The sequence below is a fragment of the Erigeron canadensis genome, chromosome 6 (assembly GCF_010389155.1).
Source record: "Erigeron canadensis isolate Cc75 chromosome 6, C_canadensis_v1, whole genome shotgun sequence".
Lineage (NCBI taxonomy): Eukaryota > Viridiplantae > Streptophyta > Magnoliopsida > Asterales > Asteraceae > Erigeron > Erigeron canadensis.
Genome location: NC_057766.1, coordinates 8,576,379 through 8,648,467, shown reverse-complemented (window position 1 = coordinate 8,648,467; position 72,089 = coordinate 8,576,379). Strand labels below are relative to the sequence as shown.

General features: G+C 34.7%; 5 protein-coding genes across 7 annotated transcripts in view; 1 reads left to right on the top strand and 4 right to left on the bottom strand.

The window, feature by feature from the left end:
- Nucleotides 1–10,253, bottom strand: part of LOC122606284 — a 10,909-nt gene extending 656 nt beyond the window's left edge. The window contains exons 1-6 of one of the 2 annotated variants that reach the window (XM_043779244.1): nt 8,496–10,253; nt 7,086–7,141; nt 3,487–3,759; nt 2,751–2,981; nt 2,400–2,519; nt 2,183–2,314 (exon numbers count right to left, since the gene is read on the bottom strand). In XM_043779244.1, coding sequence (XP_043635179.1) covers nt 2,183–2,314; nt 2,400–2,519; nt 2,751–2,981; nt 3,487–3,759; nt 7,086–7,141; nt 8,496–10,107 — 2,424 coding nt within the window. In that variant the 5' untranslated portion in view covers nt 10,108–10,253. Of the gene's footprint in view, nt 1–2,182; nt 2,315–2,399; nt 2,520–2,750; nt 2,982–3,486; nt 3,760–7,085; nt 7,142–8,495 lie in introns of those variants that run through there. The other variant, XM_043779245.1, reaches the window with a different exon arrangement.
- Nucleotides 10,254–39,386: 29,133 nt separating this feature from the next.
- Nucleotides 39,387–40,505, top strand: LOC122604741. Its single transcript, XM_043777610.1, has one exon. It carries the CDS (start codon nt 39,476–39,478, stop codon nt 40,466–40,468), a length of 993 nt encoding a protein of 330 aa, XP_043633545.1. The 5' UTR covers nt 39,387–39,475; the 3' UTR covers nt 40,469–40,505.
- Nucleotides 40,506–40,792: 287 nt separating this feature from the next.
- LOC122603058 (F-box protein At2g32560-like) lies at nt 40,793–44,019 on the bottom strand. The gene is made up of 5 exons (XM_043775672.1): nt 43,047–44,019; nt 42,844–42,923; nt 42,580–42,758; nt 41,872–41,946; nt 40,793–41,218 (listed from the first exon to the last, which is right to left on the bottom strand). Exons 1-5 carry the CDS (start codon nt 43,737–43,739, stop codon nt 41,031–41,033), a joined length of 1,215 nt encoding a protein of 404 aa, XP_043631607.1. The 5' UTR covers nt 43,740–44,019; the 3' UTR covers nt 40,793–41,030.
- A 6,987-nt stretch (nt 44,020–51,006) lies between these two features.
- On the bottom strand, nt 51,007–53,048 carry LOC122604263. The gene is made up of 4 exons (XM_043777151.1): nt 52,655–53,048; nt 51,888–52,154; nt 51,386–51,757; nt 51,007–51,302 (listed from the first exon to the last, which is right to left on the bottom strand). Exons 1-4 carry the CDS (start codon nt 53,046–53,048, stop codon nt 51,007–51,009), a joined length of 1,329 nt encoding a protein of 442 aa, XP_043633086.1.
- Nucleotides 53,049–56,373: 3,325 nt separating this feature from the next.
- Nucleotides 56,374–62,749, bottom strand: LOC122603287 (pre-rRNA-processing protein las1). Of its 2 annotated transcripts, none has more exons than XM_043775955.1 (8): nt 62,613–62,749; nt 62,311–62,470; nt 61,555–61,718; nt 61,308–61,414; nt 60,949–61,004; nt 59,615–59,786; nt 57,751–58,038; nt 56,374–57,405 (listed from the first exon to the last, which is right to left on the bottom strand). In XM_043775955.1, the coding sequence occupies exons 2-8, from the start codon at nt 62,464–62,466 to the stop codon at nt 56,564–56,566; spliced, it is 1,785 nt and encodes a 594-aa protein (XP_043631890.1). In that variant the 5' UTR covers nt 62,467–62,470; nt 62,613–62,749; the 3' UTR covers nt 56,374–56,563. The 2 variants fall into 2 exon arrangements, with proteins under 2 accessions (XP_043631890.1, XP_043631891.1); XM_043775956.1 differs by having other exon boundaries at nt 62,311–62,467.
- Nucleotides 62,750–72,089: the final 9,340 nt, after the last annotated feature.

Sequence of the window (72,089 nt, the reverse complement as noted above, 5' to 3'; positions counted from 1 at the left end):
TCTAACCCGCTTCCGACGCAGCCACCCTCGAAGACGCTATTAGCAGCGGATGCATCTAGCCCGCGTCTAGAGGGTCACTTCTAGTATTAGAAGTGCGTCTTTGGTGTGTCTAGAGGGAAGAATAGGAAAAGAAGTGGGTTAGAAGTGGGGGTTATAAGGAGGGGGGTGTTCTTGGTGTGTTTAGAAGAGAGAGAAACTGATAAATAGTGTTAGACGTGAGTTAGAAACGGGGTGTTATAAGGAGCGGCCTTAGTAATAGACATAACATTATGCATTAGAAGTTCATAATGAAATTACTGGGTCTTTAGCTATATGATCGTTGTGATCAAAATGGGTGATTATCAAGTTCTTTTTTAGTTAATTAGTTAGTAATTCACCAAAATTGGTGCAGACCACGGGATTTGAACCCATAACCTCCACATAAGGAACCCATTAAGAGAAACCGTATGACCAACCCATCTAAGTGGGATTGGCTGATTATCAAGTTTTAATGTTGATTTATATGTGAATTTTCTACAACTTTAGTTTCCATGTGTTTGTTGGCAACATCTATATGATCCCTTTTTTTTCTGTGATTCTCTATTGCTTCTTCGTAATTTAATTTAGTTTTCGAATCAATGGCAGGAACACAGCTGTAGGTGTTTTAAGTCAGTATGCATTGATGTACTTCAGGTTTTGCGCTTGAAGTCAATGCCGAGCTATTCCAGTTGGAAACTCAGCAACACCATCTTTGCAGGAATCATCAGATCTTGAGAAAACTCAAGAACTTAGGGATTAGCGGTTTTCTTCTGTGTACTGCATATTTTTTGCTTTCATCATTCTATTTTTGTCTAAAAAACAACAAACTGGAAAATGTGAATCATTTGTTATTGCGGGCAAACATTCACCGCTGCTGAGAAGTTTAGAAAAGAATTAGAGTTTAGGCAGAAAGTAAGCAAATGGGATTATGTTTATCTTTATGTTTATGCTATAAAGCATTTCTTGAGCATAGTTAAGTGATCAATTGCTTGTTATTTCAGGGTAAAGATGCGTTAGACTTAAAACCGGGAAAGGCTGCGTCAATTACCTTCCAGTCTACATCACTTACACACCAACATCCTGATCAGTCTGTAACAAGGTGTGTATCTAGTGTTTAATGAATGCATTATTAATGTTTTTCTTTATTATGATTTTGTTATGGCGATTAGTGAAACAAAAGGTAGTTTAGCAATTACTGCTTCACCCCATGGAGATTCTGTTGAAGGTCACTGGGCTAGCTGTTGGTGCAGGGTAAAGCCTGTAAGAAGGTAACTACCATGCTATGGAATGGTTCAGCTGGGGAAAAATGCAAAAGGAAACACCGTCGAGTCTAATAAGCCTATCGTTGTCAGATATGGTTCGTATTTGGATAAATGTAGTTCTCATTCCCCTTGAAACTATGACTTTGTATGGATCAAATTAAAAATTAACTTTGTATCCGATATCTGTATATAGTTAGGTTTTTGGAAGATATGTTGTTTGGTTGCAAAATTTGGTAGTCGAATGAGTTTATAGTAGGTGATTTGTTGATAAATTTGGTTGTTGAAATATACTAGCAGGTTTTGCAACAGGGTTTTCTCCCCAAAAAATGGATATTTTGATATTAAAGTGGTCTCTATGTGTTTGGAGAGAGACAGGTTCGTTGGGTCTCTATTTATTTAAGAAAATGATAATAGAGACCGGTTATTAAAGGAGACCGGTTGTGTGGAAAGAAACAGGTCTCTATTTCTTACAAAGAAATGGTCTTTATAGTTTGCATAGAAACCGGTTAATTAACTGGTCTCCTTTACTTTCAAAAAGAAACCCCTTTAATGGAAACCATTTGAAATTTCTTTCTAAAGTAATTAATAACCGTTTCCATGACTTATTTTGTAGTAGCTCAGAAAAAGAGTGGCGCGAGCGTCTGTTGTCTTTGTAGAGGAACAGTCCGACCAACCAATTTGGGGATAACTTTCGTGTTTAACCAACTGCCAGGTGGTTTCTTAACCAATTTTTGTACCAAGTTGAGGTACTTTCAAAATAATTAGCCCTATGTTTTTTCTCTTCTAACTCTCCACTTCTGATTTTTCACGTGTCCCAATCTCATAGTTAGACACATCATTAACACGTAAATTTGGCATAACAATCATTTTTTATAATATATAGCGAAGATGATGTTGTGTACCTTGATTATTCTATCAGCTTGTCCTACAAAAAGCCTTCCTTGCCAATAATGCAAAGCCGTAACAACTGAATTACCAGCAATACTTCCAATTTCTGTGATCTCTACTTGAGACTCATCATCGCCTGAAAGTTTCTGAAGCTCAAGAAACCAAAAGATGACCATTACCATTGAAAAACAAACAGATAATTATATATTTCCATGTAGATATACAATGTACCTGTACAAGAATGGTCTTGTTCCAACCACCGCTAAATATCCATTGTCCTTCCATACAAATCGAGAAAATGGAACTGGAGTGTGCTGATATGGAATTCAAAGGCTTATCTTTATACCATACCTGAAGGAAACAAAATATACCGTTACTTCATTGTAAAACAAATACAAGGTTAAAACTTAAGAGGATCCCAATCCTTAAAACATGACTTCGCTAGTAGGTTTATAAAAATAAAAATTCCAGCACTGGGCAGACCAGGATTTGGTGATACAATAGATAATATTAAAGACCTAAATCCAATTCTGCTAAAATCGATAAATAGCAACATTCAAAAGAACTGAAGATGGTAGAAACCTTTATGGATCCATTTTCATAAGCTGCAACAAGGGTGTGGGTATAAGCAGAAAGAGATAAAACAGAAGCGCCAGGGGCTTCTTCGCCTAACAATGCTAACGGGGAATGGTCACTTAGACACCATAAGCGAATGGTTCCATCCCAGCTTCCACTGTAAAGAACCTCATTACAAACAACCAATGCAGACACCACGGAATTATGACCAGTCATTGTACATGATAAACTATAATCCTGACAGACAGAAAAATACATCATAGATTAGAAGCTATGTAAATAAATATATTTCAAACACACCAATCGTCTATAAGACCTAGACTTTGCTTCTGATTTTGGTTCTCATATCTTGGTTGACTAAGAATTTGTTTTGGGTGCCTACATTTCTGATTTGGATCCTCTAATTAGGCGAGCCTTTTGTTTTTGTTCTTCATTTAGTAATACACATCCAGCCTGGTTCGTATCAGAAATGTTTTCTTTTGTAGCATAACATTTTTAACATACAAGTAACTCTTTTGTTATTTGTACAAACTCAGCCTGGACTCACCACTTATACGATAATTCTTCAAATACATAACTTCTATTTTTCAGCAACTTTTTTCCAAGTAGATGAAGATTTTACTTTTGAAGAAGAAACGAAAATATAATCAGTTTTAACATTGAAAAGTAGCTAATTTGACATTACGAGGTATGTTGATTATTGACTTGGGACAAAGAGCTTAAAAATCAGTACAAGCCTTACATGCATTGACCAGGCTTTTATTGACTTATCCCCGCTGCCAGTATAAAAATATCCCGATGAAGAAACAGCAAGAGCATGAATACCACTATAGCGCCAATCTTTTTCCTCATTCAGTTTTCTGAATGGTTTCTCCTCAAATGGCAAGGTAATGCCCCATATGAAAATATCACCTCCATTATCAGCACTAATGCACAAAGGTGGTTTGCTGTCTACAAAAACTACAGCCATCACTTTATGCTCATGACCCTTCAATGTATGTACATGATTAAAACCCTGTATTTCATTAATTCACCACAAAATTCAGTAGAATAAGAGATAGGATAACAAAAATATACAATCTTCTCTACATTTAGTTCTTTTAATTTTAAGTTTAAGGTTGTATAGTGTTACACTATATCAGTTCTTCAAAAGGAGCGAAAGATATAGTTGACATTCTCACAGGGGGAACTACATTATGTTTTGTTTTGAAGTATACTTTGGAATCCAAGCACTACATAGAGCAACTTAAGTTGCATTTAATATTTATATGAAGGTAGAGTATTCACATTAGAATATGACTGTCTTATCATAAGTGATTCATGGTCTGTAAGAAGACTTTGAAGTCACAGGTACCTAATATCTTATCAATAACTAGAGTACCATATATAATCAACATAAAATCAACTGGGAATGAGAAATTACTTTCTAACTCAGGTCTCAGGATGCTTTAAGTCCATTAAGCCAGCCACCAAATAATAATTGGCATGGTGCCAGGTTGTGTCATTGCCGTACTCAACCAGCACCATGCCACATAGTTACAATATCGACCATGTCAATGTCATCACATGACAAACAGTTGGTAAGTTCGTATTTTGCATTCACAACAAGGTAATTATCAAAAGTATGTACTAGATTCATTAAGAAATTACATAAACAGACAATAATAATTATATACTTTGTACAAGTTGTGAATCAAGTTATAGAAAAGCTGTCATAGATGATTGACAGAATCAGTCAACCAGACAAGTCAACATAACTATAAATATAAATCTTAACAATATGTGTTTACACCTATGTTATCAATAGCGGTGCTATAGCGGTTAGCTGTCCTCAAGCATAATAGCGGTCCCGCTATAAGCGGCGCTATTTTACGGATGTCAGTGCTATAGCGGTCCAAAGAGTGGTAAAATAGCGGTGCTACAGCGTTTTTTTTTTGGCCCAAACTTGAAAGAAGCACTAATTTTTGCAAGTAGTAACACTAATGTTTTAAACATTGACACTTTTAAGCTTGACTTTTGCTATTTCTATCAAGTATAAAGTATTAATTGATATTTTTATTAAATATTAAGTATTAAGAATTATATAGAGTTAATTACTGAAATGGTACCTCACGTTTGCGCCATATTACTGGTTTCATACCTTTCCTTTCGAAATTACGCTGATCATACCCAACGTATGCAAATATCCACTCGGAGTATACTGGAGGCTAACGCCGTCAGCTGGCCGTTAAAACCTCCCCCACGTGACTTGCACATGAGGGGTAAATATGTAATATTACGTTTCCTAATTACTGAAATGGTACCTAACGTTTGCACGATATTGCTGGTTTCATACCTATATGTTTATTAATTACTTAAATGGTACCTAATGTATAGTTATTAATTCATTTATTTATATTTATTTATTTTAACTTGTTTTATTTTTCTTTTATAAAAATTCTCCAAAACTTGTTACAATTTAATGAAAATAGTCAGAATACACTTATAATCCACTCAAAAATAATACCAAAAATCACAAAATATAAGTTTTAAAGTTCACGAATAACCAAAAATAGCAATAAAGTATCATAAAACAATTTTAAAAAATTTTGCGAGGAAAATTTTTTTTTTTTGAAAAAATTCCGGAAATACCGCAATGGTAATACCAGAAATACAAGTCAATATTTACTGCGACACGAAGCTTAAAGCAATGTTTTAAATACCCGTAAATACTGACTTATATATCTGGTATTCCTCGATATTTCTAATATTACCGTTGCGGTATTTCCAAAATTTTTAAAAAAGAAAATTTTATTTTTTTAAAAAAATTATTTTTATGATATTTTATTACTATTTTTGGTTATTCGTGAACTTTAAAACTTATATTTTGTTATGAAATAACTATTTGGTATTATTTTTTAGTGGATTATAGGTGCATTTTGACTATTTTTATTAAATTATAACAAGTTTTGGAGAATTTTTATAAAAGAAAAATAAAACAAATTAAAAAATATATAAAAAAATTAATAACTAAACATTATGTACCATTTAAGTAATTAAGAAACATATATGTATGAAACTAACAATATCATGCAAATGTTAGGTACCATTTCAGTAATTAGGAAATGCGATATTACATATTTACCCCTCACGTGCAAGTCACGTGGGGGAGGTTTTAACGGCCAGCTGACGGCGTTAGCCTCCAGTATGGTCCGAGTGGAGATTTGCATACGTTGGGTATGATCAGCGTAATTTCAAAAGGAAAGGTATGAAACCAGTAATATGGCGCAAACGTGAGGTAACATTTCAGTAATTAACTCAATTATATATATATAGATATTGCATAATATTTTAATTACCGCTATACCACCGCTATAACCAATATAGCATATAGCGGACCTTGACCGTTACACCGCTATTTTAGTAATTAACTACTTAGGTTTACACATCACATTAAAAACTCAAATACTATCATCACATAAAAATTATATAGTAAGACACCATAAGGGATAGCATTACACCATAATCACAGTACTAAAACATACAAGCTACAAAGTCAAGACACAAGACACAATTAAATTTGGGAACATATACCCTTAAACTGGTAGAAACAAAAAACCGCGAACAACCTTATATCCACAAATTCCATGACTAAATACTAATAAAAAAAAATAAGTACAAAAAATTGAAGAATATAGAAGCTATAGATTTGAAAAGTACGGGAACAGGGACTTCCATTGCTGCCGTACATAGTTACCAATTACATACAGCTGCTGAATGTCTTTTCTGTATTATCTATTTGAAGTTTGGAACAAGGGTAAACTTATTATAAAGGGCTACCTAGGTTGTATGTTATAACTCAAGGCTCAAATTTCGTTTACACCAACGGCTTCTTGTTGGACTCAGTGTTTAATGTATGGGATCTTCTGCCCCAAGTGTTATGAGGGCCATTATATGACACAGAGACCCCCCTTCACCATTAATCAAATAGTGTGTTAATGACAGTGATACCTGATTGACAGTTTAATGCATGGATCCAAAATTTATTTCAACAAGATAACTGTTAATTGTTATGCTGAAAGATGTTGTGGGAGTATTTCCTCAAGTCCTAAAAAAAGTATGGAAGTGAAAGGAAAATTCTATTGTATCTAGTGAGTTTTCAACCATGATAATAAAAGCATACATAGACAGAGTTGATGACGCTGCTGGTTACAACATGACAATAAGATACGGTAAAAAGTGTCACACACTGAAAGACTACACAAAAATGAACATAAAACATTCAATAGAAAATTATTGTTGTTATTTATAATGCTTAACAAGCTTGGTTTAATTACTAGGATATTGTATCAAGATGCATACCTGGAGGGACCACACCTCAACTGTTTTATCAAATGAAGAGCTAAAAAGGAAACCGCCTACAAAATTTAAACAAAAGGCACACCTCTTAGGTTAATAAGTCCAGAAACATTATCTCTATTTCAGTAAAATGGAAATGTATTTAAATATGAATTAGTGAAAAGAAGTAAAACAAAACAAGTGAATATGTAATAATGACAGGTGCAAGTTTGTAACTCGGATCCTGTGAAAAAATGGGAGAGCAAAAAACGCAGAACGATACAAAGCATTCAAATTTTCCATGATAAATTTATCCTGAGAAAAGGGCTGATGCACTCTGTTTTCTAGTAAAATACAGCTTAAAAAATAAAGAGTTTCCTGCACATATCGTCTCTGTGGTTATATCAAACAATCATGTTTCGTCATTTAAAATGACGAAATTCCACTGAGGATGGACATTGATGATACACACATCATATAATCTTAGACACCCTGCTAAATAGGAACTGCAAAGTAGATTCGTAAAGGTTGTCATGGAGGATGGACCTTCTCTAAACATTGCACACAAATTTAGGCGGTGGTCTCAAGTTTTTTCTAAAATATATAGAGAGAAGAATTAAAAATGGTTTCTGTTCTTGATAATTTTTAAGAAAGAAAAGTAGATCAAAAAGGGAAGGAAATTTGGGAGTTTTTGAGGGCTATAACCATCCTCCCAAATATGGGCAGATCACAAAGTGAAGGGAGATTGCTTTAGTAATATTTTGTAAGCTGACCATATTGTCCTCCTCCTCTTACCTTCCCTTCTTTCAAGCTTAAGAACACATCTTTTAATCTAGCCTCCCTTAGTCCCTTCCATCCACTCAACCTTCTGTTTCAACTTCTATTATTTTCTTTAAAAATAAATTGAGAATACAGCCTAAGAGAAACTTTAAAAATTGATAATTAGTTAAGATGATACACACCATGCAACAAATGGCATGATAGTGCAAACTTAATAATTGTCATCACTGGAAATCTATCTATAATCTTACCATAAATAAAAGGGACTCCAAGGAATGTGGTCTTTTCATTACATAAGGGTAAAAATAGAAGCCTACATAAATTGATTCTTGCTCACTCACCATCTAGAGACCAACATTCACAGTTTGGAGACAATCATTATTGTTACTCCACCAAATTCCTATGTATTCAAAATGTATAAAAAAATAAATAGACATGACAAGGAGAGTTGGTACAATAAAACAGGATAGAAGTAATCAGTTGCATACAAATAGCCTAGGTGAAACTAGTTGTAGTCTTAATAACACAATCTATATTAATCAAGTAACTTGTCCTTTTATTTAACTATTTTAACAAATGAGTCAATTTTAGACCATCAATGAGTAAACAACACCAACTAGAATCAAGAAGGACACAGAGAAGAAGATATGATACCTCCAACAGCTAATCCAGATATGCAATCAAGATGACCTTTTAACTCAGTACATGCTAGGGAAGTTTTACGAAGACCCTCGATAACATCACTCTCAACCACCAAGTTTTCATGTGTCGAATCATTCATCATGCTACTTCTATCATCAACTTTATTGGTTTTCTTTGAAGACCATAACAAGTCTCCTAGGAGCAAGCAATGACATTTATGTGTGTTTGTTGATTTTTCTTCTGTAATTGCAATTATATCAAACTTCGGTTTAATAATCAATCCTCTCATGTACTTCCAAACATCAATTACAGGCGGTCTAGTTCCCGGGTCATGACAAAGACATTTGCACAGCAACTCCTTTATCGATACATGGTCTGAACCCAATCTATTATCTAAAAAGCCTGAAACTTTATCCAACCAACCCACAAACAAGTTTTCACAATCACAAGTATTTCCATTGATATACTCATGTATAAAACTAGACAAAAATGCGTAAGTCTCATCAGCAAAAGACTTCCCCACTAGAAACCAGATTAATATGCAAGCTATCGACCATACATCTGAACTATAGCCAGCTGTACAGGTCGACTTGTCAAACTCAAAATGAATACCCTGTTTCTGCACAAACTCTACTAACAGCTCCGGGCTAGGAAATGCATGAATCTCAAAAAGAGCATTCGTAAAATCGCTTTCCAAACTTTGACTATTATCATGTGCAAACGAGACAGCCTGTGCAGTCATGTTTTGAAGTCTTTCTCCAACCATGTATACCTGATTTAACCCAATAACAATATGCCCAAAACGATCGATACAAAAGCACGACAACGAACAACACCCACAAACTAACCCATAATCATGCAATTTCATGACCGTTTCACAGAGCTCCATACCGATGATACCAAACGTAGACAAATCTTCTTGTTGAGAAACAACAACATTTAACAAACTAGTATCGCGAGCTTTATATTCACACACAAGATACAAATTATGACGATGATCACACCACAAGCCGTAAGCAGTAGAAACGAGAGGGTGGTTCAAATTAAAAATCGAGTCAAGCTCAGATAACGAGTCATCATTACCCAATTTAAACAAAAGCCACATAACTTTGGAAATGTAACTAAACTTAAAAAAGGCGGCAGCATTTTCATCATTATCATTATCGGAAAAAAAAGCAAGTTTAAAAAGAGAAACATTAACCTTGGACTTGTGATTTTGATGTAAGACGAAAGAAGAGGTTTGGTCGGATGTTTCGATGGAAAGTTGAGGAAGAATCCGATGTTTCCAATGAAGGTAAAACTCATGAGACCATAAATTGGGAACAAAGTCATGGGTTGTTGATGATGATGATGATTTGGAGGGTTTGATGGAAAGAAAGGGTTTAGAGAGGCGAATTAGGTCAATGTTTTTGGGGAGAGCAGAGGGGCCTTGTGGTGGATAAAAGACAAGCTGAGTACAACCAGGGCAGCGAATCGTGTTTTTAATAAAAGGTGGTTTAGGGAGGGAGACGAGACAGTCGTGGCAGGTGGAGTGGCCGCAGCCGAGAACGCGTGGGATTGTTGATTCGCCATCGAAAGGTTGCAGACAAACAGGGCATTCCGCTGCTTCTGCTTCTTCTGCCATCTCTTTTTTTTTTTTTTTTTTTCTTAACTCTCAAATCCCCCCTTAGAACATACAACCTCCTTCATGTGTTTTGCTCGGCATTAACTATTTTACTATTCTTTTTGTTTTCTATTGTAAATAAAAGTAAAAAAGACAAAACAAAATGACTATTGTAAATTTGTAATCAGATGATGATGAAGATGCACCTTATCAATGTTTTTAATTAATCGCCCTTGAACTTGCCGTTGATTGTTTTTCACTTTTTCTGGTACTCCGTATTGTCTACTGGGGATTGCATTTGACTTTTCCTTTTAACTTCTTGTACTCCAAATCTCCAATATAGACTATAGAGTAACTAGGGGTTACTTTTTGCTATCTAAAGGCAAGACTCGAAGTGGGCGAACATGACGGGCATCGACTCCGCTCACCTGCTGACACCTTTCGAAGCACGTTTTAGTGTGCACTTTAGTTTTCGAATGTCTCGTTCAATGTCATGAGTCTACAAGCCTTTCTCATTTCGGTGCTCGCCCTTTGAATCTTCGGTAGGGGTCTTTAGTCTTTTTATTAGAGTAGGAGTCACGAGCAGAGCGTACCGCCCTGTCATAGTATTGTTAAACAAGTATTAAAATATAATAAATAAGACAAGATCTTGACATTTATATCATAATAAAATTGATACATGAAGATTTAAAAAGCACAAGTATATATATATATATATTGATGCACTACAATTTACATCATGCACGGTGATTTTTGAGTAATAGAAACATATTGTTTTATTTGTTTTACTTTAATACTTTATTATTTTAACTAAAACCAGAGTAACTAATATTATTGTAATATTAATTAGGGGTTGGTTATTGTAAAATAAGTATTAGAGTAAAACAAATATGACAAGATCTTGACCCTTAAATCGTGGTTAAATTGATGCACGAAGATTCATAAAGCAATTAATGCACGATGATTTCTATGATGCACAGTAATTTTTTCAGTGAAGATAAACCTATTGTTTTATTTGCTTTAGTTTACCTAAAATCATATTTTTTAATATTAATAAGTTGCTTATAGCATTAAAGTAAAACAAATTTGACAAGATCTTGACTCATAGATTATGGTTATATTGATACACGAAGATTCATAAAGCAATTGATGCCCGATAATTTTTATTGAAAAGAAACCTATTGTTTTACTTTAATACTTGTTTTATTTTACCTATATACTATATTGGTAATATAAAACAAGTATTAAAGTAAAACAAATATGAGTACTTGTTTTACAATACTGAACCCTTAATACTATATTTTGTTATCTTCAAGTGCTCGTATGGCATATCTCTTTGTTCGCCACCTCAACTTTTTGCTTACGTGTCATGACCACATCAACTTGCGTTGTGAAATTGACACATGGTCATATGCCACGTATATTACAACTACATAATAGCGTAGGCTTTCAACTAAACAAAAAATTATGTTCAAAGTACAGTAGAACCTCTATAATTTAATACTCAATAAATTAATAAACTCGATAAAATTAATAATTTGTCCGGTCTCAACTTAGGACCAGTACAAAATTGGACTTCAAACAATAAAATAATATGATAATAACTTTTTTGAAACCCCAATATAAATATAGTTTTCCCAATAAAACTATTAATTAATAATTTCTTAAATATTTCAAATTCTAACATTGTCTAGTAAAAAATGAATTTATAGTCACTTGTTTTATTTGGAACTTGGAATCTATATTGAATTCATCTTTAAATTTTCTCATCGCATTTTAAGAGTTAAAGCATTGTCTTCTCGTACATTGAACTAGCTTTAATTTAAAACAATGCATTTGACAAGTTTATTTAATTTAATATGTGAAGATAAATTGAAAATGGAAATTAAAAGGGGAAATTTTGAAGCTCATATATGAATATCTTTAAATTAATAATTTATTAATTTATCGATATAATAATATCTCGATAAATTTATAAAAAACCTTGGTCCCGACTCTATTAATTTATAGAGGTTTTACTTTAGGAATTAAACCTGCATCTCATCCATAATAGCACCACCACTCTTCCACTTGATCTAACTAAATGGTTGATAATTTTTGGGCAAGCCAACATACTTAATCTTTTAATTCGTAGGAGATTTCAATTAGAAAGATGATTAGCACACCTAATAAAAACACCTAAAAGTTAGCTAACAACTAAAAGATAACACCTGTAATTATATTTAGAGATTCATTAAATATTTTGTGTTATTACTACTATACCCTTAATCGTTAATTCTTAGATACTAATTGAAGTTTTCCTTTGCCGATCATCATATTAATTGTTTTTTTCCTCACCATAATCCTTTAACCGGCCAGTGTTTTCATGTATATACTCACCAAAAGATTGGATGCATAGTTTATTGCCATAAACAAAAAGAATCACAACGTTGTACCAAATCGTTTACAACTTATACAAATATTCAAATTACACAATATAAAACAATCAAAAAAACACTTGGAAATCTTTACGCTTAACAAAAACTTAATAAATACACATTAGCAATACTTTATAGTATATATTAGAGCAATCAAGCTACTACAACAATATACAGAAGTCGATTATCCCAAATCTAAAATAAGTATTATAGATTACATGTTCACGCCGGCAGAAAGATGATTAAACGGCGTTGCAAAGATAGATGATGAGAGGTTCAAGGGAGGTAATCTATGATAATGATTTTTTTACGGAAACATAAATCAACAATAGTTTTAATGCTTTTTATGAAGGGTGTAATAGGGAGTCCAGTGAAAGAATTGATGGGTTTTAAAGAAGGGACATATGTCATTATCATATTGGTTAGGTCTTATTTTAGGTTAATCCATTTAGGCCTCTTTATCATTTCTCTTTCAATTAATTTCATTCAACCCTTTTCCAAGTCTCGCTGGATGTATATATTAAAATCATATTTACTCACTACTAATTGTTCTTAAATCACAAACACCGACTTTCACTTTCACTATTGTTATTAGCGTAATAAGTTTATGGTTTTTGAAACAACTTCATTCTTTTTTACAACTTTATGTTGATGAACTCAAGGTGTTGGATGAAATATAGACCATTCCAAGCTGACTTCACATTTGGTCCAAGTTTAATCCAATGTTCGTCTAAAACAGTTGTTTTTTTGTTATTTTGGTTGCAATTATTCGGTCTACTTCAATCAAATGAGTTAAATAAACAATCTGCGACTAATTCCATCTTCTTCTTCATAGATAAAGTATCCCGTACCTTGATATAAAGTAAAAGTTGAGTGGTGGAAGTGTATACATTCTCCCGATCTTAATTTTTGGTTGCTATTGTTCTGTCTGCTTCAATCAAATGAGTTAGATAAACAATCTGCGACTAATTGCATCTTCTTATTCATAGATAAAGTATCTCGTACCTTGATATAATGTAAAAGTTGACTGATGGAAGTGTATACATTCTCCCGATCTTAAATTTTGGTTGCTATTGTTCGGTCTGCTTCAATCAAATGAGTTAGATAAACGATCTGCGACTAATTGTGTCACACCCCGTTGTAGCGGGAATACAGGGTTAACAAATAATTGCGTACTAACCGTAGTTAATAAAAATTTCATCCATTCATACCAAATACAAGTCTAATACAAGTACAATCGTTTTAAAATGTGGACCCAAAATACGGATACAAGTCATCCTCATTTGGAACTGGGCCCACTAAATACGAGTTCAATATCTGGACAGTCTAATACAATTAAAGCTAAAAACATGAGAACCCTCCAATGTCCGAAGCTAATTGTACGTCCAAAGTTAAAAGATGGCCCTATAATGCCAAGATGATCCAAGACTTATTGTTGGTTACCTGAAACATATGAAATTTGAGAGGATCAACTATCGAAATAGTTGGTGAGTTTACAATGCGTTTGACCAAAAGTTTAGTCATCATTGGGAGCACACAATGACATGTAGTTATTTAAGACAAGACAGCCGGGAACAAAGTCCAAAAATATTATGACAAGACAGCCGGGATCAATATCCTACAATAAGACCAATTTCCCTCGCACAGGTCTCCCATCTATAATGGGGTGCGGACCAATATACCTCGCACAGGTCTCCCGTCTACAATGGGGTGCGAACCAGAACAAAGACAGTCAGACACTAAATCTGACAAGACAACCATTAGGATCTCATAATGGTGATAACTACATAGGGGCAACTTTTTTAGTATTTCAAACACAAAGACCAATTTAGTCAGCCGACAACATGGCAAGTCAAAGTCATTTAGTTCAATATTTCATAAGACATGTATACACATTTTCAGGAAACTGTCAACATGGCAAGACGTAAGATAAATGATTTAATTTACCAAATCGCATGGCATAGACAAAGACAAATCATTTATAAAGTAGTCGTGTATACAGTAGTACATGTTTTTCAGTCCCAAAGTAAAAAAGGTAAAAGGGCGCCATAAACTCACCTTAGCGATCAACGAGCTAAAAGTATGAGTAGTCCGAGAAAATGAGCAGTCTAGTCTCCACGTCTGTCCAAAACCTAGGATATGAGTACCAATGGTGAGGATCAAATCTCACGACGACAAGTATCCTACGTACAACTACTTAGCTATAGACCCTAGAATGCCACATCAAGAATGTGATTTAATGTTCAATATATATTGACTCAAGTTACTAACGTCATTGACATTGTCATTACAAAATGTCCATAATATACACCTTACTAGTTAGTCTATATCATAACTCAAGTTCATCTTTTGTCACTAAATTTGGATGGAAAATCAAAGTGTTTAAATGGGTGTTTTAACAAGTTTGATACTCTTTTTATGATGATATAAGACTAGTAAATAAGTTTTGGATCATTAGAAGTCGACTGCTAACCAAACGGATAAGTTACAAAAATTCCAGGAGGAGGACGGCCTTTGCTGATGAGGACGGCTTTTGTCAAAGACCGTGCTCTAAAAAAGGACGGCCTCTGTAAAAGGCCGTGCTTTGACACAAAGGTCGTGCTCTTGCTGTTCACGAAAACGGGTTTCAACACTCAAATTTACTAGGCTAAGCTCAAAATCAATGTCCCAATCCTTAACATAACCTTCTATGAGTATAAATAATCCTAGAAAACAACCTTAAACCAAAATCCATTTCACAATTTCAACCATTTTGATTTCCAGACCTAATTCAAATCAAAAATCAAATCAACAACATATGTACTAACTCTTTTCAAATCCAAGGCTATTTATTTAATTAGCAAAACTGAAAAAAACCCTTGAATTAATTTCGACAAGTCAAAGTTTAAGAAAAGTTTACTTATCAATTTGTCTTCTTGAAGAATTTGAAGAAAAGATCAAGATGATGATGCCAAATCCTTACTTATTATTGAAAAATGATTATTTCCCTTAAATCCCCTTTGATTTTTAATTTCCTTGCCAGAATGATCTAGCGCATAAAGTTTTTTGTGTTGTGTGTTATGTGTGTGTGTTTGTGTCGACCAAGCAAAGAAAGAAAGAGGGAAGGGGTGTTTGGTGTTCTAATTCCCACCACAAACAAAGCGGTTGGCCTATGTGGCTCCTTTTTAGGATATTTTGTACTCGTAATTTGGTAAAATGCTTATGATTAAATACTGTTTGACTAAAAGGTTATAATTTATTTAAAGTTATTTTCAAGACTCGACATTCATCTAAATAGCTAATAGTCTACGTCATCAAGATACGTCTAACTAAACTATATCAAATGTTCAATTGTCTAATAATTTCCACGTCATAATCTCTAAATTAGACGAAACTATGATAATGATCGAGATTAAGACTAACCCATTGCTAATAAATTACGAGTCGTCACAGCATCACCAACTTCTAAGGATTTCGTCCCGAAATCAAGTCTTGCTCAGTAAAAAGATGAGGATACTTATCCTTAATGTAGTCTTCACGTTCACAAGTCGAGTCGGGTCCGTGTTTTGAGTTCCAACGAACCTTGACCAACTTGATATGACTACGTCTAAGTTGTTTAAGCTGTTAGTCTACAATTTCAATAGGTTCCTCAATAAATTGAAGAGAGTCATTCACTTGCAGCTCTTCTACAGGTACAACTAATGTTTCATCAGTCATACATTTCATAAGATTCGATACATGAAATGTGTGATGAACATGTTCTAGCTCTTGGGGTAAGTCGAGCTTATATGCCACGGAACCAATCCTTTTAACAATGTCAAATGGTCTGATATAACGAGGACTAAGTTTTCCTCGCACGCAACGTGCAGTGCCTTTCCAAGGTGACACTTTCAACATGACTTTATCTCCCACTTGAAACTCAAGTGGTTTCCTTCTACGATCTGCATCTTTTGGCGATCCTGAGCCGCCTTCAGCTGTACCCAAATTTCTACAATCTGGTCAGTAGTCTTCTGAACCAGTCCATACTTGTACAAACGGTGCCAACAAACAGCCAATCTACATTTTCGCCCATACAAAGCCTCATATGGAGGACATTTGATGCTAGTGTGATAGCTGTTATTATACAAAATTCAGCTAATGGCAAAAAGGTATCCCAACTACCCTTGAAGTCAATGACACATGCCCGAAGCATGTCTTCCAACGTCTGAATGGTACGTTCACTTTGTCTGTCAATTTGTGGATGGTAAGCCGTACTCAAATGCAATTGAGTGCCTAGGGCGTCTTGAAAATATCTCCATGATTGTGAAGTGAAACGACCATCACAGTCAGAGATAATAGACAAAGGAACGCCATGAAGAGACACAATCTTTTCAATGTATATTTGAGACAATTTTCTTATCTTCCAACTCTCCCGAATTGGAATGAAATGAGCAGACTTCGTCAATTGATCGACGATGACCCATATAGTATCATATCCGAGGCAGCTTAGTAATAAAGTCCATAGTAATCTCTTCCCATTTCTAGCCAGGAATTTAGGGTTGTTGGAGCAGCCCGGAAGGCTTTTGGTGCTCCACCTTAACTATTGAACAATTTAAACATTTTGAAACATACGTGGCGATATCTCTTTTCATACTAGGACACCAATAAAAATCCTTTAGTCCATGGTACATTTTGTTAGCACCAGGATGGATAGAATACTTAGATCGATGACTCTCGTTCACCAAGAGTTCTCTAAGTCCTTTATATCTAGGAATCCACACCCTGTCCTTGACATGTCAGATCCCATCACCATCCACTTCAAATAATCGTTCAGCATTCCACAATTTTTTGATCATCCAAAACTCTATCCCTTAATGACGAGCCAAGATAAGAACTTTCTCTTGTTATTACATATAGTGAAATCCTATCCTTTCTACTCAGCGCATCAGCAACAATATTTGCTTTACCCGTATGATATTTGAGTTCACAATCATAATTGTTGAGTAATTTTACCCATCACCTTTTTCGCATATTCAACATTTTCTGATCGAAGAAATGCTCAAGACTTTTGTGATATGTGAATACCGTACACTTGGTACCATACAAGTAGTGCCACCAAATCTTTAAGGCAAAAACAACCGCTCCGAGTTCGAGATCGTGGGTTGTATAATTCTTTTCGTGGATTTTGAGCTGTCTGGAAGCGTAAGCAATGACCTTACCTTCTTGCATAAGTACACATCCCATGCCCTGATGTGATGTGTCACAGTATACAACAAAATTTTCAATTCCATTTGGTAACGCTAAAATAGGAGCATTACATAGCTTATCTTTCAACATTTGAAATGCATTTTCCTGGGCATCCTACCAAATAAGTTCCTTGGTCTTTTGAGTCAACAACGTCAAAGGTTGAGCAACCTTTGAGAAGTTCTCGATAAATCTCCTGTAATATCCAGCCAATCCAAGAAACTGACGGATTTCTGTCGTAGTCTTTGGGGCTTCCCACTTCTTTATTGCTTCAATCTTAGATGGATCCACGTGGATTCCATTCATATTCACTACATGACCCAAGAAGTGTAATTCCCTAATCCAGAACTCACATTTCGAGAATTTTACATACAACTTTTGATCCTTGAGCAGTTGTAGAATGGTTCTCAAATGACCTTCATGTTCGTCTTTATCTCTCGAGTAAATCAGTATGTCATCAATGAGCACGATGACAAATTTGTCTAGATACGATCGACATACTTTATTCATTAAGTCCATAAACACAGCAGGTGCATTGGTTAAACCAAACGGCATAACCAAAAACTCATAATGTCCATAACGAGTTCTGAAGGCTGTTTTAGGAATGTCCGTCTCCCTAACTCTGAGTTGATGATACCCTGATCTGAAATCAATCTTGGAAAAGTGTGATGCACCTTCCAGTTGGTCAAACAAGTCATCAATACGAGGCAAAGGGTACCTGTTCTTGACAGTCAACTTGTTCAATACTCTGTAATCAATACACACGCGCATAAAGCCGTCTTTCTTCTTGACAAATAGGATTGGGGCTTCCCATGGTGACGAACTTGGACGAATTAATCCTTTTGCTAACAACTCTTGAAGTTGTTCAGACAATTCTTGCATTTCTGACGGCGCAAGGCGATAGGGTGCCTTGGCCACGGGTGCAGCTCTAGGGACCAAATCTATTCTAAATTCAACGGGTCTATGAGGTGGAAGTCCAGTCAAATCTTCGGGAAACACCTCCGGAAAATCTCTAACTACTGGAATATCTTGCATTTCTTTACCCTTTGGTTTTCTTTCTACTACTAATGCTAAGAAAGCCGAGTGTTCCTTTTGTAAATACTTATTTGCTTTTATCGCCGATACTAAGATCAATTTCTTTCCTGCTTTGTCTCTTTACATTATTAGGGTTTCGCCATTCTGGAGGGGTATTCTGACAATCTTCTCGTAACAACTTATATTAGCTCTAACCTTAGATAACCAGTCCATACTAACAATCACATCAAAACTACTTAATTCTATACGAATTAGGTTAATTTTAAAAGTCTTACCGGCCAATACCAAACTGCAATCTACTAAATGATCTCTAACAATATACTTTTGACCATTTGCATATTCGACAACATAAGTGTCCTTCATAGGGATAGCTACTATACCAAATCGAGACTTAAATTCTAAGGATATGAAACTTTTATCAGCACCAGAGTCGAATAACACAAATACATAATGAATATTAAGTATGAATGTACCTATCACAACGTTGGGATCACGTCGTGCATCAGCAGCATCCAAAGCAAAAACGCGGCCCCTACCTTGACCTCCTTGATTTCTCCCCTGATTTCCAGCTTGATTATTCCCCGCATTGTTCCTCATTGGAACTATAGCATTGTTGTTCGAGGCTTGATTAAGTCTTGGACACGCGGGTTGCAAATGGGTTTCACTCCCACATTCATAACATTGATTTGGTATCTTCTCCCTACAAAACCTTACCATATGTCCTATCTTTTTACAACGGTGGCAAGTAGGACAATCTCCCATGTGACGTATGCCATATCTGTTACATCTTGTGTTTGCGTCAGGGTTTCTCTTGATATCCTCAGAGACCACTGCAAAGTTTCTGGCAGCTTTAAATCTCTTACTATTCCCACCATTGCCAAAACCACTAACAAATGCCTGATCATTTCTTTTCTTGATCACTTCAGTTCCAACAGAAGAACCAGTTGTTATTTTCAAATCTATCAACATCCGATTGGTTACACTAATTGTCGCTTGAAGTGTCAAGGGATTTAAAGCGGCTACCAACCGTCAGATATCAGGTGACAATCCATAACAGTATCTTTCAACTAATTTCTCCTCCATATCCACCATACGAGGAACAAGTCTTGTCAGCTCATGAAAACGAGTTGTGTATCCCTCGTTGTCCAGTCCCACAATGTTATGATTCCAAAATTCGCCTTCCTTTTTCTGTACTTCCTCCATGGGACAGTACTTTTCCACCAACATATTTTTAAAGTTCAACCAAGGTATGCTATTAGCTTGCTCTCGACCACGGGTCCTAATCTGCCCGTCCCACCATTACAGAGCGTGCTTTTGAAATTGAGTGGCGGCATATTCCACTTTATGCTCTTCGGCACAAAGGCAGATATGAAGCACTACCTCTATGCTTTCCAACAAATTGATTAGACCGACGGGACCCTCGGTGCCATGAAACTCTTTCGATTTGCATTGAGTGAAGGTCTTAAAGTCATTCCCGTGTAGATGAACTTGAGGAATAACTTGCTTAGCAGTAGGTTCGACATTGTTACTATTGTCAGCATGATGATTGTTATTAGCGTTCATGCTCACTGTGATCTGAGCGACTAAAGTAGGCATAGCAGCCAATAGTTATTGTGTCACAAATGCCGCCATATTATTTTCTTCTCCGACAATTAGGGTAGATCCAGGACCAGGGTTCACATTAGCTGCAGCAGCTTCTGGTCCTTGCTGAATCACAGGTTCTTCTTGTTCAGCTTCAGTATTCAAAGGAGTTGATCGAGTAGCTCTCTTTGGAGCAGTCCTCTTCTGGACCTTGCTGCGCGTCTTGGGAGCCATAAATCTATGACATGAACAAAACTGTCATTTAGTGGTTTTCTCGTAAGAACAACACGGAATGTAGCTTTCCAAGATATATGAGGATACAACCACAAGTCACAATTTATTGACCTACTTGAACTCATGAACTAAACAATACAGGAAATATGGAACATCATAATTCTACAATTGAAATGAGCAAGTAACGTAGCCTGAACAAGTATGTAAGCCAAAAGACGATTATATTTCATTATATCCAAAATTTGTACATAGTCTGACTTGTACGTTTCAAAATATTGTGGGAACTACATCCATAATTCAAATCATATGGGAACTACATCCACGATGATATACTACACAGTCAGAGTAATATGATCCAATACACGTGGGAAATACATCCACAAAACTAGACTACAACCCAAATACAAGAGTATGAGTTGTTATAAGTTCTTAGGCTTACAATACGTTACTACTACAGATTACATCTTGAAAAGGATAACAACAAGCAACGCCACAACCAAGACCACAAAAAACTAACAGTATCCAGATGAACATCCCAAGGGTTTTCTTACCTTTCCTAGCGACCGTTATAGCCTCAGAAGCATGCTGATAAGCTCGGGTCAGTGCTTGCGCTTGGTTCTCAACCGCCTCTCTAGTACAAATGAGAGAGTTGTTCATCCTTGACATTTATTGGAGAGCATATTCCGACCTATCAACTGCAGTTGCAACTGGCGTAATGACATTGGGGTTGTAAACATATACTCTGGAGGAACCTGCAGCATACGAATCTCCCAGAAGAAATGAAGGACCAAAACCACCGTTGTCCTGAAGCGGTGCAGAAGGACCTGTAGCATAAGGATCTCTAGGAGCATAAGAAACACGAGCGCCCTCAGTAGTCCTCCTCTGATATGGAGCTACTGGTGATAGAGGTTGTTGAACATGAATAGACACATGCTCATTTCCAGATTCACTGGATGATGATACCAGATTAATAGGGCGAGATTCATTGCCCGAATCCTCCATTGGTTCCTCTTCAGAAGAGTGAGGAACCAATGGAGGATTCTTATGCTGTTGTTCCTGATTCATTCCCACCACATCTCCAGTATGTTGTTAATATAGTCCCAGCTAACACGTATATACACAATTTAGGATATTTATTTCGAGTCTTATACTATTTTACATAATCGGGACGTAGTTGATCAAGTTAGGTCTAATTATCGATGATGATATACCCATACGGAGCTTTAGCTCCGTATCCAAAGCAGAAGCAGAAAACAAAGTTATCTTCGAACAGGTAAAGCTATAACGGAGCTCTGCCTCCGCTCAACATAGTTACCCCGGAGCTCTAAAAGGTAACAAATACTTAGCTCCGAGGAGATATACAATAAAGGACGGATATAATATTTCCTATAATTAATCTATTAAATATATCAAAGACTCCGATATACTCGGACACAATTAGGTAAGAAGATTACCACGAATCTCCTCAAGAAGGAAACAAGATATTTACAAAAGAGGAAGAGATTTACCTTAATTCTCTTACCCTCTTCTCCAAGTTATCTACCCTCTATATAAATAGAGGAGGAACCTCACGGCATATTCATTCTAATCATCCTTAAACCCTTAAGTCGAGCACAAATCGACTTATAAACCCTTACAACTTATTCGACTTCCGAATAAGTCTTTTAAATAATTCCAAAATCCTAACATACGGTTTATTCGACCTCCGAATAAACCCTAAATAAAACCCTAAGTCGAACAAATCGACTTAGCCACAAAACCATCCGGCGTAAAGCGGTTATCTAGACCCTCTGACCGTAAGGGAATCGCCGTTCAACACCCACAACCCAGCTCTCACCTCCGGTTGAGTCATAGTGCGATTATTTGATCAAACAATCGACAAATAGTATAACTCTTGAGATAATTTTTCTAAACCTTAATGACTTACATTTCATTTTTGAAGTGACCATGGCTATAGATTGAGGAATAACTCCGTATTCCCTATAACCTTGGCTCTGATACCAGTTTTTTGTCACACCCCATTGTAGCGGAAATACAAGGTTAACAAATAATTGCGTACTAACAGTAGTTAATAGATATTTCATCCATTCACACCAAATACAAGTCAAATACAAGTACAATCGTTATAGAATGTGGACCCCAAAATACGGATACAAGTCATCCTCATTTGGATCTGGGCCTACTAAATACGAGTTCAATATCTGAACAGTTTAATACAATTAAAGCTAAAAGCATGAGAACCCTCCAATGTCTCAAGTTAATTGTACGTCCAAAGTTAAAAGATGGCCCTATAATGCGAAGATGATCCAAAACTTACTGTTGGTTACCTGAAAAGCATGAAATTTGAGATGATCAACTATCGAAATAGTTGGTGAGTTTACAATGTGTTTGACCAAAAGTTTAGTCGTCATTGGGAGCACACAATGACATGTAGTTATTTAAGACAAGACAACCGACACCAAAGTCCGACAATATTATGACAAGACAACCGAGATCAATATCCGACAATAAGACCAATTTCCCTCGCACAAGTCTCCCGTCTACAATGGGGTGCGGACCAATATACCTCGCACAACTCTCCTGTCTACAATGGGGTGCGGACCAATATACCTCACATAGGTCTCCCGTCTACAATGGGGTGCGGACTAGAACAAAGATAGTCAGGCACTAAAGCTGACAAGACAACCATTAGGATCTCATAATGGTGATAACTACATAGGGGCAACATTTTAGTTCTTCAAACACAAAGAACAATTTAGTCAGCCGACAACATGGTAAGTCAAAGTCATTTAGTTCAATATTTCATAAGAGATGTATACACATTTTCAGGCAGCCGTCAACATGGCAAGACATAAGACAAATGATTTAATTTACCAAATCGCATGGCATAGACAAGGACAAATCATTTATAAAGTAGTCGTATATACAGTAGTACATGTTTTTCATGCCCAAAGTAAAAAAGGTAAAAGGGCGCCATAAACTCACCTTAGCGATTGTAACACCCGTGAGTTGACTACGAAAACTTTTGAGTCAAAACTTAAAAATTTAAAGTTGAAAATGCGACCTCGTAATAGTTTATCAGCATCGTATTTTAAAAACGACCTCGTAATTTTAATCTAGCATCGTGTTTGGGTCAAGCCTCATATTTCATAAATCGGCATCGCATTTTTTAATAAGACCTCATATTCGTGAGTTGTAAGGAATCCTTCTATTTTTACCCTACATATAAATACTTCTTATTCCCTGACATTCTCATTCTCATTACTTTAGCACCTAGTAAAAACACACACACCTTTACTACCCCATTTCCTATTACTACCTCACCTTTACTACCCCAAAATCAACAAGTTTTATGAAATCCAACCTTACTTTTGTTTAGATATAGTGTTGAAAACAGTTTTGCTACCTTCTAAGCATCATTATAAACATCTATTTTGGTCGGATTTGATGTAAGAATCAAAACTCTTTTTATGCTCTTCTTTTAAATATTTTTGGTTTTTCTTTTAATACACACACTACACCCGCCAAGTATCAAACCTTTTTATGTCCAAAATGTTTAGAAACATATACCAAAACTTTTGTCAAAGTCTCGTGTGATTTCATTAACAAAATCTTGAGTTATAAGAAATTTTGTGCACTTTTTATGAACTTTGTCAAATGAGTCTTCGAGATATATGTTCGTTTTCGAGTTTCTGACTTTAGTATTGTTTTCCCATCATATAGTGGGTCTAAAAGTACTATCTGATGATAAAAACACCTTCCAGATCAAAAGATACAATTAGGGTTTTCTAGAATGAATTTTAGGGAAAGACAGCCAAATTTGCGACCCCGTCGAAATGTGACCTCGTATTTCAAATGTGACCTCGTATTACAAATGTGACCTCGTATTTCAAATGTGACCTCGTATTTCAAATGTGACATCGTATTTCCAATTGTGACCTCGTATTTCCAATTGTGACCTCGTATTTCAAATGTGACCTCGTATTTCAAATGTGACATCGTATTTCTAAATAAGACCTCGTATTTCAAATGTAACCTCGTATTTCCAATGTGACCTCGTATTTCCAAATAAGACCTTGTATTTCAGATGTGACCTCGTATTTCCAAATAAGACCCCAGATTTACTAGCCTCTCAAATTTATCCTTTTAAATCAAGCCTCTCAATTTCAGTTTTGTCTTTTAGTGAAATAAGACCACAAATCAATTTAAGACCTCAAAATCAATTTAAGACCTCAAATTTCAATTAAGACCTCGGATTTCTATTACTACCTCGATTTGGTCAACTTTAGTTAACTTTGGTCGGTTTGGTCAACTTAAGTTAACTTTGGTCGGTGTCACACCCCGACTACGACGGAAATCTCAGGATGCGACGCATAGTACACGCATCATGGATATTACATAGGGAAACTAGATGAATCCACAAAATATAGAAGGTCTCAGCATAAATTAACACAAACATTCAACATAGGTTCAAACACAAATAAAACATAATTCAACTCCCACGCAGGGGATCAAAGTTTAGGCATATTGCAATACTAACATAACAGGGAACATAAGATAACATAGCAGCAACAAGGAATCCTAGAGTCCAAAGTCTGCTATAAAGGCTCCATGCTACTCTCCTCAGCCACCTCTAACCTGTGCACCTGAAAGGATACTTAAAGACGTCAACACAATTGTTGGTGAGTTCGTAGAGTTGTAGTCTAGGTTGTCATGTTAACGTGATGCGTTTCATGTATAGTCAAAGAGGCCACGTCACAATGTTTCCATAATCACAAGGTTTACGGTTCAACAACTAGCCGATGCATTTAGTTTAGTCAGGACTTACGGTTCAACAACCAGCCGATGCATCTAGTTTAGTCAAATGTCAGGCCTTATAGTTCAACAACCAGCCGTGCTCAAGAATATACATCCAATGCATCCAAATGTATCCATAATGTGAATCAACAAGTATCCAAGTCATGAAATCATATGCGTATCCAAATCACGTTACCAAAATGTATCCACAACATGTTATCAAAATGTATCTAAAATATGTTAACAATCGTGTAGTCAAACTAGGTTATCAATCGTGCAGTCAAAATAGGTTGTCACAATATCATATCAAATAAATATAGTTTTGCCAGAAAATATTATGTATCCTTTCAGCCCTGAGAAAACATGTAAAAAGGGGACTACGAAGCTCACCTGAACGCTACCAACAAGATTAAGCTACGCAAGATATCAGAAAGCGAGTAACCGGCACGCAACAATCTGTTTCAAGTTATCACAATTAAGTATGTGTTTCATTATAGGTAATCGTGCTCATAACGTGCCGCCAAGCGTTGACTATGTTGTCCAAAAGCCTACTAGTTAGTCTTTGATCAAATTTTACAAGTTTGACCAATGTTGACCAAATTACGAGTTTGACTAAGTTGACCAAATCGACTAAAGTTGACCAAAGTTGACTAAACCGACCAAAGTTGATCAAAGTTGACTAAACCAGCCAAAGTTGACCAAATCGGGGTAGTAATCGAAGTCCGAGGTCTCAATTGAAATTCGGGGTCTTAAATTGATCTTGAGATCTTAAATTGAATTTGTGGTCTTATTTTCACTAAAGGACAAAATTGCAATTGAGAGGCTAAAAATTAAGAGGCTAGTAAATCTGGGGTAGTATTTCCAAATACGAGGTCACATTTAAAATACAAGGTCACAAACTGAAATACGAGGTCACATTTGAAATATGAGGTCGCAAACTGAAATATGAGGTCGCATTTGAAATACGAGGTCACATTGGAAATACGAGGTCGTAATTGGAAATACGAAGTCACAATTGAAATACGAGGTCACCTTTCAAAATACAAGGTCGCATTTGAAATACGAGGTAGTAATTGGAAATACGAGGTCACAAACTGATGGGGTCGCAAACTGGGTTGTTCCTCCCCAAAATTCATTCTAGAAAATCCTAATCGTTTCTTTCGATCTGAAAGGTGTTTTTAACATCAGATTGTACTTTTAGACTCCCTAATATGATGGGAAAACAATCCTAAATTCAAAAATTCGAAAAACGGACTTAAACCCGAAAACCCATTTGAACAAAGTTTATAAAAAGTGTACAAAAATCCTTATATCTCAAGATTTTGTTAACGAAATCACACGAAACTTTGACAAAAGCTGTAGTATATATTCTAAACGTTTTGGACTTAAAAAGTTTGATACTTGGTGGGTGTAGTGTGTGTATTAAAAGAAAAACCGAAAAATACAAAAAGAAGAACATATAAAGGGTTTTGATTCTTACATCAAATCTGCCCAAAATAGATGTCTGTGTTGATGCTTAGAAGTTAGAAAAATAGTTTTTGACACTAAATCTGAACAAAAGTAAGGTTGGATTTCATTAAAGCTTGTTGTTTATGGGGCAGTAATGATGAGGTAGTAAAGATGGGGTAGTAAAGGAATATGGGGTAGCAAAAGTGTGTGTGTATTTTTGTTATGAGGCTAAGGTGGTGGAAAGTGAGAATGTGTGGAGAATGAGAGTATTTATAGGTAGGGTCAAATAAGAAGGATTCCATACAAGGCCTTAATACTAGGCCATCACGACTACGAGGCTAGTCACCAAAAATACGATACCGTCCCAAATACGAGGCTACACTTAAATTACGATGTTGACTTAAAATACGAGGTTGAGTCCAAAATTACAAGGTCATATGTACTGAAAGATTTATTTTGACTTGAAGTCTTAAATTGTCAACTCACGGGTGTTACAGTCGGTTTGGTCAACCTTGGTCAACTTTCGTTGATTTGGTCAACTTAGTCAAACTCGTAATTTAGTCAACTTTGGTCAAACTTGTAAAACTTGGTCAAAGACAAACTAGTACGCTTTTAGACAACTTAGTCAACACTTGGCGGCATGTTATGAGCACGTTTACCTATGATGAACACATACTTAATTATGATAACTTGAAACAGATTGTTTGCGTGTCGGTTACTTGCTTCTGATATCTTGCGTAGCTTAATCTTGTTGCTAGCACTCTGGTGAGTTTCGTAATCCCCTTTTCACATGTTTTCATGGGGCTGAAAGGATACAAAATCATTTTTATAGTAAAACGTATATACTTTGGTACTATATGATATTACTTTGTGCAACCTATTTTGGGTACACATATGATAACGTATTTTGGAAACGCATATAATTACCTATTTTGGATACACATATAATCTCATATTTTGGATACACTTATGATTACATATTTTGTAAACGCTTATGATTACATATTTTGGAAACGCTTATTATTACTACATATTTTGGATACAAAATCGGTTTCACTATTTGGGCATACATTTGATTACATATTCGGTAACACTATGGATTCTCAATTATATTGTCGATTATAGACTGTACTACATGATATTTTGTGTGTTCCTTGTTGATAATGTTGAAACTGCTTTCGCTACTATTATTCGATGGCTATTAGACTATTGTATGATATTGTATACATTCTATGAGGATTCCAACCAGGTCATTTCTATGACTGTAAGGGCAAGCATTGTTATTCATACCAGCCATGTCATGTTTATGACTGTAAGTGCACGATATTCATACTAGCCATGTCATGTTTATGACTGTAAGGGCACGCATTGATATTCGCTGGTTGCTTTGTGCACCACACTAGCCAGGTTATGGTTATGACTGTAAGGGCACGCATTGTTATTTAATCTAGCCAGGTAATGTTTATGACTGTAAGGTCACGCTCATACGTATTCATACATTGTTACTCGTGTATTCATACTTAACGGTACAAACTAATTCATACAAACGTTTTCAAGTAAACAAGCATGATTTCAAACTTACGAACTCACCAACCTTTGTGTTGATGCTTTTTAGTATCCTTTCAAGTTGCAAGTTAATCAAGTTAGAAGTGGCTAAGGAGGATAGCATGGTGGACTTTAGCAGACTCAGACTAGGATTTGGAGCTGCATATTTTTGTGCCTACTTGTTGTTTTATGTTTAGACTATGGCCTTATGCCTAAGTGAATCTTTCCCCTACATGGGACTTTATCTATGTATTGATGGATGTTGATTCTTTGTTGCATGTTTATGTTTGAATTTAAATGAAATGTGAGTTAATTTGAGCATTCATTTAGTCACTCTACATAACATCCATGACGCGTGTACTACACGTCGCATCCCGAGTTTTCCGCCTTAGTCGGGGTGTGACAGCGATCAACGAGCTAAAAGTATAAGTAGTTCGAGAAAATGAGCAGTCTAGTCTCCACGTCTATCCAACACCTAGGATATGAGCACCAATGGTGAGGATCAAATCTCACGACGACTAGTATCCTACGTACAACTACTTAGCTATAGACCCTAGAATGCCACGACCAAGAATGTGATTTAATGTTCAATATATATTTGACTCAAGTTACTAACGTCATTGACATTGTCATAACAAAATGTCCATAATATACACCTTAATAGTTAGTCTATATCATAACTCAAGTTCATCTTTTGTCACTAAATATGGATGGAAAATTAAAGTGTTTAAATGTGTGTTTTAACAAGTTTGATACTCTTTTTTATGATTATATAACACTAGTAAATAAGTTTTGGATCATCAAAAGTCGATTGCTAACCAAACGAAAAAGTTACAAAAATTCCAGGAGGAGGACGACCTTTACTGAGGAGGACGACTTTTGTCAAAGGTTGTGCTCCTAACAAGGGTCGTGCTCTGAAAAAGGACAACCTCTGTAAAAGGTCGTGCTTTGACACAAAGGCCGTGCTCTTGTTGTTCGCGAAAACGGGTTCAACACTCAAATTTACTAGGCTAGGCTCAAAATCAATGTCCCAATCCTTAACATAACCTTCTATGAGTATAAATAATCCTAGAAAACAGCCTTAAACCAAAACCCATTTCACAATTGTTTGATCAAATAATTGCACTATGGCTCAACCGGAGGTGTGAGTATGGTTGGGGGAGTTTTATCGGCGATTCCCTTACGGTCAAAGGGTCGGAGACCGCTTTACGCCTATGATTTGTTGATCCTAAGCCGTTCGCGTTCGACTTAGGGTTTTAGGGATTTGTTTAGGGTTTATTCGGAGGTCGAATAAATTATAAGTGAGGGTTTATGTATGTGATGCGTATGATCCTTGTGCCGTGAGGCTCTTTCGCTATTTATATAGAGGGTGGATAACTTGGAGAGGGGGGTCAGAGAATTAGGGTAAATCTCTTCCTCCTTTATGAATATTTTATTTCTTTCTTGAGGAGATTCGTGGTAATCTTGTTACAAAGTCACGTTCGAGTATATCGGAATTTTGATATATGTTTAATGGGATAATTATAGGGAAGAGCTTAATCCGATCTTTCTTGTATATCTCCTCGGAGCTGAGTAATCGTTACCTTTAGGGCTCCGGGATAATCGTTTTGATCGGAGGTAAGCTCCGTTATGGACAGATGTATATTTATTACCTGTACGAAGGTGTCTTCGTATTCTGCTTCTGCTTCGGGTACGGAGCTAGAGCTCTGTATGGGTATATCATCAACAATTTTAACCATTTTGATTTCCAGACCTAATTCAAATCAAAAATCAAATCAACAACATATGTACTAACTCTTTTCAAATCCAAGGCTATCTAATTTAATTAACAAAACTGAAACAAACCCTTGAATTAATTTAGACAAGTCAAAGTTTAAGAAAACTTTACTTACCAATTTGTGTTCTTGAAGAATTTAAAGAAAAGATGAAGATGATGATGCCAAAACCTTAATTATCATTGAAAAATGATTATTTCCCTTAAATCCCCTTTGATTCCTCCTTGCCAAAATGATATAGAACATAAAGTGTTTTGTGTTGTGTGTTATGTGTGTGTCTTTGTGTCGACCAGGCAAAGAAAGAAAGAGGGAAGGGGTGTTTGGTGTTCTAATTCCCACCACAAACAAAGCGGCCGACCTATGTGGCTCCTTTTTAGGATATTTTGTACCCTTAATTTGGTAAAATGCTTATGATTAAATACCGTTTGACCAAATAAAATATTTAAAGTTATTTTCAAGACTCGACATACGTCTAAATAACTAATAGCATACGTCATCAGTATACGTCTAACTGAACTATATCAAATGTTTAATTTTCTAATAATTTCCACGTCATAATCTCTAAATTAGACGAAATTATAATAATGATCGAGATTAAGATTAACCCGTTGCTAATAAAGTATTAGTCGTCACAAATTGCAACTTCCTCTTCATTGATAAAGTATTTGTGCCTTCATATAACGTAAATAATGAGTGGTGGAAATGTATATATTCTTGCGATCAAACCATGTAAGTGCTTTTTTTAGCTCAAAGAATTATCCCTTTTTCTACCATTTGATTGACCTTGAATTTTATTTTAGACGTGTGAAGTCCCTCACTCGATGGTTTAATCCACAAGTGTAAAATAACAAGTCAAGTAATCACTAAATAGGACTAGTATTAAACGTCAAGTAAGCACTAGATTGGACTAGTATTACGATAAATATAAATGCAAGAATATATATAACGTAATACGTACTTAAGCAATATAAAGATAAGCAAATAGGTAAATGGTGAGACACAATGTAATTTTCAAGTGTATTTTATTTATTGATGTTAAATAAAATACAAGGTTGTTGCGGAACAAGATATTACAAAGTAAGTATCTAAACAACCTATGAATTACAAGTGATCTAATCTTTGCTAAATAAACTCTTTGACCGAAATACTTAAAGTTGTGAAGTATGACTGTTTAGATCGAGAGTATTTGAGCAAAGGTACCAAATTGCAAAAGTATATTTTGGACGAGGAAGTGACTTGGTATTTATAGGCAAAAAGAATAAATATAATATTCTTTTTGCCATACAAATATGGTTACATGCATTTAAGGAAATTACTTTAATTCCTTAAAAGCATTGATTAAAGTACAAGAATAAAGTCACATGATAGTGACTTGTCTTATAATTAACCAACCACCTTTACATGCATGTAAGGCTTTTAACAAAAGACAAATGGATTGTCCGGTTAAAGACATGTAAAGGCATAAAGTCAATTCCTCGTAATCAGTGTTCAGACTTGTAAGGTCTAGAACACTGACAAGGACTCCAGTCAGGAGATCTGGTAAGTCTTCCATTGAGCTCCGCTATTTGTCAGACTTCTTTCTTCAGACTTCAGTCTTCGACTTCAGTGAGAATGTTCTTTAGTGGAAAGATCTTGACTGGAGTGAAGTCCAGTGAACAAATCTGGTGGAATCCAGATTTCTATACAAGTAAGTTGTTCACTGGTCTTCACATAATTTCTGGACAAATCTTCAGAGGACTCCAGTAGTTACGTCTGGAGCGTGTCCAGTAAATCTGGACCTTACAAGACGGATTATATAATTGAATGAAATTATGCCTTAAATTTCATCGAGATGATTGCTTTTATTTTCTAACGGGACCAATCATATTATTTTGAGATGCTTGCTTTTATATTCTTATAGGACCAATTATAGTATGTTATAAACTAACCGAACTGTAAAAGATAAAACGAAAACTCTTAAATCTGTGTTTGCAGGTGACCAAGATTTTTCTTTTTCTTTTTCATCGATCCATATCATCTATTACTTTACATGGATAGTATAACATGCATATGGGGTTGAGTTTAGATCCAAATAAGCTATTTTTTTAATTTGCATGTTTGGCCAGTTATAGTTGATATATAAGCTTAGCACATATACTTAGGGATGTGCAAATGGCCCGACCCGGCCCGACCCGTGAAAACCCGGCCCGGACCGCGACCCGCAAATACAAGAAAATCAGAACCGTGACCCGACCCGTGATGGTTCGGGTCGGGTGGGTCACGGATTTCCTTCACCTTTTTTCAGTTTTTGGCTTGACCCGGCCCGGATCGGCCTGACCCACGCAACCCGTGACCCGAAAATGCAACAAAAGCTTGACTCGTGACCCGACCTATTAGCCCTTCGGACGGGTCGGTTCGGGCCGGTTTCGGGTCGGGTCACGGGTTTCGGTTTTTTTCTCATCCCTACATATAACGTCTACCTTTGATGTGTGATCAAATGAGAGTTTATGTTTGTGTAGTACATTAGTTCCATACTCACTGTAAACTAACCATTTCTATTCCTTTTAACATTTTCAGGAAAAAGATCAGCTGCTAAGCAACTTAAAATCCATTCAAGACCATCTATGCTCATTTAAGTCATGTGAATACATCCCCACAAACTCTCAATGGGCTACACAACCATCTTCTTCAAATATATTTGTCTTTAAGTCAAGAATCGGTGATATTTGTCTACTTTTCAACAGTCTTATAATAGTTGCTTCTTTAACTTCGTTATTTTTATATAGTATATCTCGTGTTTAACACGAGTTTCACAATGTATCGGCGATAAATAGGATAGTACGTGCAATGCACCAACATCACCTAGTACTTATATAAATATAAATATTACATTATACATAGGTAGCAATAGTTAAGAGTAAACACGTGAAAAGTGGTAAAATTTCTAAATTATCCACTGTATAATTTTCATTATAATGATTATTGTTCGAATAAATGTATCGTATATATTTATATATATATATATGAATCTATTTTAACAATGTATTTTTTTATAGCTTTTCATTTATAAAACTATCTTATTTTATAATATCAAACAAAAAGGAATATAATAATTATTTTTATTAAACTTTTATTATTTTTATTTTCATCACAACATTTCAACTCTTTACATTTGTTAGCACTAAACTTTCATACTTTTTTGTTTTTTTTTCTATTTTAACTACAACATTATCCTCTTACACTTTTAGCACTAAACTTTTTAATATATATATTAAAAAGAAAGATACGGAAAAATGTATAAAGAATAGTAAACTTTTTATTTATTTTATTTTCACCACATTATTTTAACTCTTTACAATTCTAGCACTAAATTTTATACTTTGTGATTTTTTTTTAACTACAACATTTTAGCCTTTACACTTTTATCACTAAACTTTTAGGCGAACTATTTTCACTTTCCTACAAAAAATTTTACTGTCTGTGTTTTAATTGTTGCGTGCAAAGGATAGTAACTTTTTTATTCTTTTTATTTTCAATTTCACCACAACATATACCCCTTACACTTTTAACACTAAATTTTTATATTTTTTGATTTTATTTTATTTTCACCAGAAAATTTTAGCCTCCTACACATTTAGCACTAAACTTTTATCCAAACTACTTTCACTTTCACACAAAAACTTTACTGTACATTTTTTAAAACTATTTTTAGCACTAAACTTTTATATTTTTTAATAAACTTTTTATTCTTTTTATTTTCACCACAATATATTAACTCTTTACATTTTTAGGACTAAACTTTCATACTTTTTGTTTTTCTTTTATTTTAAGTACACCATTTTAGCTTCTTACACTTTTATCACTAAACTTTTTAATGTTTATATAAAAAAGAAAGGTATGGAAAAACGTGTAAAGAATAATAAACTTTGTATTCATTTTATTTTCACCACAATATTTTAACTATTTACACTTTTAACACTAAACTGTATACTTTTTGATTTTCTTTTTATTTTCAACATAACATTTTAGCCTCTTACACTTTTAGCACTAAACTTTTATGCAAACTACTTTCACTCTCACACAAAAAAATTATTGTGTGTTTTTTAACTGTCGCATGCAAAGAATAGTAACCTTTTTATTTATTTTTTTATTTTCACCATAACGTTTTAACGCCTTAGAACTTTAGCACCAAAATTTAATACTTTTTGGTTTTCTTTTATTTTCACAAGAACATTTTAGCTTCTTACACTTTTAGCATTAAACTTTTATGTGAACTACTTTTACTTTCATACAAAATCTTCACTGTTCATTTTTTAACTGTAAAGTGCAAAGAATAGTAACCTTTTATTCTTTTTGTTTTCACCACAACGTTTTAACCCTAACACTTTAACACTAGATTTTTGTACTTTTTGTTTTTTTTTCAACACAACATTTAAGCCTCTTACACTTGTAGCACTAAACTTTTATACGAATTACTTTCACTTTCACACGAAATTTTTATTGTTCATTTTTTTAACTGAAATGTCAGTTTTTGTTTTATTTCTAATCATTTGAATAATACATGTTTTTTCTTCAAAAAGTTTGTGATTTTTTAACCTCAATCCATCAACGTATATCTATTTGTAACGCCTTATCTCATCGTTATCGATATGTTGTAATTAATATTAAAAGTATTTCATTGTCATATTTTTTTTCTATTATTGATATTATATTCGTTACATATTTTTTGATTCTTCTTAACGTGTTGTTATCGATATTAATACACTTATTTTTAGACATTTCGTTATTTCTACTAAAAAAATTATTTTAATAGATTTAAATAATTTCTATCTATTGAATCGTTAACAAATGTAATGTCTCCCGAGGAAATGCCCGGGTGACATATCTCGTTTTCTTGTTTATATAAAAGTTAAAAGGCTGTATTGGAAGCTGGGTTCGCTCAGGAAATGGCTGAAGACAGTTCTCGTGAAATGATGCAAATCTTTCACAGACGATATCTGGCAAATGCTGAAATCACTCTAATGACTGTCAATCAAAGGGAACAGCTCACGGGGTCTGGATTCTTCAAGAAACCTCAAGCTGCTGCCACCTCATTCTCTACTGAATCACTGACCATCCAATCCTCAGTAGGTCATCAACATCAAATGATTGACATTTTAGCCTTGACTGTTGAGGGAAGAACTCAAGAAGAAGCAATCAAGGAGCTGGACAGAATTAAAGAGAATCAAGAAAACGAAAAGAAAAACTTGGAGTTTATAAGACAGCTGCCACTCCTTGAAAAAGAACAATTGGATGCTGAGCAGAAGATGATTCTATAAACTGGTGGTGCTGAAGCTCTCTACAGACATAAACATGATGAAGTAGAGAAGCAACTGAGTGAAAAGAGATCGAAGTTTGAAGTTGAAAAGGCAAAATGGTTGAAATACATGAATGACAGGAGGAGGCCTCAAAGAATAATGGCTGCTGAAGCCTTTCGTGCTGACATGGGCCGAAAAACAAATTTGAAGATCTTAAGAGAAGGTGCCGACAAGCCAGTCAGACATGAAGGTGTCAAGGCAACTACTTTGAGTGCATCCGAATAGGCTGAAGTGTATATGCTCATCAAAGATAAAAAGGCTCCCAGCTATGATCAATTGAAAAACATGCTGAGGGAGTACTTTGAGAAGGCAAGAGGGTTTGAAACGAAGTTTAAGTGTGATCTGCCCATGCTGAGGCTAGTGTTTGGAGCTCCAGCTGCTATCTCAACGTCTGCTGGCAAGAAAACACAAAGAAAGAGGAAAGAAATGCATCAGTTCTTGCCAGCAGCTCTTCCTCCCCTAGCCGGTGATGCCACCTTAAATATTCGCTTGCCTTCCAGAAGCGTGTTTGAAGAAGGAAGGACATTGGAGTCCCCTGCTGGCATATTCTTCCACAACTTCCAGAATGATCAACTCTTCTTCAGGTTGGCAGAAATAGAAAAAGCTTCCACTGGGTTTCTCATCAGCATTAGAAAGAGATTCTCCAAGTTAGCAAGTGCCACATGGTTCATCAGCAAGATTGATGAAGAGCTGTTAAAGCCTCACAAAAGAGATGATCCAGTACTGAGAATTGCCAAGCAGGAAGATGCTTGGGAGATAGAAGCTGCTAATCTTTAGATGTCTTAAACTTGTAAAAGCTTTATGCTTCAGCTTGTAATTCTCTTTGATGATATAAAAGACATCTTTCCTTCATATTACATTCTTCTTACTTACTCAGCAAGTCTCTTCAGCGAATAGGGGGAGATTGTTGAGTCTTGGACTCGCTTATTAGACTTACTCGCTGACATGTATAGTCAACAAGTCTTCAGCGAGTCCAGTGACTCTCTTCAGCGGGATGTATGTTGACCAAATGTTTGACATGGCGGAAGTATTCAAACCATATGAAGACAAGAGTCACGTGGTGGTTCTTCCAACTGTAACATACCTTACTTGGTAAAAGTACATGTTGGGACCAAAACTTGGGTCTTCTTTCTCATACCATTTTGGTAAAGAAGACAAGGGCTCTTGCTTGGAAGTACCAGGAGCCAATGGAACGTCAACAACCACCATCTATCACCATCAAAGGAAGGCTGTGTTGCCCTAATTCTTCTTCTATATAAAGCAATACAGCCGCATTGTATCAAGCGTGTTAGTCACCTTGAAAGTGTGTGTCACTTGTAATTGTTCAAATTTTTAGTGTGTCTAGACTTAGCAATTACCTTTGTTCATTTGTATTCTTGTAAGTCAAGTGTATAAGATCGACCATGTATTGATCGTTTAATCAATGATACATATGATTATACTTGCATTGATTTATTACCATTGAACTTGTTGTTGTTCTTGTTATTTATCTTCTTATTTACTTTCTTGTCTAATTTAAATATAACATAAGTTGTGCATTCGTAGACCATCATAATATGTGAGAAGTTTCTCATCTAACATTACATTAAACATAATCACTTTTGCCCTATAAATCAACTTTAATATTTTTAACTCCAAAATTTTGATATGACTTTAATTAAATCAAAAATTTTTTAATGTAAGATTAACTTATTTGGTAGAGTTTATTGCCTCTTGGAATAAAGAACAAAGATTCTAATCTTGGTGAAAGTGTTACTAATGAGTTTTTAAGTACTTATAAGTTTGTTGTTATTAATTATTTTTAGTTTTATTGTTAATGAAATGTGTTTTTTAGTCTAATATAATGTGTTTGTTTTGATATATTAATATTAATATAAAGGGAAAATGATTCGTGTTGCAGACTTTACTTGATTTTAGGTACTGCCACATTAAAAAAAATTACAGATTAAATATTTGAATTTGATAAACATACATAACCCCTTGAATTTTACATAAATTCCTCTAAATTTTACATAATCTCCCATGCTTTACCTAAGATAGGTACTACATGTTTTACCAAACCTTTTCCCTAATATAAATGATGATATGACACCAATAAACTAAAGGGAAAATGTTTTGTACCGCAGACTTTACCCAAGCTTAGGTACTGCCACTTTAAAAAAAGTTACAAATTAAACCTTTGAATTTGATAAACATACATAGCCCCCCCTGAATTTTACATAACCTCCCCTGAATTTTACATAATTCCCTCTGTTTTACTTAAGTTAGGTACTACATGCTTTACGTAACTGTTTGAGCATGGATTGTCGAGCTCAATCAAAAATGGATTTAACCACGAAAATCATCAAGATCTCCTCAATAAGAGTGCAAACCTACTAAGCTCTTGACGAACCTAAGGTGAATGATGATTTTCCCAAAAAGATGTCTCGATCTTTGGAGGATGTGAAATATGAATGATTTTGATGAATGATTGATTGAGAATGAGTTTGAATGAATGTGTATTGTATTTGAGAAGATATGATATAGAGAAAGGGTATGTATTTTTCTTGTTCTCTAATTAGAGAAACCTTGTGACCCTTTTTTGTATTCACCCTTGTAAAGGGTATATATAGATAAAATGGGTAAGTGTGTGTCTATCCAACAACACCTTTCATCCACCTCCAAGGCTCGTCGATCTTCACAACGTTCCTTCTTTAGTTGACTCTCTCTCTCTTCTCCTAGCCTTAAAGGCTCGATCAAGGTTCTCTTTTAGATATAAGCTTCAAGAGAGAGAGAGAGAGAGAGAGAGAGAGAGAGAGAGAGAATCTTACTTTCTCAAGGCTTTGATATATTTAAATTTAATATATATATATATAGAGAGAGAAAGAGAGAGAGACTTCCATAAAATAAGGATTTGTCCAACCTTGACCGAAATCTGTCTCTCTTATCTCCAAAGCCTCTAAATACTTATATAAATAGGGCTTATATAAATGGGGCTTTGTTTGGTGATATCTCACCATAGTCAGTAACCTTTCCCCTAAACTAAAATATCAACATCAAAAATAATGGTAAATGTGGTTCAACATGAATTAGTTATCGATATTAGTTGCAAAGTGAGTGAACCAACTCCACTTAGATGGGTTGGCCAGAGGTATCTTTTAAATCCACTATATGAGCCTCGGAGGTGAGTTTATTCCAAGGTCTCAGGTTCGAGTATTGGGTTTCTCATCTCAAAGTATTTTCTATTAGGAGGGGGTTGAAGGTCCAGCAAATTGCTGGTTAAAATTACCTCCAGAACGTCTAAATCTAAACTAACTTTAAAATAAAATAAAATACTCCCTCCGTTCCATATTAAATGTTTAATTTTGACTTGTCAAGTCTTCTGCTTACAACTTTGACCATGAATATTTTTGTTTGTGTTATATAGCAGTTGATGAAAGTTGTATCAATGAAAAGTATACTTAAAACTCAATCCGTTCATATAATTTATATGAAATGTTATATAATACAAATGAAAATATTTACGGTTAAAATTAAAAGTAGAAAACTTGACAAGTCAAAAGTAGAAATTTAATATTAGACGGAGGGAGTAAAATAAAAAATTGCAAAGCGAGTGAAACACTCCGATTACCAAAATTATGTTATGTTATATTTTAGAGAGAAAATGAGTTCTTTATAAGAATAAATAATAATCTCTATAGAATGTCAAATCGTACATTTTGAAAAGTTTGGAAACGAAAAATATTTGTCGAAATTATTTATGGATATATATCATAAAATACAAAATATTCCAGTGTTGTTTTATTTGGCCCACAAGTTAGTGATAAATGACAATCACAAGCATTTCACTCTTTGAATAGTATTTCAAAATGAAAAATGGTCAACACATGTGAATATTTTCAACCTTAAAATCGGGAAGCTAGTTTGTCACTAAGTCTTCAAATCCCCTCTTTTTAAGGCAACCTTTGTGTTATACTGTTATTATAGCCTCATAACTACTTAACCTTGACTGCATAATTCTTCATTATTTTGAATCAAAATGGACTTTGCTTCACTTCCTTCTTTTTACTTTAGTGCACCAACAAGCCCCACTAGTTGCAACTTACAAACCCCAAAGTTTTACAGCACTTGGTCTAGCCCATTTCAACCATTTGGGTCGGGCTCGGGTGCAGAGAAGAGTAAAGTTGATGAGTTTCAGTTTGAGACTGGTCGGGGATTCGATGATCAATGGGACCAGGAGGATCAAGAGTACAAGCTACCAGCTCGAGCAAATTCATTTTCGACCATAGCGTTCGCAGATGAACTCTTTTGTAATGGTCAAGTTATGCCACTGAAACTCCCTCCAAGGCTTCAGACCTCGGTCCCTACGTCACCTAGGTCGTTTAGCTCACGGGTTAGGAACCCGTTTGGACAAAGGTGCACATGGAATGATGGTTTTGACCCTTTCTTGATTGCTTTAGAAAAAGTCAGTGAAGAACCAGAAGGAAGGGTGAGTGTCCATAGAAGGTCGCGTTCATATTCGCCATTTAGAGCTCGTAGCATTTCGTGCAGAGTTGCATGTGCCGGAGAATGGGACCATGGTCAAGAAAAGGAACCAAGAACAGTCGAGATGCTGGAACGCAAAGGCTCCATGTATTCAAGATGGGTTAGGAGTCAAACCATGGTCAAGAAAAACACAGAGTTGAGTATGCAACATAGCCCAACAGCCCGAACCATGATGAAAAGGCTTTTGTTAGGCCAGAACAAGCCCGTCAAGCCCACAAAGCAAAGTGATAAAGAATCAAAGTTGCAGAAAGTAAAGTCAGTGTTATTTCGGTATGCAGAATCTCTAAAGAAGGAAACCAGTGAAAGTAAGCAGTCAAGAGAAAAAATAACAATATCGAAAATGAGTCACTTTAAGCGGTTAAGCCTCTCATTGAAGACAAACCGAAGGAAGAAAGAATCAGTAGAAACCAAAATGGCTATTGTAAAACAAGATATGAAAGTGCCTCGATGTTTAGGTTATCCTTCGATTAGTCCACGATGGCTATAGTCTACTTGTATTCCTAGCAAAGAAATTCTTTCTGGCATGTTAACAATTTCCACTCTATGTTCTGTTTCTGATAAGTGATAACCATATATGTTTTCATGGATAAGGGTCAATATATCATACAGTCAACAAAAGTCAACATTTTTAAAGGCATTCACACATTAGCCATCTCATCAAAGATTTTGAGCCTATGACACGTCCATATAATATTTGATGCGTCCTATTAATTAAGAGGTAGAACAATTGTGTTGTAGATATCTGTCTTTTAGAATAAATACAGTATTGTGTGTGCAAAAAACAATAAGAAACAGAAATTGTAGTAACAAATGGGCAAAATACTACTTTATTCATAATTGGAAGCCAATATTAATACACAAGGGAATCTATATGGAGTATCTGTCACATTTGAATGATTAAATCATAATCATAATGTAAAAATATGGCTGTTCTAAATCTTCAAGTAGCCATGAAAAAATATATATATAATTCTACAAAATGAGGAATAATCTTGTAGATAATATTCTAAAATTCTACTTTTGGTAAGCTATAACATAGTTGACCTCTGTCATTCCAAGATTTCAGCAGGCCAAAATTGTTGCCACATAGAGATCTCATCTTTTTTACATAGTTTTCTGATTCCCCCATAAAAGCCATCAGCTTCATTTCCTTCTTCACGATGATCTCTCCTGTTGATCATTGTATGTCTCCATCGTGAACCAGGAGTATACTGGTTGAATTCTAGCACTACAGTATCTATTAACGCACGTATTTCATTAGTAAAGATAATGATAAATTCGGTACCAGATTTTCATTGCATTAATAACAGAACCTAATTTTTTAAGTTAAACAATTTCTTTTCGTTTAGAAATCAATGTATACCATCCTATTTATTACGATGTATAAGCCTATGACATAGGCCCTTAAACATTAAATTTTGAAAGTTCGTTCCTAAAATACTGCAAATATGTACGTGCAAAGTCCCTTTCTATATAGACACCTCAAACAGATAATTAAATGAAACCGACAACATGATTGCAGGTCCAAGTTGAATGATTATAACTTAACTTCAAAGAGTTAAAGGGAACACTACTCTTTTTCGAGTATGATTGGCATACACAATGGACCATACTCGATTGACATTACACGGTGCAATGTTTCAAAAATATTATGACAAAATTGAAAACCATACATGTTATGGGACCATTTTAAGATAGGGAAAGAATGGGTTGGGGATATAATGGTGACATCTGCCTAAGAAGTGTGGATGATAATCAAGATATGGGCCTTGTTGAATACAAGTGAACCAACATGAAAATTTATTGTAAAGTTTTTCCTCCAACATTTGGGACCATAAAGCTATACATATATATTTGTATAGTACATAAATCTTTATTGAGAGGACTCACCACTTTTATGGCAATGGCAGTAATTTTCATTACCATCACATGCTTCCAAGTGACCTACAACACCATACCACCAACCTACAACAACAAAGATTTATACATTTTATTACTATTCGACATCTTGGGAACACCAGGGAAAAAGTATCGAAATGGCCACAAGAGATAACAGTTAGGCCGAGTACATCAGAGCCAAAAACTCAACCCCGGGTAGCCTGAACAGGAATCCCTCTCCGTTTACCCGTTTATTAAAAATAGTGAATGAAGGGGATGTTTCATAGCTTAAAGAACAAATGATTACTTTTGATACAACTGTCTACCAAACTTTAAATTGCTGGCCATCCTAGGTTAAGGGACACTTTTCACAAAAAGTAAAAGTGGGTGAGAAATTATTGGTGGTATTCCAATAGGAGAGATTTAAAAGCAGACAAGATAAAATGGGTACAAAGTGACCCTTAAATTAAGTTATAATTATAGCCAACTAAAGAAATGAATGCGTCATGTTGTAAAGAACATCTGTTTTTCATACTTTTATAATAATAGTTATGAAAGAAAAAAGATTTTATACTACTTCTGACGACGTCATCGGACCTAGTAGCCTGAACAAGGATCCTTCTCGTTTACTTGTTTCATATCAAAAACTCATCCCCAAAAGTCATTGGATCAAAATATTAAGTAATACAGAGTAATTATATACAAGAAAGAAGAACAAACCATATGGGAATTGTTTGTTCTTTCTCCACTGAATCTCAATATGATCCTTTGGGCGTAAATCATTCAAACAATCGGAAATGTGAAGATCATGGGGTGAAGTATCAACTGGTGGCGCCCTTAGCCTATCCCAACTCACCCCACTCTCTATTGCAGCTGCCCGCCTTCCATGAGGCGGGTATCTGTACCATTTTATTAAAAAAAATTCAAAAAATAAAATGCAAGATTTTTAACTATTACTTTCATAAAATCGTTTCAAGATTGTACCTAGCGTGGAAAGTATCTGTATTAGAATCATAGCTAAGATCAGCATCATAGCAAGATAACATGAACCCAACATGCCCATTCTATACATCCAAAAAAATGCCAAAAAAAAAAAAAAAATCAAAAACATATCAATCAATCCAAGTATATCTAGCATATATATACATATATAATTCACAATAAAATTAAGTTGTAAAGTATAATACCTCACGGTTAAAAACCTGAGCAGGAAACCAAAACTTCCCTGTTTCAAGGGCTCGATAGCACGAAATAATCGAATCAATAGACGAAGAACTAGACGAAATATCAATCTTTTGTCTATCATCACAACTACTAGATCTTATTAACTTAACAGGCCACAGCTTAGACAAACAATCTATAAAAAGACCCTTTCCATTTTCACTAGCAAGAAAGTAACTGGATTCATTTTTCAACTTAACATAAGACTGCCATTCTTTACTAGCTGCCTTACCAAAAATTCTACCCCATCTTTTCTTCATATGTTGTTCCCAAAGATGATCACTTGAACACATTTCTTTCAAATAAGTACAAACACAAGACATTTTACATAGCCCATTTGGTTGAAGCTTTTCAAGAATGCATTCCAATGCCAAATCAGGCAAATCTAACAAAGAAATCTCACCCATTTTTTCATAATCTGATTCCCCTGTTCTAGTTCTTGTTATCTTGTTTCTTGAATAAGTAGTAGTGGTGTTATTTTTGGCAGTTTTGTGTTTCTTGAAAGGTTTTGCAGATGGGTATAAAAAAAAGGATAAATCTTTCCAAAAATAGAAAGAAAGTAACCTCATTTCACAAGCCCATGGTGGAAGTGGTTTAATGGGAAGTGAGTATCTAAAGAAAAATATGAAGGAAAAACAAGTAACAAAGATAAAAATCATTTTTTATATTGTATATATATAGTATAAGTATTATATATCTATAACCAAAAATCTTAACTTTCTTTGTTATAATAAAAGAAAGGCAAGATATAAAGATTACCCACAAGCAATAACATGTATATATATGTTCACCAAAAATCTCAAAGTCTTGCAGTTACTTTTTTAAAGAAAGAAGAAGCCCACCATAAGCTACTGTGGGCCTCATCTTCTTCGGTAACCAGAAGAGACTTTTGTTGGTTTATCTTTGTGAGTGTGATATATATAGATATATCTATATATCTACTTGAATGAAGCTAATGAAAGTTGAAGATATTGAGGAAATATTGCAGAGTGTTGAAAGATAAGGGGTCAAGACTTGCCTCATGAACCAATCAAAAGAGAGTTAGATCCAATATGGGTTATAAAAAATTAAAAATTATACAACTTTGAAAGAAACAAACAAGTTTGATTAAAAAAAAAATTGGAGAGTAGAAGCAAATCAATTAATTAATTAGTAGTAGTAAAAATTTTTAAATATTAAGGAAAACATATCAGGGTAGTTGAGATTATATACCAAGAATTAGGTGTAACTCAACAACGAACATGAAAGGATAAATAAGTTATAGGGAAAATGTGACGTAAAGCATGTCGTTCTTATCTTAGATAAGTAGAGGATTATGTAAAATTCAAGGGGATTATATAAAAATCAGGGACTATGCATGTTTATCAAATTCAAATGTTTAATTTATAACTTTTTTTAAAGTGGTAGTACCTAAGTTTAGAAAAAGTCTACTGTACGAATAATTTTTCTTAAGTTATATTATTTAAAATAGTAAATCATGTGTGCAGCCTATCCTATATTGAATTTCATATGTGGGTAAATGGAATTTTCTTTTAAAAATAGTAACTAGTGAATACTGATAGTATGTTGAGTATCTGTGTCATCTTCTTATATTAAAAGGGAGTGATACCTGTACCAGTACTATCAATTCATGTATTACTGACTTGTACAATTATATATAATACATATACGTTGTATTTCATTAATTAAAAGTGGTGTTATTAATATCAATACTCTAAACGGGTTTCTCTCTCTCTCCACTCTCTGCTCTCTCACCTCTAACGGCTCTTTCTCCTGGATCTTGGATCGGAGATTGAGCCTATGATTTCGAAATTCAGATCGTGTATTTGAGATTGAGAGTTTGAGATCGAGATTATTCTCATTCGGTTAAAGCTTCCACTCCGGTGGATCTAACCCTATTTTTTACACTCTTTTGGCCAGAGGTCCCTTACACTTCGATGGATCTAGAAGCAACCTCTCTATTTTATGTAGAGGTAAGGTATGTCTACATCTTAACTCCCCCGTATCCTGGCTTATGCCAGGATTGGATGTTCGTTGTCGTCGTTATATTATAGCTAGTACCTTTTTTTAAAAAAAATTAATGAAGACTTTTATTTTATGTTTTAATTCATAACATACAAATCAGTGAAATGAATAAAGAAGTTTTACAATATACAATGATGTATGATTGATAAGTTGAATGAATCATGGAAAAGAACATTGTTTTTGTGTTATGTGTTTTTTTTTGCTTTTGCGACATTTTCAATGTTTATCTTTTATTGGGACATATAATTGATTGGATTGGATTGGATGGATAGATGTCTCATGGAGAATAAGAAAAAATGATTGTTTAATTACTTTTTGTTAGTAAGGGTTTCGTGTGGATATGAATTCGGATATTATTCTATGCCAATATATGGAGTGGAAAAGAGTTTGGTCCATTTACGTAAAGTTAATTATTGGTAGTTGTTGTAGTAAATACATCTTAAGATTAGTCATTTTGGTAAAAAAAAAAAAAAAAGAAAGGTAATTTTAGTTGAGCATGTCTAAAAAAGTTACATTACTATTTAAATAAGTTGAGATATGAGATTTTTAATATATTTTACATATAAGGTTATGAGTTTGACTCAGGTGTTAACTCTAAAAGACAACCCTAATAAATTTTACATAATTTAGAGGTAATGCAATTAAAAGTCTGGCGCAGTTTCTATTTAAAATTCTCATTCTCTGGGCTCGTGCTGAAATACTTCTCTCGGGTAGATTAACTTACATTCAGGCATTCAGCCATGGGGTGAGTTGGTCACCATATAATAAAATGAAGTTTTGTTAACTATTTAAAAGGGAAAGTATCCCCTCAAATTACTAATAACTTGATGGGTTAAGTTAGAGTAGTCTTAACCCTTGATTTAAAATTAAGGGTTAAGATTAAATAATTATCTTTTAATTTTAACCTTTAATTTTAAATCAAGGGTCAGGATTTACCCAACTTGACTGGTCAAGTTGGATAACTTGAAAGAATCTATTTTCATTTAGAAAATTCACCCATTTTAAAAGGGAGGTGATCTGCACATCACCCACTTTTTACCATACACTGCTAAATTAATTATATTGACTTTTCCACCCTTTACACATTTAGTCCCTTAATTCCTAAAAATTCCAATAAATCCCTAATAAACCCTAAAAATTCCTGATTTTATTTACGTCGCTGCTCTCAATTTTTTCTTCAATAGCATGAAATATGGACACCATCTACGTACATCATAGTCTCTTTTTTCTTTATCTAACTATGACATGTATGTTTATGCGTGCCTCCCTTTTGTACTAATTTTGTTTATATGGTTATCCCTTTTCCTATTTATTTTCTTTTTTTCTTACGCCACACATATTCATGTTTTTGATAATTTTGATCCTACATTCTATTTGGTTTTTTATTCTTTTAATTTTTGGTGTTGGGAACTTGATTTAGAAACTATAAGTTCAAGCATTAAAAATAACTTTTATTTTTTCAAAAATTTCATGGAACATCGAGGTTGAAGGTTGGAGATGTGTGTTTGTTTATGATGTACCATTGTGAGTTTTAATAGTTAGTTGATTAGCAGTAGTTATCTTGACTTGTATGATATTTATCGTCAAAATATAATATTTTGTATTATCTAGCAAGATCCAAATTTTCGTCATATGAAGAGTTGGTAAAAACTAAAAAGTGCGCGAGAATTTTATTTTATAAAAGGATATGGTGTATCCATCCGTAATTCTAAAAAAGACAAGTTTGTCACTTTGCAATATGATCGAGATGGTTCATGCACACAACACACTTGATGTAATGTTTGTATTATTATATATGGTGGTAAAGTCTACCTTATTCAAAAGAAACGGGAAGAAAAATCCTTAGTATTTAGTTAAAGTTAAGGGACTAAATGTGTTAAGGGCAGAAAAGTCAATATAATTAATGTAGTGGTGTATGATGAAAAGTGAGTGGTGTACAGATCACCTCCCATTTTAAAATGGGAGGTGATATCACAATTCGCTACTACTACTCTTGATAAATAAAGAATAGGGATTGACTATTGTAAAACAAGTATTAAATAAAACAAACAAGACAAGATCTCGACTATTGAATCATGATAAAATTGATTCACGAAGATTCACGGAACACAAATATATATTCTTTTGTACGATTATTTTTATGATGCATGGTTATTTTCAATGAAAAGATCCTTATTGTTTATTTCTTTTACATTAATACTTGATTTATTTTTCTTAAAACCATAAAGAAAAATAATTATTTCCTTTTAAATTAGAGGATGCAAATGCATCGTGACGGTTTTACAATATGGAAAGCACCCGATATACTTTGGATATTCTAAGTATCAATAGGTTGTCTTCCACACACCGCGTTGGAGAACATAAAACGGCTTCGAAAACAAACATATTTACAAAAGTCACAAACTTAATTGGAAAGTTTTGTAATCTAGCTATTTCGCAGTGTAACAATATGGAGTGTGGGATAAGTGGAGGAGCCGTGCCATGTTATGGCCACACGACTTGTATGTCTATGATAAATTGTCCAGAGTAGTACTGTAGCATATATATATATATATATTTTTTTTTATTTTTTTTCTTTTTATGTTGTTTTATTTCCTTTTTTTTTGGGTTCCGAAATATAGATCCTTTTCATGTTTTTGAAAAATCATTTTTATTGTTTTTTCACATAGTAACTTTATATTATCACGGTTTTTATATTTTTGCCCCCTGTAACTACATTTTCTAAATCTGTCTCTGCGTGCAGCGTAACATGGACACATCTATAACTACGCCACAAGGCAGCATGGGCGGCGTAATATTGTGTCATGTGGTGCTTCCACGGGGTTTCGTTTCAAGATTGAAACTCGTCTAAAAATCCACCACAATTGTTTACTTTCATCATTGATTTTGTCGATAACTTGAATTATGATAGCTAATTAATAAAAAACAAAATGTTAACAACACTCGACACTTATATATTTTGAATCTGTTAATTATATTTATTATGTCTAAATTTGCAATAAGAAAAAGGCAACATAAAACACATGGTGACCACGAAAATCTACACCTAGTGGGCATGTGATAAAGGTCCATCATGCGGGGAAATGCGAAGGAATTGCTAGATTCACAATGGTCGGTTTTCACATAGCAAAAATAGGATATTTCATGTGGGATTATCTCCAACAGACGTTAAAATGGACGGCATTGGTCGATACTAAAATTATTAGTAAGAGTGTAACTTCTTTCATTAAATTTTATATTAAAGAGGTGATTATTTTTGGAATGACAAATTCCGAATAACTCTCGCTTCCCATCGTCAAAAAGTGAGAGTCAACTCAACAATGGAAGCCGGTTGTCATAACTAGGTCTCGCTCCATTTTAAATGTAACTTTTAAGGGAAAACCTCACTTACGATCCCCTAACTAGATTAATGGAGACCGCATTTGTATCTGACAAAATTTGAACCCTGTCTAACGGATAAGCTTTAAGAGACTCAGCTAGTTAAGCTGTATCATTGTCAAATAAAGAGGTGTTTGTTAGACATGTTTAATAAACATAATATTTTTCTTCCAAAATTAAACAATGCAATTAAATTGGTATGAAATAAGTCATATTTAGGTAAACTCTATTTTCAAATTTTAAATGTTTTGGGCTAGCTCTTGCTTGACAGGCCCGTCCCATGTATTTTGGAGGCCTTCGGTCATATCTACAAAATGACCTCTAAGGTCGAAAATATATATGCTCAAAAATCTCGTTAATACTAACAAAAACAATAATTATGTGTTTATGAATTAAATACATCATTATTTACTTTTTTAGCATTAACAATTTATAAAGAAAAGTTTCTACAAAATATAAATTGTAAAAGGGGATAACATATGTACTATGGACAGTACATAGTTTAGGTACTGCACAGTTAAAATTTAGGGGACATTAAAGTATATTTATATAACTCAAAGGTCTAATTTATAATATCGTTTAAAATTTTTTGATGTACGTAACATTGGGTTGTCTGCTCTACCCATCATTTCCCCAAGAGGCAATTATAATTATTTCACATTGAGTTAATAACATAAATCGTCCATGTGGTTTACTCAAATAGTCACCTTCCGTCATTTAATTTTCAAAACCTCAAGGACAGTCCTTTATAGGTGGATAAGGTTCATGTTCAGTCCTTTGACTTTTTGACCGTCAAGTTGTTTCCGTTAACCCCCTACGTGCTTCCCACGTGAGGGGTACTCCAGTAATTAGCCACACCCCACTACACGTTTTCTCTTTTTTTTTATACATATATATATACATCGAAAATCCTTTTTCCCCAAATCAAAATCATAATCCCTAAAGTAAACCCGACCCCTAAACCCAGAACCCAGGAAGAAGATTCTATGCTTGTCCTAACCAAGTATAATTTATACAATTTGAATTTCAATTAAACTTTTTGATCAAAATTCAAATTGGGGGTTTATGTGGAATAGGGTTCAAAGTGCAAATTCATAGGATGGTTTTGATCCTGCAATGTGTCAACGGGCTACTGATATCATACCAGGGTTGTTGAGATCGAAGAACAAACTTGAAGCAAAAATCAAAGAAAAAGATGGTCAAATCAAGAAATTGAAGTTCATGTTGGTGTTTGCTTCGATTGTCATTGTGTATCTTGTTTCTTTATTAGTAGTCTGAAGCAAAGTAATGTACTTTTTTGGATATATTTGTGTTGTATCAATTCTGATCATGAATGAATGGGTAATGGAAGTTATTGTCTTGACAATTTTGTGTTTTTGACTTGGTGACATACATACTGTTACTTATATATATACATTGTAGACATTTAATACCAAAATGTGCCACATTCTTGCAGTTTGTCAAATATAGCAGTTTGTGTTATTAGATACCAAAAATACATATAAATGTCATAATTGCAGTTCATTCTTGCAGATTTAGTAAATTAAATACTTATAAATGGTAAAAAAATAGATACCAAAATTGGCCAAACATGGCAGAAAAGCATATTGTCATACATAGCATAGGTTCCAATTTAACATTCTACATAACCAAATGTAGCAAAAGACAACACATAAATCTCAAATTGTAGCAGATTACACTAAAAAGTGTTAATATTACATGACCAGAAGAAAATGAAAGCAATTTAAACTTGTTTTTTCTTGGTGCTCATGAGATAGCATCTTTTTGTTCCACCTGGACTTGAAATCAACCTGTTTTTAGTTGTCCTGACATTGAAACTTTCTTGACTTGGCCTGGCCATACTTGCACTTGCTTGACTTGGGCCACCAGCACCACCTGCAGTTGACTGTCTTGTACCAGTAGCACCACCAGCACTTGATTGACTTGCAAAACCACCACCACCAGCACTTGCTTGACTTGTAAAACCACTACCACCTGCACTTGCTTGACTTGCAAAACCACCACCTGCACTTGCTTGACTTGGACAACCTTGTATACCTCCTGCTTGTCTTGGTTGGCTTGACTGAGTTTGATTTGGAGCAGTTGAATTGGCTTGACTGGTACCAACATTTTTACAAGACCTCTTGTTGTGGCCCATTCTGCCACATTGTTTGCATACAACTGATCTAAGTTTCCTGGATAATTTACCATTGTTTGACATTTGAACCTCCTCTGCAGTCTCTCTTCTTTTCTTCCTTGGTCTACCAACTGGTGTGTGGTATTTTGGTGGAATGATGAGTGTCAGGTGTTCAGGTGATTTGGCCCACATGTTCATTCTATTGGTTGGGTTAATGGTAAACTGGTACATAAGTTTCCATGTGTCTAACCTATAATAAGGGTCCACCCATGCTTCAACTGCATCATTTGCCACACCATTGTTTACCATATTGTAGTGAACAACTACTGCATGTTTGCAAGGCATACCAGTAATTTCCCACTTTCTACATGAACATGACATTCTGGTCATATCAACAACACATTGATCTCCCAGGGACCACTAACTTGATACTTATCAGTACCATTGAATATTGCTTTGTAAGACTCTGCCTCTGTTTTAATCAGTTCAAATATCCTAGTTGCAGTTGGCGTTAATGGACCCTTGCTCTTTGCTATAACCTTGTGCACATTGTCTATCCTAATCATTAAGTACTCCCTAATGAATTCTAGGCAATGGATTATAGGCATAGCCCTACCCTTAACCAATTTGCTGTTCAATACTTCACACATGTTGTTTAACAACACATCAGATTTTGCCCTGCCTGTAAAATGTATAAATAAAACAAACCTACTAAATAAAACAGTTAAATAATACTATAGTACTATAATTTGTATATAAATATACCTGTAAAATGTGACCTAGCCCAATGTTGAGGTGGGATCTTTAGCAACCAATTGTATGCAGCTTCATTGTAGTTTTTGAATTCCAGCATAAACTTATTAAACCCTGGGACTGTTGTTGCTATAGCACACTTCCATATATGGTTTTTGAAAGCTGTTCCCCTCCATTGCAACTTCATATTTTCATGTATATGCTTTAAACAATACCTGTGTTCAACACATGGAAAAACCTTTGCTATTGCTTGAATTATTCCCTTCTGCCTATCACTCATGAAAGTGTAATTGGACCTTTTATCTAGATCTAAATCATCACCTAAACACTCCAAGAACCATGTCCATGTATCTTTAGTCTCTGCTTCCACTAATGCATATGCAACTGGGTAAATTCATTACTTGAGTCAATACTAACAGCAGTAAGTGCTTGTCCAGGGAATGGACTAGACATAAATGCACCATCAAGACCCAATAACTCTATACCAGCAGTTTTGACCCCCTCTTCAAAGAACCTAAGCACACATAAATCCTTTTAAAGATTCTTTCATTAGAATCTGGATCCAATGGTGGTTCAACCTCCAACTTGATTGTTGACCCAGGATTTGAAGTATGCAACTCCAACACATAATCTCTCAACATATTGTACTGCCTAGTATAATCTCCTCTGAGTTGACCTTGTGCTGCCCTTTTAGCTCTTTGTGCTTTCTTCTTGGATAATCCAAGCTCAAACCTTCTTTGAAGTTCACCTTGTAGAGCCGAAGATGGTATTTCAGGATTTCCTGTAACATAAATTGTAAATATAAAACAATTAAATTAAAACATTAATTAAATAGTAACACTAACAGATATATGTTATACCTTCTATTTGTTGAAGAATACTTTTGCCAATAAACTTAGAGGTGAAATGATTGATAGATCTAGATTGCAGGCATTTGTGTTCTTCTTTGAAGGTTTTTACCATCCAAGTTTGCATACCATAAAGCTTGGACACTTGTAAAGCCCATGGACAAGTATATGTATTGCTTTTTAACTTCTTTCCTTTACCACCCTTATTCTTAATTTGAGAATCTTCCAACTGCCACCCCACTTGTATTTAATGGCCCATCTTCCAAAATTGTCCCCTTATCCTTTGTTTTATCTTTCTTTTTTGACATGGTGGACTAACTAGGCCCAACTGTCTTTGTCTTTTTTTGCTTTGGCCCAACTTTAGGCCCAAAAGCTTCATTAACAATTGGTCTAGCTCATGCATCTACATTAGATGGCCCAACTTTTGGCCCACCAGCTTCAGTATTGAACACTGGCATCTTGCCTTCACATACTACTCTAACCCTCTCTTTATCATTTTTCGCTATTTTTAATTCCCTCCTAGTTTCTATTGCATGTGCCTTGACCATATCCTTAACCTCCTTGGATGTTCCAAAAGTTTGTGACAAATGAAATCCAGTTTTAGAGATTACAACCTCCTCACTCCTCTTCTCTTTAGACATTTTTTTCAACAATCTATTCCTAATCTTATTCACATCATCATCTGGGTCAGAACCACTTTCAAACTCATCATTATGTAGTACATCAACATCTGGATCCTCATTACTATCTTCAACATGTTCCTGTCTACCAACAGCCCCACCCATAAACTCTACATCTGCATCAACATGCAATTGAAACTCTCTCATATCCACTTCCACATCCTTTATCTCATTATCCTCATCAACAATGTAGTCAGTGACGGAACTTGAAATTTTATTAGGGGGGGGGGGGTCAAAATGTTTGTATGTTAAGATAGTATATTAAACAGAATTATACAACTATTAATTAAACAGAATTATACAATTATTCATGATAAGTATATAGATGTACTCATCATCACTTCAGCTTTATATCTATATAACTAAACAAATTATACAATAAACAACTTAAATGTATGTCTTTTAAGTGATGTTTAAAATTACATATAAATTTGTATTTTCTACCATTATGTATATAGGTGTTTAATAGCAGGAAAGTGGAAACTATAAATGAAATATATAAAAAGTAAAAAAGATGGGCATCAAAGAGATAGATAAAAAAAAGGGTAGGTAACAATCAAATATTCAAATAGATAAAAAGTTAGGAAAGGAGTTACAAGGCTTGAACCTTCGTAGAAGAGAACAGAACCACATTACATCTTCACCTATAACCAGTTGAACTACCTAAAGTTTAATAAACATTTTGCCGAATCAAATATATAATCGCTAAGGAATGGATATTTTGGAGGGGCTAGAACCCCCTCCTGTCCTCACTAAGTTCCGTCCATGAATGTAGTCACTGTCTTCACTATCTTCACCCTCTTCATCCTCTTTCTCAGTTTCATGACCCTCATCATCCTCATTATCATTTTCACCACTGTAACTGTCAGTTACAATTGCCTTACCCATTTCATTCACACATGCATTCACATTGACATTATCTTTGACATTTCTTAAGTTTTGTTGAGTACTAGGGGTTAAAATAGGTTCCTCATGCCAATCAAGCAATACCTTTCTATAAGTGCCACTATTATTCTTTGGTCTAGTCTTAGGTTTTTTAAATGTAGCTGTATCATCATCTGGCATCTCTTCTATAACAACATTTATTTTTCTTGGCAAGAAATAACCCTCTAAATTTGACATCCCATGTTCAATGTAAAGACTTATAAGGTTGGTCTTCTCTACATAGTTAGACAATACATGGACATCCTGGTCACTCACTAAAGGGTGTAAGCCATCATCTAATGAATGCCTAGGTTTCAGAAAGTGATAGAACATTAGCCTAAATCCCGCATAATGGAGTCTAACTCATGAACTGAAAACTTATCGATATTGATACAGTCAGCATGGTCAATATTGCCTCTTTCATAAGTCATGTTTGGCCATTCCATGAAAAAACCTCCATGGTGCACCTTGAAGGAGAACAATCCAGCATAACAATCTACAATGTATAAGAAATACGTTAATAAAACCCCAAAAATTGTTTACTTGTTAAAAACCCTAAAAATACATAAAATATAAACCCTAAATGTAATAATACTCACGATACATATTATCCAGATCCCATAAGTGATCTTCACCATGTACACGAATTGTATATAACGGGCATGACATTTTGGTGTTGCAAAGTTAATGTTGGATCATGGGTTTTAGGGATTGAAACCGATTGAAATGTATAAAATGAGGAGTTGTTTTGATTTGGGGAAAAATGATTTTTGTTATATATATATATATATATAAACAAAAGAAAGAGAAAACGTGTAGTGGGGTGTGGCTAATTACTGGAGTACCCCTCACGTGGGAAGCATGTGGGGGGTTAACGAAGACAACTTGACGGTCAAAAAGTCAAATGACTGAACATGAACCTTATCCACCTATAAAAGACTGTCCTTGAGGTTTTGAAAACTAAAGGACGAAAGGTGACTATTTGAGTAAACCACATGGATGATTTATGTCATTAACAAAAATATATCAAATTTTATGAGTTGTTTACCCATTTGGATTGCAGGAGACAATTACGTTCATTTAGCTCGCCCTTATATCAATATACTTGTTTTCTGTATTACTACGGAGTATTATTTATATTGCCTGAGTTTATAAAAGAGAATATGAAACAAATCAACTAAGATAAAAATGCATTACAATTAGTATATCGACTCGATCACTCGAAGTCATGAATGGGCCTTAAAAAGGTCATACCGTTTTTTAAGTATCATTAAATGGCTATGGGAATTTTGGACATGGAAACAAAAAATAACTTACATAATACTAGATAAAAATGAAAATTTTGATGCCCCACATATATGGTGTAGGTCCTGTGCAATTGAGTTGCCTGCATACTTCAATCACCGCTCGAGATAATTTAAGGGTTCGCTTATGGATTCAGCGGCGGAACTTGAACATCCCTACAGGAGGAGTCAAATTTTTTTCTAAATCTAATACATATCTATATCTTAAACTTTTGAGAGGGGTAAATACACATATATTTTAATTTTCACTATAAAATATTAAATAATTGCTTATTGTATCCCAAAATTCTGGAGGGACCAGAACCCTTTTTGGTCTTAGTGATCTTCCACCACTGTATGGATTAATTATAGAGGAGATCTACGTATATTGCTTAATTTGCGAGTTTCTGAGCTGTTGCAATATCATAAGATCTTGAGGTCGAATTCGTATCGTTAAAAGAAACTTAAATAAGCTAGTTCAGATGACAAATACAACTTCTTACAATACAACACCTACCAATTGATAGATACGACACTTGAATTGTTTTGTTACAGTCACGCTTAAGCTGATTTTTCACATGACACACTATGACTCATCTCAAATTATGATATGGGCATCTACAGTTTGGGTATCATCATAATGTGTTACGTGCCCAGTGACTTCTCCTCCTTGCGTAGCATAGAGTATATCGTGCAAGGATAAAGACGGTCTACCTTTTGCCTTGTTGTCTTATTGGAAGTGTCACACATATTTGATCTTTTAATGAGACACTACACCGCTGGTTGAGAGCAGCTAGCTTTGAACACAGTGAGAGTTGAAATCATGGTGACTGAATCGGGTCAAACATTAATATCTGGTTTCATTTGTCTTAATAAATCTAACGCCCGTTGAAGGCAGCATAAGCAGCTCTTAAATTACCACACTATACCTGTTGCCATTTCAACCCGATTCCTGATAGTGACATTGTGAAACAAACGAATAAAACAAACCGATCAGGTGGGCCCCTTGTTCAATCATCAGATAAAACAAACGAATGTTTCCTCATACTCACCAACTTTCCGATACAACCCAATTATCAAAGTCCAAGTAAAAACATTTCTTTCAGACATTTTATCAAACAACATAAGTGCACATCAATAAGACCAACTTTGCAGTAAAATTCAAGTAACTGGGTTCCTAAAAACTCAAGTGAAACTCAGCCCTGGAAACAGCCATATGTCCATGAAGTTGAAACCCAATTGCAGTTTATGGAAAATGACAACAGTTTTTAAGAATGAAAGCATAGGATTGAACACATCGATCAGGGTTTTTAACATCAATTGAAAACATTCTAATTATACCATTCTATTTTGAACATAACTAATAGAATGTAAGTTGCTCTCCTATTTAAACAAAACTGGAGAACACTGTAACTTGATACTACAAAGCCTCAATAAAAAATGTATAAGATAACACTAGACCAAAATTCTAATAGACGACGCGATGTTACTCAATTCATCCTCAGTTACCCTCTTCCACACCCCATCAATCATCAACCGATTGTTCACTTCTTCAAGAGTTCTTTCATCATCTTCAATGCATTCATTCTCCTTACATTTCTTAACATTTGAATTATCCAATGCGTCTAAAGGACAATCAGCTTCTCTCTTGCCACGAGACTCGTTTACTACCAACTTCTCACAACGCTCTTCTAGATTCGCTTGTTCATCTTGATCATCAACGACGTCAAGAATAGGAAAAACACCCGAAGAATCAATATCAGAAGGTAACATACCAATCGGGCATGACTTCCATGATTTTACCACACTCCATCTCTTACTCTTCTTTTTAGTCACCCCAACAGTTTCTAGCTTATGTTTTTGAGATAGTTTTTGTTTAAAAAACTCCAACTTCTTGGCTGCTTGATTTATAAACTTCTCTTGCTGGTTGTAAAAGCTTTCTTGATCAATCGAAATAGTTTCATTCATGGTATCTACGTATGGCGTTTGTAGGGATGCTAGCTTGTTGAGTTTCTGGACAAAAGTGTGATTTCCAGTTCTTTGTGCAAGAACTGAGACTGCGGTTGCTAGATAGTTGTTACCAAGTGAAGATACTGTGAGACATTTTCGCAGGATTTGTACAAGATCCGACTTAGAGAGAACTTTTTCTTTTGGTGAACTTACGGCTTCTATAGATGTAGATTTCTGGTGAGAATATTTTAGATCCATTAGGTTCCCTACGAGCCACTGGAAAAGGGAGGAAAGATGCTCTGTTTGGTGGAGTCCAGGATTGTGCTCTGGCTTGAGGTGTTCTCCTTCTGGTACACATACAAGAAAACTTTATCAGAAGTGGCAACTTACAGTGGCAACTTACTCTCTTGGACCCAAATACAGACCAGCTTGGGTTTTGAAAATTTTAAGACAACGGATAAGATAGCTAATATGGAAATGTTATATAGGTCGACCAGGTAAGACAGGTTAAAAGTCACCAATAATGTTCTCAAATTCTTAAAACCTCGTGCACTGTGAATCGCATCTAAAGAATGCGAGTTTTTTTTTTTATTCAGTTGTATATGTCAAACTTAAGTTATACTCTCAATAATGCATGAGAATCTACGCAGACTAAAGCACAATATCATACTTGCAAACTAGAAAAACTTCACCTTTTAGAGTTTCACGGGTCTCGATTAGTTGAACTACAGCTTTCAGAAGGCTTAGAAGCATCTCTGGTTCTTTATTTGACAACTTCATAACTAGGGGTTTCCAATCATCAAGTTGAGTAGTATCAGCTTCGAAATTTTTAGCTTGAGAGCTGTCTGAAAGCTCCATCAAATGAGCAGACTTCTGTGCCTTCAGCAAGAAGTCCAATAAGATTGATACAACTTCTGACGGGAAGGAAGAATATAACTTGAGAACATTCTTAGATTGTTTACTTTTGTATTCCTTTAAACCTTCATAATATAAACAACCACCATCACACATTCAATACATAAACGCTGAAAAGCAGAACACGTGCATAAAATAGGCATCATTATTTGAACATACTATGAAAATTCAAATGAAATATGATGGTATCGCTAAAAATTTAGAAAGCTGAAAAACATAAAAACATCAACTTCTAGATTACTACATCTGAACATAAAAAGCATTGGATGGAGTAAATAAAAAGGAAACCAAAATACTGGAAATGAATTAGCAATAAGTTTATAAAATATCTTAGTGATTTGATAATTATGCCTTTATCTGAACTTCGAATATGTTGTGTCTATTCTTATTCCACAACTACATTTTTCTAAGTAAGGAAAGCATTGCCACAGGAAAATCTGGGAAAAAAACTATAAAATCTAATAATAGCAACATCTAACAGAAACTAATACAGAAAGAAGGAATGATATAGGGAAATTGAGTTGATACCTTCTGATAGTTAAACTTTGAAAATAGATTAGAAACGGGATAAACAAGACATTGACACACAACTCCTTCTTATGCCTTATCATATACATATTCGGAATGGATTTTAACACTTATTAATTATTTCTTATAAATTCTAGGGCATACAACTTTTGACTTGTAAAAGGTAAAACTCTCCATTGAGCCATTTATAAGAGCTGTACTTGAATCACCATAGGGCACTGAAGAATATTCACAGAACTTTCAAAGCCTGATTTTCAATTTTGGTATTTGGTCAGACTGGCTAAATTGATAGGCGACAGAAGCCTTATTTCATGTAAAATATAAATGTTTTTTCAAAGTGTATCCATCTATTTGTAAGATGTATATTCTATATGTTGGTTGCGTAAAGTCCGCTTTAGTTGTCTAAATAAACATTGCTTTTGCACATAAATCGGGTACTGGAATTGCCAACAAAATGCTTCAGCCATTTCTAACAGAAATACATATCATCCATGGTTCTGTACAGCTTAGAAATCCTACTCTAGATAGTACAGTTTTTAGTTAATCTAGTGCATTTATATGTAGAACTAAAAGTAAATCATATTTGAAGATGAAAACTTGAAATCTATATAGTAGTTATGTCAGTTCTGCACACAACAAAGGACTTTGCTATCTATGGTAAAACAAATATGTAAAAAGTGGAATATCCATTTTGGGGGTGGAAGAAAAGTTAAAAATGGGAGAATTGAATAAACAATATATATACATATATATACATGAGGTGTCACCTGCTTACAACTCATCAACAATTACTTTGACCAATGAACAGAAGATAGAACATTATGTATTAGCTTATCTAAAAGGAAAGCATGACAGATCTTAATAAACTTGCGAGCAGTTTCCAGCAAAGATTGATACATCACTTAAGCATATAGCAAATTGTAAGTAATTTTAGCTGCCAATGTTAATCAAGAAAGAAATATGTGTAGTGGATCTTATTTTGCCAACTAATAGTAGCAAACAACCAAATTCAAAAAAACTAAATACTAAACGATCCATAAAAACATGAAGATAACTTAAAATTATTGTTAGATATCATATGGAAGATTAAATTTAAACATGATGCATGCTTACTTTTTCCCCTCAATGAAAAACCTGATCTTTTGACTCCCTTCACATCCATACTAGATGCCAATTTACGTATCCTAGACTTGATTTCTTTTATGCAGTTGGCAGTTTTATCACTGGGGTAAAGAATTGCCATCTTTTGGGGCTCCCAATAATAAGCTTTCAACCAATCAAGTGCCTGAGATTAGCGTATAGAGTAACAACTTAGGAGTGTCAGAATAATTACCTTTGAGCGTAAATCATTATATACATAACAGAATGCAGAACTGAAGTTGAAAGAAAACATCCCGAATTATCAACAAAAGTTATAACACAGACATGTATTTGGAGGTGTAAGTTACTAATCAAGTGTAACCCATAATTAGCTTCATCAAGAATTATTGACTATATTATGTACCAGTCCATCATGATGTGTAAATAAGCTCCTAATATAATCAGCTAAATCAACACAAGGGAGAGAATTTGATATTGGTTGCTGAATTCAACACCTTAGGCATTGAAGCGAAGGGTTCAACTTCAGACCCTAAGGTGGAGACTATGATTTTCGTTGGCTTGCGTGAAAGGGGGAGAACATAGAAAAAAAACTTAGGTGGAAGGATAGCATTAACTCTGACCTTAAGGATCTTTGCTTGTCCATGGACATGATTTCTGATGGAGATACCTGGAGGATTAGAATCAGGATAGATGTATATATGAAATTGTAGCCCCTTACTTTTAGGGTTAGACATCTTATGACTTTTAGTTGTCTTAGACTTAGGACTTTAGGAGAAGCATAACACACTTATCTGCCCAATCCCTATGTTTGCCCTAAGTTTTTTTGGATATGTAATAAACTTATACAACATTAATCTCCATGGAGAAAACCCCCACAAGACACGGCCAGATTTTGATCCCTGGTCAATGGGTAAAAAATCCCCATGCATCCACAGTAGTACCTAGGCAATTGTTAGTTAACCTAGGCCTAATTGGCATAATTTTTCCAATGAGATAGAACACGACAGAACATTAACTGTTCCCAGTAAATGCATTTAAATAAACAGTTGTAAGTATACTGTTGGAATAACTCTTGTTTATCCTATACCAAAACGCGGTAAATAAAGCTATGGCTTACACATCAACATAGATAAACCTTTGACCTCTTTTTCTTGGGCGTCCCAAATTCTTAGAAGCAAAACTCAACACTATAACTTTACCTCAAAGGTGGATTGTGATAAACAACCAAAGAAGCTAGACAATACAAGCATGACAAAAACATAGTTTTGGTTATATACGTCGCATATTCAAAGAGAATAGTAGCAGCATACGCAAAGAACATGAAATAAGATACCAGTAGCATATACCTTTGTAGATGCGTGCCTGACCAGCTTTAGTGAAGGAAGATCACGATGCGAACTCTCTGTAAAAATAGTAAACTGATTAAGACGTTTAAAGGAAACCAACAATACAATTGACAACAAAATGTAATATCTAGTTGCTCTCATATATTAAGAAACCCACAGTAAAATCCTAATGATGAACATACACCATGGATTGTTAATGAAAAAAGTTTATGATAGTAACACCTCTTTTTCTATAAGAGAATCACTAAAATTACATAGCAAGAAAGAGATAATAATAGTTTAATGAGCATGAACTAATAAATATCAGATCTGAAACCAACGATTTAACATTATTTACGTATAAGATAATGGCTTCTTACCATGACGGATATCAATCAGCATACGTGGAATACCAATAACATCAGCCACTTCTGCAATTGAAAATTTGTTCTTGTCACGAGTCTTCTCCACAATACCATTAATAAGCCTTCAAATGTAAAGTTTCATCGATTACATTACAAAACATCATAATGGCAGATACAACTAATAGTACAAACAAGACAAAAACTCGAACCAATAAATCAAAAATCTTTGCTAACCGAAAATAAAATACGACAAAATCTTTACCTCATAATGGTCATACAATATAACATTGTCAACATATCATCTTCTAACAAATCACTCGGAGATAAACCTTCACGAAAATGAGGATCCTTTCGTTGTACTTCAACAATGGAAGCAGTTACTTCGATAATTACCGGAAGACATCCTCTACTTCGCCAAGCAGAAATCTAACACAAAATTTCAGAAAATAAAACAAAATTCTAACTCTGCCTATCTCTATACATCTAATACTTCTAATATCTAATACTATATTATAAAGGAGGACCCTCTTTTTTGAAATTCTCAAAAGATGAATTGAAGTACCTAAATTGCCCATGTTTTTTATTCGCTAATTTAAACATCTCTATCAAATATACCTATAATACCCTTAAATCTCAACTAATCATTTTTCTCTCTCTTCTCAAATCTCAACCACTCATTTTTTCTCTCTCCTCCATAAATCATTTTATTCCTCTAATAGGATCTTTTATCTCAAAAACCGTATACCGATAAATTATAAAAATTGTATAGGTGTTGTTAAAATTTCGTACTCTTTCATTAGAGATGTTATTCGATATACTTTTGACGAATTTTCAAATTCGAGGGCGTACGGCTAAGGCATTTGGCTATCACACTCTATGCCTTTATCACCTCCTATTACCTACCCCCCACCATCTTACCGCTGCAACGCGCGGGCACTATCTCGCGTATATAACAAAACAAACATAACATAAAAATATAAATAAGAAAGTTAGTTAAATTATATATATAATCGCTTACTCTACGAAAAGCGGGGTCCGGCGAAGACGAAAAAAGGGAGTCTTTAACAAAACACCAATCATCCCAACTTATCCATGGAACTAACTGATATTTTTCTTGCCTCAAAACTTCAGTGCTAGTTGTTTCCTTAAACCCTACCTCTACTTCTGACGTCATTCTACTGAAAATTAAGAAAAAAATTTATCAAAACTTTTTATAAAGGGGTTTAAAAGGTTTTGCTAAATGTAGCTACATTCCGGTGATTAAATATTTTTGGATAAGAAAAGTTAGGTTATTCCAGAAAAAAATAATAAATGGATTACAGGAGGAGGAACTCAAAGGTTGCCGCCCAAGTGATAGATTCGTCAGGCGTTTGTACACAAGGCGTCAGTGGCGGTAGAGGCGGCGTCCAGCCGTCAGGAAGGAAAGTGAAAACACGATATTGAAATTTTGATAGGAGTGTTCATTATTTGGTTTTACCCAGAAACCCGCCCCAATTCATGTGTATTTGGTCCAATTGGTTTTGGGTTATTAGGATTTGGGTCCGTGTTTTTGGTTTGGATGTTGGTATTACTCTAAGCAGCATGGTTGAATCAGTGGTAAACACTCTTGTCTCTGGAAACAGAGGTCATGGGTTTGATCCTCATCCCATGCAAAGGTTGGAGGGGCTTTTCTATCATTTAGGTAGATACTGGAAGCAGTCTCTCTACTTAGGTAAAGGTAAGGTCTGCCTACATCTTAACCTCCCCCATACACCTTCGAGGTATTGGGGCTCAAAACCCGCGGAAGGCGGCACTGAGCAGTTACTTACTTATGTTGGTATTACTCTAATATGTAACTTTGGGCCCCGAGCAAAACCTGAAAGAAGTGAGAAGGTGATGCTGATATGACAGGAAAAAGTGTAGGTGAAAGGTTGAATGGTTACAAATGGTCTAATTGAGGCAATGAAGAAATGATAGTGTCAATTTTAAGATTGAAAATATTTTTTAGCTCTCAAAACCTGATGAAACATTTTATGAAGTCATCTGAAACCATGTAAAAATTAACTTTTTTTAAGGTAAATTTCGCTTGAAACTTCATGTCGTGATTCAATAACGACAGGTCTAGCATGGTTGTCTTAACCGGGTCCGCGCTAGAGAGCTCATTCAAAGTGGGTATACCAAAGCCAAACCCTCATAGAAATGACTATCTATATCTCAAAGTTGGTGAAATGAGGATTCGACCTGAGACCTATATGTCATCAAAGGAACACCAAACCACTACACCAACTTATCTGATCATGTGAAAATTACCTAATAAATAAGTATACTGATCAACCAAGTTAATATATTTAAATTCAAAATAGAGATGGTAATGATCAAATGACTTTTGTGTATATATCTGTTTGAAGTTCAGACTATCTTTTAATTTGGAGTACAACCATTTGCGTCTTTGTTTTGTTTTAAAAATCGGAGTGATATATATTGACAAGAAGATCTTCTACATATTATTTTAAGCATGATTTACATTGTATTAACAGTTTCGGTGAATGGTACCCGACCCAATTAAGCCATTTGATAATTTGGTTGGTTTGGATTGGTCATAAATAGAATTGGTCTGGTTATTCTGCGGTTATAAAGTTTCCAAGTAACCGATTAAACCGAACCAAATAACCCTTTCGAACCAACACCCGACCGTTTGAACACCCCTAAATTTTGAGATTCTAGGGGCTTGTTAAATGGAAAAGGTTGTGATGGAGGTTGAGAAACAGGTTGAAAATTTTTACCCTATATTTAATTATTTATTATAAATACAGGTAATATTTGTGCTTCGTGGTGACAATGGTGTGGTGGTGGTGAAGACCGTTGGCGGTAGAGGCGACGTCGATTGGTGTAAATAATTGATGTAATTGATTAATGCAGATATTTTAAAGATAAAGAAATAATAGTGTAATATAATCGTTTAGGTATTTTAGACATTTTTACTCATGTAACTTTCAATATGGAACTATTTTTTTTATAATATATTATAGATATAGATAACACAAGCCACATGTCAAGCCACAATTTATCTTATTTTTAATTAGAGCCGCATAATAGATTTATTACTAAGAATCAAAAGTTCAAGTACAAATACAAGAAAGAGAATAAACGAAACAACAAATTAATGAAACGAAAACTCAAGTCTCTACATGCTAAGAAGATAATAAGTATTCGAAAAAAACTCATGCCATTTAACCAAGACAGGAGAAAAAATCCCCACCGATGGAGGCCGAACCATCGATTTTTACTCCGTGGTGTGTGATCAATGTTTTAAATACCGGTATATACTGGCCAATATTACCGCTATCGGAAGATACTCCGGTATTTTAAGTCCGATATTTTTCCAGTATTTTCACTATTAAATACTGGCCGGTATTTTCGGTATTCCCGGTATTTTCTAGTATTACCATTCCGGTATTTTATTTTATTTTTTCTGATTTCTTTAAACTTTTTTTATGATAATGTTATTTTTTATTATTTGTTAACTTTAAAACTCATATTTTGTTAAGTGGATTATAATTGTATTTTGACAATTTCCGTTAAAGAGTAACAAGTTTTGTAAGATTTTTATAAAATAATAATATAAAATAAATTAAAAGAGTCGTACCAGCCGGTATTTCCGGCATTACCGATAATACCGGAAAAATTTCTAAACCGGTATAAGTAAAATACCGGTTTTTAAAACATTGGGTGAAACACCGCCCCACAACAAAAAACAAACTCACCCTTGTTACGACTTGAAGCAACATAACCAAGTCATAACCGCAAATCAATAGGATTCGAAATCCAATTATGCCAAGAAACACTATGCGTCTTTCTCCGATTAGTGATCCATAAGAACGAAGTAGCCACCAATTCATTATAAACATCACTACTTTTTTCCGTTGCGGAGTTATGTACACAATTGCTCCTAGCTTTCCAAAGGAGCCACCACTGAATAAACAAAATAGCCTTCAACATATCCTTTTTTAGTTGATCAAAATTTAAGTCGTCGCACCATCTTAACAGCTCCTTAGGTGACAAAACAGGCCATCGAGCCCGAACCATCTATTAACCAACTTTCTCATTTCCGTTATCAAATAGCAGTTTTTGAAAATATGATTAATCGTTTCAATACCATGCTGACATTGAAGGCATCTTGGCAGTTGATACATCAACACCACTCGCAAAAAGGTTTGGAAAGTAGGAAGACAATCTCTAGATAGTCTCCATGTTGGAGTGTGATAATTTTATTATAAATCGCATGTCCGGAAATAATTTAAGCCTACGGGGTCACACGAAATGACACGGTAACTCGATAATATTAATTGATATATTAAAGTAATATATTAATTAGTTTGATCACGAAATGATTAATTAAACATAATTAAAGGTTAATTATAATTAATTGATTAAAAAGGAGGATTAAAATATGAAAATTGGAAAATGGATTTTGGACCCAAAAGTGATGGGAGGGCCGTCCACTTCATAGGCTTTTTAAGCCTTAATCTAACTTATTTTCCAAGCAAGATTAACCCTAATTAAGTCCTATAAATAGAGGCTTAATTCTTGGTTTTTCACATAAGCAATCCTCTCCTTTTTCTCTCTTTTTCTTTGAAGTGGCCGAATTCCCTTTTCATTAAGGGTGTTCGACTTTGAAGTTAAGGTTTAAACAAAGGGTTTGTTTGATTTGTGATCGGGTACTAGCATATGTTATTCAGGGTGTCTAGTGTGCGATCGTAGAGGGGTTTTGCTTTAAACCCTAAACATTAATAATAATCTTATTATTATTATCTTTATAGGAGCTTGCATAAGGTACACGACTCAATTCTAGTCTTTGTTAATTAATTTGATTGCATATATGTTTCGATTTTTTCTGTTGCGCCTACTCGTGATTATGTATGTTTATGTGCTCATATTCTAATAGTGGTATCACGAGCCACATATGTGATCTATTAATTACAAAGGTCAAAACTTGAAGGGGGTTTAAGGGTTGGTTGATTTTAATTAATTGTTAAATAATTAAAAGGTTGTTTTTCTTATTTTTAATTAATTAAATCGGATCTTGATTAAATAAAAATTAGGGTTTTTGTTTAATTAAAGTTTTAACCTTGTTCAATGGAGATTGAAACCCTCGAGCAAGTTTTGAATTGTGAATTGACATGATTTATGTGATGAATTGCATGATTATGTGTATCATGATTATTTAAAGTTGTTAAATAATAGTAAAATCACAAGAAATTCATGCAAAAATTAATTGTGATTTTACTGAAAATATATAGAGATATATTTTGCAAAGCATGATGATCCAATAATTAGGGTTGATTATTAGATAATTATGTGACAATGTGAATTTTTCGTGTAAATTTCCTGATGTGTGACAGTTTACTAAAAAATTCATATCTTTTAATCGGTAATGAGTTAGAAGCCCAAATTCGGACTGTAGATTTTAGACACATAGTGCTACAACTTTTTAGTTCTGGTCGAAAGCTGAATCTGACAAGAAACAGGCTTAAACTGGTCATGAAGCTACTGGAAATTTCCAGTCAGCATGTTTTATGTGTTTATGTGCTAATTGTTAGTTATTGTGTTTAAAGGCTTACGCAATTAAGGTAACTTGATGCATGTGCTCCTCTTTTTCGGAAGGGGGAGCCAGGTTTAAACATATGCATGAACCATAGTGACTATGTTTAGGTGGCCTACCTTAACTTGTTACTTGATTAAGTAGTTCGGAAATTAGTAAGTTTATTAATTTTTGTATTGTTTATAAGTTGTATAAAGGTGATGCAAAAATTTGTTTTGAAAATAAACTTGACTAAGAACTATCGAAATAGAGATTTCATTAATAAAATTGGAGTCTTACAACCTTGAGATACACCGGCTCACCCATTTGAACAAACTCTAAGAGAGGTATAAGTCGGAGTACGTTAGCCTTCTAAAAGGGCGGGTTTTTAATTGCGTCCATCGCAAACCTTTGCCCTTGCACTTCTTTGTGCGTTTAAATGGAGCTACCGAGCTCTCTTGTATTGTAATACTATACAAATGGTTTTGTTAAATAATATGTTTCGAAGATTATGCATGAGTCTTCAAACATAAACTTTTGATTCAAATCAAATGCATTACCCATTTAAAGTTAAGTCAATGCCACCACTTTGCTAAAAACACTTGCCAGTGCTTTTTGCTATACGTGAGACGTAGGTGAATTGTATCTCTTCAAGGTGGATTACCACTCGTTGTGAGACAGCGGTGGACTATCTACATGTTCTTAATTGGGCGACTTAAAACGAGTTAAGAGGTGAGACCTTAACCCGTGACATAAGATGGGACAAAACATGTTTACAAAACACTTAATACCCCTTTACAGTGTTGTTGTAAGTCCCATAATTCTAGGAGCATGAATGCAGTTATCGATTCACGATTGCCTTTTGAATATCGTCATTTCTAGCAGATCAACTGATGAAATGATTGTATGTCAAGTTGGATCCTAGCTTAGTGAAAGTAATTTGTTAGATGAATTTAACAAGGGTAAGTTACATTTCTTAAGGATAATTATCGGAATACTGATAATTGAACTTTTGTCTGTTTCGTAGATGGCAACAAACAATACAACTCAAAACATACATCAATCGGCATTTAGGTCGATGTTGGAAGGGAAAAGCTTTCTGGGCCGAATTTCAACGATTGGTATCGTCAGCTCCGGATCGTTTTGAGAGCTGAAAGGAAATACCAAGTTCTTGAAGGGTCAAGAGCCGTTGCTCCTGCTGCCAATGCTTCTAATGAAGCATTAGCGGATTATGCTACTGTATATGATAGACATAATGAGGTCGCTTGTCTGATGTTGGGAAGCATGAATGCTGACCTACAAAAGCAATTTGAGCATTCATTTCCATGTGATATGCTTATTGAACTCAAGTCTATGTTTGAGAAGCAAGCTGGCATGGAGTTATTAGATCTTATCGATGTACTTCATGACTTGCGACATGAACAAGGAACACCGGTGAGCGCTCATATCCTTAAGATGAAAGGATATTTTGAGCAGTTGGATAGGTTGAATTATACTTATGCAAAGCCAGTACAAATTGGTATGATTCTCAAGTCCTTATCTAAGGATTTTGAAGAGTTTGGACGCAATTATACTATGCATAGCATGGATAAAACAGTTATGGAACTTCTTGCCATGGCTAATGAGTTTGAAAAGAAGTTACCGAAGAAAATTGCTACTCCCAATGTTCTCATGATCAAAGGGGGGAAGGTCTAAAAAGGCAAACAACCGAAGGGAAAGGGCAAGGCTGAAGGTAAAGGAAAGCAAATTGCTGCTGCTCCTAAACCTAAGAAGACCCCTCCGGCGAAGAAGGAACATCCCACTAAGAACCTACCTTGTTACCATTGTAATGAAGTGGGTCATTGGAAGCAGAATTGTCCCAAGTATCTTGCTGAGTTGAAGAAGAAGAAGCCCGGTACGTCCGGGACTTCAGGTATATTCTTCACCATTGAATTATATTCATTTTCTAAGCGGAATTCATGGGTTTACGACACTGGGTGTGGTACTCATATCTGTAATTCTTTACAGGGGCTTAGAAGGGGAAAGAAACTTAAACCGGGATCTTTACAACTGTTCATGGGAAATGGCCTACCAGCAGCTGTAGAAGAAATCGGAGATTATCATTTGGTTTTACCTAGTGGTTTAATAATTGTTTTGAACGATTGTCATTATGCACCTTCTATTACTAGAGGTGTTATTTCAGTTTCTTTGTTGAAAAACAACGGATTCGTTAATGTCTTTAATGATATTGGTATTTCAGTTTCTCGAAATAATGTTCATTATTTTGATGCTATTGCTTGTGATGGTATTTATGAAATTGATATGCGTGGTTGTGATTCAAAGGATAATTCAATGTATAGTGTTAGCAAACGAGTCAAGCCCAATTCGGACTCGACTTATCTTTGGTATTGTCGACTTGCTCATGTTGGCAAAAAACGCATTGAAAGACTTCAAAGGGATGGTGTCTTGCAAACAAATGATGAATCATTTGAAAAATGCGTATCTTGTGTTTCTGGCAAGATGACAAGGAAACATTTTCAAAATAAATCGGAAAGGGCTAAAGAGCTATTTGGACTAATACATTCGGATGTATGTGGCCCATTTAGACATGTGTCAAGGAGAGGTGCTAGTTATTTCGTCACTTTTACGGATGCTTTCAGTCGTTATGGTTATGTTTACTTGATTAAGCATAAACATGAAGTCTTTGAAACATTCCAGAAATTTAAAAGTGAAGTGGAGAATCAACTCGGTAAAACCATCAAGATCCTTCGTTCGGATCGAGGTGGTGAATACTTAAGTCAAGAGTTTAAAGATTATCTTAAAGCTTGTGGATTAGTTCAACAGCTTACTCCTCCATATACTCCTCAACACAATGGTGTTTCGGAGAGGAGGAATCGAACCTTGTTGGAAATGGTTCGATCAATGATGAATCATACGAATCTTCCTTTTTCATTTTGGGATTATGCCCTTGAGACGGTTGCTTGCATTCTCAATATGGTTCCAACCAAGAAGGTTGACAAGACACCGCATGAATTGTGGCATGGAAGTGTTCCTCTTTTGTCTTACTTAAAGGTCTGGGATGTGAGGCACTCGTGAAACGAGATATGCCTGACAAGCTTGCACCTAGATCTATCAAGTGCATCTTTGTAGGATACCCAAAGGAAACGATGGGTTACTACTTCTACTTTCCTATGGAAAACACTGTCAAGGTTCATCGATATGCTGAGTTCTTTGAAGAGAAACTCATATCTCAAGAAGACAGTGGGAGGATTGTTGAACTTGATGAGCGTCAAGAAGATGTGTCAACTTCTAAAGATACTAGCCATCTTCAACTTGGGGGGGGGGGGGATGTTCAAAGAGATGAATCTCAAGATGAACTTCAAGTTAAAGATGAAGCGATTCTACTTCGTATGTCCTCAACGACAATACGTGCTCGTGATAGATTGAATCTTACACTGCCGGATTAAATCACCACCGTCGAATTCCATGCTTCTTCAACTTCATATATAACCACCACCAGATGTAAAGGTGTTTTCTATTCTCCCTCTCTTCTTTCTATCTTTTCTCTCCCTTTGTTCGCTGGAAAAAGTCTTGACATTAATTAGAAATGGAACCAAAATTTCTTCAAATTTCAGAAACAGGACCGATACTTTTGTAGAAATGTTTTGACACATTTTGAAACAGATTGGAAACGTTTCCTAGCCATTTCACAACCGTTTCCATTCTCCAACCGACAACCATTTCGAAATGGGAACGAGGACCTAAGAGGCGTTTCGGTGCTTCATAGATTGTATGTAATAAATTTTCAAATCCTGTGCATTGTTTGTATCTGACCAATCAAAAATTTACAAGTAGTGGTTTATATGGTTGGCACATATACTCACATACGTACAATGTACAAGATTTAAAAGATCATTACATATGATGCATAAGATTGAAGTTCCATACACATTATAACAATTCGTCTAAAGTTGATTACATTATGAGGTCTTAAGCCATATAATATATATATTGCCCCGTGATTTTTCCACATGTTATCATCTTACTATTAGGCATATCTTTAGGCACACCAATTAGGTTGATCTATCATTATCCATATATATATATATATATATATGGATAATGATAGATCAACCTAATTGGTGTGCCTAAAGATATGCCTAATAGTAAGATGATAACATGTGGAAAAATCACGGGGCAAGATTAGGAAAGAGAATTAGTAGAATCTATATGTTAAATTCTTAAGGTTTTAGGTTGATTTTTAGGCATATGAGTTAAGTTGATTAATCATTTTTCCTATATATATTGAATGGTTTACAAAAGAAGTAAAATTTATGCATATATATTGCTAGATGGTGATTTGTACATTACCAATTTTTAACCGTACGTATATCACAAAATATGTTTCATATGATTGTACAATACAACATTTTAAATTATGTCTCATGTTGTACGACTAAATAATGGTGGTGTACGAATCATTACCCCATTGCTAATTTAATTAGTTATTTATTTATATGTAATATTGCCTATTTATGTAGAATTTTGGGTGAATAGTGAGTTGCTTCACAGCTCCAACCAACGTGTACGTACTTAGAGGTCTTTTTTATTCGATTTTAATCAGGAAGATGCTTTGAGGCATTCGGTGCGTAACTATTAGGCCTCTCCTTATACTACTCACTTCTTCCACTATTCATCAACTTTCTCTCTCCAAGAACACCCCAAGAACACCTCCCTGCTTATACTACCAACTTCTTCCCCACTTTTACCCCTCACATCATCTTTTCGGGACCCACTTTTCTTCAAAAACGCACGTCTAGAAATGGAATACACGAAGAAGACGCCGCATGAGACGCACTAGTGGTAATAGTGTCTAAAATTGAATTGGCGTCGGACGCAACATAAGACGTCCTAAAGGACGGATCTTAGTTTCTCTGCCCGGGTGTTTTTCTATATTTTATTTTGGTCTCTTTTTTAAACGTATCTTTACCTAAAAATTATTCTTAATTTGCATTTTAGATTAATATATGGAGTATTACTTTCATTTGGGTCATTAATGACTTATAAATCAATGATATATAGTAACAAAAACAACCTTTAGATTAGTTTTTTGATTTTAGCGTTATATTTGAAGTATTTCATTTATATTAATTTGTAAGAGTTACTTTTCAGAAACATTGTAATAGATTTTAAGGATTCTTTTGAATAAAATACTTTCAGTATTTGTTATCTTTGTCAACGCCTATATATATAACATT

What these genes read in the sequence shown, in the direction of transcription:
- LOC122604741 (XM_043777610.1), top strand. Translation starts at nt 39,476, where the DNA reads ATGGACTTTGCTTCACTTCCTTCTTTTTACTTTAGTGCACCAACAAGC.
- LOC122603287 (XM_043775955.1), bottom strand. Translation starts at nt 62,466, where the DNA reads ATGACGTCAGAAGTAGAGGTAGGGTTTAAGGAAACAACTAGCACTGAA. An exon ending in CGGACCCCGCTTTTCGTAGA is followed by an intron (nt 61,719 to 62,310) that starts GTAAGCGATTAT and finishes ATTTTGTGTTAG; the next exon opens with ATTTCTGCTTGGCGAAGTAG. An exon ending in GACCCGTGAAACTCTAAAAG is followed by an intron (nt 57,406 to 57,750) that starts GTGAAGTTTTTC and finishes TATGTGTACCAG; the next exon opens with AAGGAGAACACCTCAAGCCA.
- LOC122603058 (XM_043775672.1), bottom strand. Translation starts at nt 43,739, where the DNA reads ATGATTTTTATCTTTGTTACTTGTTTTTCCTTCATATTTTTCTTTAGA. An exon ending in GAACAAACAATTCCCATATG is followed by an intron (nt 41,947 to 42,579) that starts GTTTGTTCTTCT and finishes TTGTTGTTGTAG; the next exon opens with GTTGGTGGTATGGTGTTGTA. An exon ending in CTGCCATTGCCATAAAAGTG is followed by an intron (nt 41,219 to 41,871) that starts GTGAGTCCTCTC and finishes GTGCGTTAATAG; the next exon opens with ATACTGTAGTGCTAGAATTC.
- LOC122604263 (XM_043777151.1), bottom strand. Translation starts at nt 53,048, where the DNA reads ATGAGAGAGTTTCAATTGCATGTTGATGCAGATGTAGAGTTTATGGGT. An exon ending in AAGGATTTATGTGTGCTTAG is followed by an intron (nt 51,758 to 51,887) that starts GTTCTTTGAAGA and finishes GAATTTACCCAG; the next exon opens with TTGCATATGCATTAGTGGAA. An exon ending in GGCTAGGTCACATTTTACAG is followed by an intron (nt 51,303 to 51,385) that starts GTATATTTATAT and finishes TACATTTTACAG; the next exon opens with GCAGGGCAAAATCTGATGTG.